At 34.6% G+C, this 72,089-nt stretch overlaps 4 protein-coding genes and 1 non-coding gene across 5 annotated transcripts; 3 read left to right on the forward strand and 2 right to left on the reverse strand.

Moving 5' to 3' along the window:
- Positions 1-18,971: 18,971 nt before the first annotated feature.
- On the reverse strand, positions 18,972-21,626 carry LOC140037251 (G-type lectin S-receptor-like serine/threonine-protein kinase LECRK3). Its single transcript, XM_072081436.1, has one exon. The coding sequence runs from the start codon at positions 21,617-21,619 to the stop codon at positions 19,202-19,204; it is 2,418 nt and encodes an 805-aa protein (XP_071937537.1). The 5' UTR covers positions 21,620-21,626; the 3' UTR covers positions 18,972-19,201.
- A 4,965-nt stretch (positions 21,627-26,591) lies between these two features.
- Positions 26,592-32,259, reverse strand: LOC113732189 (uncharacterized). Its single transcript, XM_027257842.2, has 8 exons — positions 31,878-32,259; positions 29,499-29,989; positions 29,048-29,213; positions 28,912-28,962; positions 28,630-28,812; positions 28,394-28,493; positions 27,503-28,266; positions 26,592-27,418 (listed from the first exon to the last, which is right to left on the reverse strand). The coding sequence occupies exons 2-8, from the start codon at positions 29,960-29,962 to the stop codon at positions 27,059-27,061; spliced, it is 2,088 nt and encodes a 695-aa protein (XP_027113643.1). The 5' UTR covers positions 29,963-29,989; positions 31,878-32,259; the 3' UTR covers positions 26,592-27,058.
- A 3,349-nt stretch (positions 32,260-35,608) lies between these two features.
- Positions 35,609-41,612, forward strand: LOC113732190 (uncharacterized). The gene is made up of 5 exons (XM_027257843.2): positions 35,609-35,975; positions 36,974-37,175; positions 39,355-39,423; positions 39,556-39,688; positions 40,785-41,612. The coding sequence occupies exons 1-5, from the start codon at positions 35,738-35,740 to the stop codon at positions 41,430-41,432; spliced, it is 1,290 nt and encodes a 429-aa protein (XP_027113644.2). The 5' UTR covers positions 35,609-35,737; the 3' UTR covers positions 41,433-41,612.
- Positions 41,613-52,416: 10,804 nt separating this feature from the next.
- On the forward strand, positions 52,417-59,444 carry LOC113732191 (beta-glucosidase 13). The gene is made up of 13 exons (XM_027257844.2): positions 52,417-52,612; positions 52,886-52,955; positions 55,361-55,419; positions 55,717-55,792; positions 56,102-56,179; positions 56,287-56,374; positions 56,570-56,822; positions 57,039-57,154; positions 57,570-57,787; positions 58,117-58,148; positions 58,254-58,356; positions 58,461-58,569; positions 59,081-59,444. Exons 1-13 carry the CDS (start codon positions 52,460-52,462, stop codon positions 59,256-59,258), a joined length of 1,533 nt encoding a protein of 510 aa, XP_027113645.1. The 5' UTR covers positions 52,417-52,459; the 3' UTR covers positions 59,259-59,444.
- A 7,978-nt stretch (positions 59,445-67,422) lies between these two features.
- On the forward strand, positions 67,423-67,529 carry LOC113733517 (small nucleolar RNA R71). The gene has a single exon (XR_003459030.1). It is a non-coding gene; the product is annotated as a small nucleolar RNA R71 (small nucleolar RNA).
- The last annotated feature ends 4,560 nt before the right edge of the window (positions 67,530-72,089 follow it).

The following is a 72,089-nucleotide window of genomic DNA, read 5'->3' on the forward strand; positions in this document are numbered from 1 at the left end:
GATTTGTTAGATGAAAATTATGAAAATTTGTTAGATGAAAATTATGTTAGTTTGTTTTATGTAAACTCTATAAATAGTGAGTTGATGAATAAAGAACATAAGATTATCTTTAGCCATCTTTAGCCTTTAATACAAATCCTTTGTAAGCCATTTTTTGCAATATTAATTAAGATGTTGTTTCTTAGTTTATACCCTAAAAATCAACAAAGTGGTATCAAGACCCTATGTCTCAAGAGTCTGTATTGTTTTTTGAGAGTGAGTGCATTCGATAAGGATCTTTTATCCGTTAAAAGCCATTACAGTGGTAGTTATAGATCTATTCTATTTGGAGAAGTTTAATTGGATACATGCATCACCATGGTAGTTGTTCCAATTGACGATCAAACGTCTTTTTTAGCTGATTGGCTTGTTCTTCAATCTGCAACTGCAACTTCCTCTGATACTACACCATAGAAGGGAAATGTAGTGTAAAGAAATGGATATATTAACGTAATACAACATCTATCCCAGATAATCCACACCTCTAATTGTTCATATAGATGCCTTTGGACATCTTTTTGCATCCTTAATGCTTCGACTATCTGCATACTCCTGTGACGTATGAATAGCAAAGTATTAATTTTCACAATCCATTTTTTTCCAAACATTACTACCATTTTATTAGGTCTCTTCCACAAGAATAAGGTTATAAATATGCCAATTGTATCCACAAATTGAGATGAAAATTCTTTACATTATGCTATCCGTTTTAGGGTAATAACAATTACTGCAAAAAGTGTAACAACAAGCTTACACTTTTGGATCCAGCACTAGTGTAGTACATTTGTATAGTATTTCTTCTAAATATGCATTTGGAAGTTTATGAACTCAGTTGCAAATACAAGTTAACTTGGAAGTGTTGAAAGAAATTAAAGGATATATCAAAGCAAAATACTTTTCTTTCCCCAATACAATTGATGTGATGCAAGTGTATTTGCCATGAACGTACAAACAGATTAATGATGCTAACAGGTACCATTAGTTAAGTAGTGTAATCTTGATATTGTTCAAAGCAAATACCTTCTTTGGAGCTTGGAATGTATAATCCAACACGGTATTTTTATAAAATAAGAAAGAAACTACATAACTTCAGATTTTTTTGATTTGTGAGATACAAAATGGAGAAAAGCTTCCAACTATTCATGATTGAATATACATTTTCCTATAAACTTGCAAGTGGCTTTTGATATGAAAAATAGTCAATGATAGAGAAAAAAATGTTTATTGAATTGGGTAAATGATACAACAATACAATGCCTATATTTATAGGTAGTACATAATAAATCTAAACACTTAAAATATATGGTAGGATCCTAATTAATGCTTATAGTACTAATTGATACAATATCCTATTTGATAAAACAAAATATTTTTCTCAACTGATTGACTTGATTTTCTCAATTTGATTGTATAGTCTTATCATGCCCCCGCAACTTGGATGGCTGTAGAGCAAGTCTAATCTTGGCCTTGAGAGAGTCAAACTAAGAATGAGCAAGAGTGTTGATGAGTTGATTAGTGGCAGAAACATGTGACACTCGTAGGAAACCATTTTGAACTTGTTCATGGATAAAATGATAGTGAAGAGCAACATGTTTCATGCTTGAGTGGAAAATCGAATTAGAATAGAGATTTGTTGCACCAACATTATCACAACATATAACAGGTTATGGGAAAAGAGTAACACTGAGTTGTATAGCGATGAAGGCTACATATCAGTATTTAGTCTCAATTGAAAAGTGAGCCATAGTACGCTATTTTTTGGAGCTCCAAGAAATAGGATTGTGACTCAGATAGATTGTATATGCACCAGTGGAGATGAAATCATCTTTGTTACCTGCCCAATCAACATCGAAAACAACTTGAAGTGCTAGTGAAGAGGTCCGACAAAGTGTGATACCATGATTTAAGGTGCCATAGAGATATCGCAGTGAACGCTTGACCACATTCTAATGGTCACTTGTCAGTTGATGCATAAATTGAGAGTTTATTCACTGCATAGGCAATGTCCAACCAGGCAAGGGAGAGATAATGGAGGCTACTAACAACTATGTGATACTCGGTTAGATCAGATAGTAGAGTCCCCAATTACAAGGTGAGAAATGGATAGGTTGCTAGTGGTATAGAAGCAAGCTTTACTTCAGTCGAGTTTTGTCAAGAAAATCAGCAACGTACTTGCGTTAACTGAGGAAAAAACCATTGGTGTGGGAGGTAACTTCCACTCCAATGAAGTATGTTATGGGACCAAGATCCTTGAGAGAAAAGTGCTGAGAAAGTTGTTCCACGAAAGTCTGCGTAGCTTTGGTATTGTTTTCAGTTACAGAGAAATCATCTACATAAATTAGAAGATAAAGAATGGTGCCACTATAATTGAAGATGAACAAAGAAGTATTGGCAATGTTGGTAAAGCCATATTGAAGAAGAAATTGCCGCAATTAATGATACCAGACATGTGGGGCTTGTTTGAGACTATAGATAACCTTGCAGAGCATGCAGAGATGATAAGGATGATCATGATCAATGAAACCCGGAAATTGAAATATGAACACATTCTCAATGCGAGTACTTTGTAGGAAGGCATTATTGACATCAAGATGTCTGAGCGACTAACCCTGACTGATGGTGAGACTAAGAACAAGATGGACAGTGGTGAGTTTTATGATAGGACTAAAAGTTTCAGTGTAGTCAACTCTGGGGCATTGATGGAAGCCTTTAGCAATTATTCGATCTTTATACTTGTTAGTAGAGCAATCAGGTAAATATTTAGTGCGAAATATTGTTGATTTTTTGGAATATAAACTAAGAAACAACACCTTAGTGCTGCTAACCCTGACTAATGGTAAGACTAAGAACAAGATGGACAGTGGTGAATTTTATGATAGGACTAAAAGTTTCAGTGTAGTCAAGTCTGGGGCATTGATGGAAGCCTTTAGCAACTATTCGATCTTTATACTTGTCAATAGAGCAATCAGGTAAATATTTAGTGCGGAATATTGTTGATTTTTTGGGATATAAACTAAGAAACAACACCTTAGTGTTGCAAAAAAACTTATAAGAAACTTTTATTGAAGGTGGAAAATGAATTTATATTATTCATTAATCAACTCACTATTTATAGCGATTACATGAAATAAACTAACAAAATATTCAACTAACAATTATCCTAAAAATCTCAACAAAATATAATCTTTTTCTACTAGCAAATCTTAACTAAAATATTTGTTAACAAATCAACTTGATCTTTGGTTAACAAATATCCTTATTTTTCTAATAACTAAATTATTTTGATATCAAATTAATCTGATAAAATTTATAGAAAAAGTTGGCATATCTCAATACTCCTTCTTGCCATTTTTGCTGCAGATTTTCAATTATCTTCTCAAATTTTTGAATCTTGTTTTGGACAAGGCTTTCATAAAAATGTCTGTAATCTGGTCATCAGTCTTGCAATGTTTCTTGAGCCAAATTTCAAAATCAATACCAAATTTTCTGATGTATTCAAGTGACTTCTTTACAACTTGAAAGTGGAACTCCCATACGTAATAGATGAACCTGAAGAAGAAATTCGCAATACAAAAAATGATTGCTATAAGAGACATAAAATAATCCTTCAAATTTTTGTATGGTCTTTTATCAACTTTGTCACCACCATCATCTTTGGGTAGCTTTTCATGAATTTTCACAACATAAACTCCTTCAATTGTCTTATCAGTGATCTCCTCCTGAATTTTAGCAACATCTAAATTTTATGGTTCACAGTACTGCATCTTAGAATTGTCAATTTCTGACAAATTCAAAGAAAAATTTTTGCCCCTCATTTTCACCGAGAAAACTCATTTCCAACCGGATCATGTATAACACAGGTCCTGTTTTTTAAGATGACAGAATAATTCTTCTCTAATAACTGTCCAACACTTAATAGATTTTGATTAATTTTAGGTACATACAAAACATCAGAAATAATTTTGCTACCTGAACCATAATCAATAGTAACACTACCTTTGCTTTTCATCTCAATATAACCTCCATTTCCAATTCCGACTTTGGAGATTTGCAATTTATCAAAATTTTTAAATATAGATTCATCATATGCCATGTGATGAGTGCAACCACTATCTATTAGCCAAGTTTCAGTACTGAAATTATTGTTTGCAAGATAAGTGGCCACGAAAAGTTGCTCCTCATCTTGTTCATCAACCATCTGAGTTTGATGTCCTCTTTTTCTTTTATTTTTTCAAACTCTCTCCATATGTATCATTTGCTTACAAAACTTACATTGAATGTCAGGTCTAAACCAACAATATATTGAAAGATGTGAGGTTTTCTTACAGTATGAATTTGGAAGATTTTTGCTATTTTTCTTCTCATCTTTGCTATTTTTCTTTTGGTCATTTCTACCACCTTGTCGAATTTGATCCTTATTTGTTGCTTGAAAAGCACCTTCAATGACTTCTTCAGTTCTTATGGTTCATTTTTGTTCTTGTGCCTCTAAAGCATTGATTAATTCTGGCAAGGTTATCTGAGAGAGATCCCTTGAATCTTCAAGGGAGGAAATCTTGGCTTCAAACCTTTCTGGTAAACTTACCAAGATTTTCTCTACAATTCTGCTATCCGAAAGTTGTTCTCCAATCAACCTAATTTTATTCACAACATTTAAGAGTCTGTCAGAATACTCTTTAATGTTTTCTTTGTTTTTCATCCTAAGGAGTTCAAATTCTCTCCTAAGGTTCAAAACTTGCATCTGTCTTGTTCTGTCATTCTCTTGAAAAGTCACTTTGAGAGAATCCCAAACTTCCTTTGCAGTTTCACAAGCCATAATTTTTGTAAATACTACATCAAAAACTACTGAATGAATGCATGTCATGGCTTTTGATCTCATTTTGACTGCATCCCTATGGGCTCCCATCTCTGCAATAGTTGGATTTTCTGACAATTCAGGAATAGAATCTGTCTCTACCATAGCCTAAAGATCATTAGCCACCAAATATGACTTCATTTTGACAGCACAAATTTGGTAGTTGTCACTAGTGAAACTTGGAGAATTGGACAAGAAGTTGTTTCCTGGCATTTTGATGTTGAAGGCTTAATGTACAATTTTATAGTGAAAAAGGGATTCTCACCAGATTCACTAACTCTCAAAGAAACAGGCCCTTAAAATTTAGGCTCTTGATACCATTTTGTTGATTTTTTGGAGCATACACTAAGAAACAACACCTTAGTGTAGCAAAAAAAGTTTACAAGAAACTTGTATTGAAGGTGGAAAATAAGCTTATGTTATTCATTAATCAACTCACTATTGATAGCGATTACATAAAATAAACTAACAAAATATTTAACTAACAATTATTTTAAAAATCTTAACAAAATATAATTTTCTTCTACTAGCAAATCTTAGCTAAAATATTTGTTAACAAATTAACATGATCTTTGGTTAACAAATATTCTTATTTTTCTAATAACTAAATTATTTTGATATCAAACTCAATCTGATAAAATCTGTAGGAAAAGTTGGCATATCTCAACAAATATCTACTTACAACCAACCATATTTTGAGTAGGATGGGAGGCCACTAGTTCTCATGTCCCCTTGCGAAATAAAACATCAAACTCGTTGGATATAGTTTTGCGCCATTTGGGGTCTTTGATGGCTTGGGTAATAGTGGTGGGTTCAAAGGTAAGTTATTGGAGGTGGGTAATGAGGTTAAGTTTCTGAATTGATTTATAGATATTGTGTTTGAAGTAAGTGACTTTAACACGAGGTGAGAATGAGATGTCAGGTGAGTGATTAGGGTTGGTTTGATTAGGTAGGAGTGATGAGTCATTGTCATGATCTCTTTCAATTTTTGGTATAGTATGGGTACACTAGAATGGATATCAGGTTCTGGTGTAGGTGCACTAGAATGGATGCACTAGAGGCAGAATTTTCAGATGGGTCCGGGGGTTGGCTGGAAGTGGTAGGAGTTGGTAGATTTAATGAAGCAAGATTTGCATCTAGGAATGGCGTGGCCACTTGGTAAGCTCATAGAGCATTACTCGGAGATGGTAGATAGAGTGGCATGAGGAAGAAAAGTATGAGAAGTGGCAAAGACAAAATGGACTCAACAAAGCAGAGATGATAAAAAATGTATGAACGAGCGGTAGATGTGTCAAAATACAGATAGGCACTTTGAGTGGGAGAATACTCGACAAAGACACAAGGAAAAGATCAAGACTTGAGTTTGTGGAATGTGTATAGGCAAAGCCAAGGATAACAAAGACATCCAAAATTTTAGAGTTTGGAATGGTTGAAAAATGTGTTAAAAAATTTGAAATATAGGGAAAGGTGGTTTAAAGTGAGTGTAGGGAGGCGATTGATGAGATAGACGATAGTAGAAAAGGCAAAAGGTCAGCATGATAAAGGCATAGATGTATGGGTAGGGAGAGAGGCCTGTTTCAATAATGTGACGATGACAGCTTTTAGAGTACCCATTTTGTTCAAGAGTATGAGGTGGAAAAGTAAGGTGTGAGATCCCGTTGACGGTTAAGAATAAAGAGAGAGTTTGATATTTCCTCCCATTGTTAGAGTAAAGTATTTTGATTGGACGATTAAAGAAATTTTCTACTAGAACCTTAAAGCACACAAAGACATCATGTGTTTCAGATTTGCGTTTAAGGGGATAAAACCAGATGTATTTTGTAAAATGATCGACAAAGATGATATAGTATTTAAAGTTGTCAACAGAATGGATTAGTGATATCCATATATCAGTGAATATAATTTCAAGAGGTGGAGTGGTAGAGAGAGTAGAAGTAGAAATTGATAATTGATCACTTTTGTTACATTGACATGAATTACAATTGAAATTTAAGTTGGAAGAATGAGAGACATCTAAATTGGACGAAGAAATAATATGTTTGAAGATTGATAATGAAGGATGACCTAACCTATGATGCCACTCCGACAAAGTGATCTTGACACCAGAAAATGTTATTAAATATGGTTGAGCAGTGGATGTGGTCATTCATACGCACCATCCTTAGTCTAATCCCATCCTTAGTCTAATTCTACAAAAGGATTTCCCTGGTACGAAGATCGTTCACATGAAAAGAAGAGAGTAAGAACTCAATGAAAGTATTGTTAATCTTGCAAAATTGGGAGATAGAAATAAGGTTACGTTTCATAGTAGGAACACAGGGAGCATTAGATAAGATAAAAAAGTGAGACAAAGTGGTAAAAGAGGTAAAACCAGTATGAGATATGGGAAGTCCAAAGCCATCTTCAATCATAATTTCATATGTACCATCATAAGGACTATGGAGAGCAAGATTCTTAAGGTTGCTGATGACATGATGGGAGGCATAACTATCAAGTAGCCATGTCGTGTTGGAGAGAGGAGTGGTTGCAATAGTTGTTTGAACTTGCTAGGGAGCCGTTGTGATCAAGATTGTGATGAATTATCAAGACAAGGAAAAGGTTGCACATGAGGGAACTGTTGTTAGTAAAGGGACAATATGAGACTACATGTCCTTAAGTACTGCATCGTTGACAACGACCAAGAATGGATGAGTAGGAGGATGGGTATTATGAGGGTTGGTGGAAGTATTTCTTGGGATACCTTGAGTGGGTGTTGGTGTGGTTCTAGGAAGTTGAGGAGTGTGATTAGCAATTGGCCATGGAGTGAAGCGAACATTAATGAGATGAGCAGATGCCAGTAGATGTGGAAGACTTATTTTGTTACTGAGAGATAGTTCTTTGTTAATGAGTTTTTCATGGGTTCATCAAAATAGATGGTAGAATGACAACTATTGACAGCATCAATAACAGATTGATAATTTTTATCAAGGCCTTCAAGTACTTTTTCAATCAAATCTTCGTGGTCAACAGGCTTACCAAGAGTAGCAAGTTCATCGGCTTTGGTTTTAATAGACTACATGTAGTCTGTAATGGATTGAGAATCTTGAGTGATATTTTTAGGATGATCTTTGAGTTGCTTGATATGACCACGAGATGGTCAAACATAGGTGTTGCCAAGTATTTGCTAGGCTTCATAAAAGGCTTTAGAATGGGAGATCAGAAGAACTACAGAAGAAGAGAGAATGCCAACCTTCAAATAATAATTTATCTTGATATAACTATGTTTGGTATGTAGGATTGGTGGAATTAGCGTTATTGATGGTGATGGTGAGCCGAGGAGTAGGGTGAGATCCATCAATAAATTTTTGTAAATCATAGCCGATGAAAATGGCTTTCACTTGGGTATTCCAAGAAAGATATTTGGTGGGTGTAAGTTTAATGAAGTTTTGAATAGTAATCATGGTTAATGAATTTGAGGGTTCTTGAACATTGGGAATGGTGATTTAAGTATTATTGTTAGCCATTGAAGTGAAGGGAATGGGAGATTTTGTTGAAGATTGAAGAATAGGACCGAAAAGAAAAGAATCAAGAGCAAAGAGCAAGCCTTTACTCTGATACCATGAGAGAGAAAAAAATGTTTATTGAATTGGGGGAATAATGTGAATGTGGCTGCTAGAAGGAAGAAAAATAATATAACTACACTCCAGAGAGAAGATGGGAGCTGGTGTGAGTCTAAGGGAGAGATGCAAGGAGAGATAATAGAGTACTTCAGGAATATCTTCACTACTTCAAATCCAAGGGGAGAGGGTGAGCTTTTGAGGAACGTTCCACAGACTATCTCTAACCAGATGAACAGGAGACTGATCAGACCAATATATGAAGCTGAGATAAAGGAAGCAGTGTTCTCCATGCATCCAAATAAAGCACCAGGACCTGACGGTATGTCCCCTTTCTTTTTCCAAAGATTTTGGAATATCATTAAAAATGATGTGACAAGAGCTGTCTTCAGTTTCTTTCGCTCTGGTAAAATTCTGAAAGCTTTTAATGAAACTCTCATTTCTCTGCTCCCTAGGGTAGAGCACCCAATTTTTGTGTCTCAGTTTAGGCCTATCAGTCTGTGCAATGTGTTCTATAAGATCATTAGCAAGATACTAGTTAATAGACTAAAGCCTATACTGGGACAATGTATAAGCCAGAATCAATAAGCTTTTGTGCCTGGACGACAAATCATTGACAATATCGACGACAAATCATTGACAATGTCCTCATGGCTCATGAATACATCCACTAGTTAAATAGAAAAAGGAATGGAAAAGAATCTTACATGGCAATAAAATTGGACATGTTAAAAGCCTATGATCGTGTAGAATGGGGCTTCTTAGCCAAGAAAAAATGGGTTTTTGTATGCAGTGGATCAAATGGATTATGGAATGCATAACTACTATTTCGTTTAGTGTGAACATAAATGGGGAGAAAAGAGGCCATTTTAGACCCACTAGAGGAATAAGACAAGGAGACCCCCTATCCCCATACCTCTTTTTAATTTGTGTAGAACGTTTTACTAGTCTCCTACACCGGGCTAAGGATAAACACCAAATTTCGGGTATGAAAATTGCTCAAAAAGGCCCTACCCTAACCCATCTCTTCTTTGCAAATGACTCTCTAATTTTTTGTAAAGTAAGTGTGCAGGAAGCAAAAGCAGTAGTACAGGTGATAGAGGATTATGGAAAGGCTTCTGCCTAAGTGATCAATGTTGATGAATCCTCAATCTTTTTCAGCAAGAATACGAGGGGGAGGTAAGACAGCAGATCCTACAGGTAATGGGGGGAATGAAACAAATAAAGAAGAGTCAATACTTGGGACTGCCTATGGCGATTGGGGAGATCAAAGAGTCCCGTCTTCAAATATATCAAGGAAAAGATCGCAAGGAAACTGAACCACTGGAAGGAAAGGCTGCTCAGTCCAATAGGAAAAGAAGTGCTACTCAAGTTAGTAGCAATAGCCATGCCGGCTTATGCAATGAACTGCTGCAAGCTACCAAAGGGGTTATGTAGAGAGATTAGTAGCGGAATGGCAAAATTCTGGTGGGGTGAGGGAGACAAAAGTAGGAAGGTACATTGGGTTAGCTGGGGGAAACTATCAGAGGTAAAAGGGAAAGGGGGACTAGGATTTAGAGACATAGAGAGTTTTAATAATGTTATGCTAGCCAAACAGCTCTGGAGGATAATGTCACAGCCAAATCTGCTAGTAAGCAGGATTTTGAAATCCAAGTACTACAAAGGAAAATCTTTATGGGAAATGGAACCCAGGCCATCAGATTCTTGGATGTGGAGAAGTTTACTTAGTTCTAGGTATGTACTAGAGTCAGAAATGAGGAAAAGGATTGGTGATGGGAAGGCTATTAACATCTGGAACGACAGATGGTTGCCAGAAGGAAGGGATGGAAAGGTCAGGACAACAAGGACGGGAGAGAGTAGAGTGCAGAAGGTAAGTGAGCTAATAAAAAATGGAGAATGGGACCAAAGATTGCTACAAGAGATGTTTCAGGAAAGAGATGCCAATGAGATCATGACAATTCCCATTAGTAAAACAGGGAGGAAGGATAATTTGTACTGGATAGGGAATGAAAAAGGAGTTTATAGTGTAAAATCTAGGTGGGTGAAACAGATGCACACGCAAAGAAGAAAGCAACAAGGGAGTGAAGCAAACCAGAGTAAGAATATGCAGGGATCTAGAGTTTAGAAGGAATTATGGGGGCTCAATATGAAGCACGAACTAAAACATTTCATATGGAAGTGCTTACGAGGGGTACTACCTGTCAATGAAGTAGTACTGAGAATAATTGGTAAAGGAAGTCCTATGTGCAACAGATATGGAGAAGCTGTGGAGACTATAGAACATATACTGTTCATGTGTGATAAGGCTGCTTTGACCTGGAAAGCTGCACCTTTACAGTGGGATGGACTAGAGGGGTTTAGACATTCCTTCTAGCATTGGTGGGAATAACTACTGCAAGCAACAAAGAGGGATGATGGGCGAAACCATATTGTTTTGACAGCAAACCTGCTGTGGTAGATTTGGAAAGCAAGGAACGAGAGGCATTTTAATGGGGCGGAAGGGGACCCCTTCCTTCCAGTTAACAAAGCTGTTGAAGAGTGGAAGGAATACCAAGAAGCAACAAAGAGCCAGGGAGAGGAAGAAGGGAGGAGGACTGGAGAAAGGACTGATTGCAAAACATGGAAACCACCAAAACAAGGGAGCATCAAGCTCAACACTGATGCAGCTTTCAACAGAAATGTTATGAAGGCAGGGTGGGGAATTGTTGTAAGAGATAACAGAGGAAGGTTACTAGAAACATGGGTAGTCTCAAGATTGTTTAGTAGGAATGTCAAGATGGAGGAAGCCATAGCTATAAGGAGAGCAGTGGAATTAGCTACACTAGAAGGCTGGAAAAGGGTGCAGATTGAATCAGATTGCAAGGAGATTGTGGAAAAACTAATGAAGAAAGACTGGAACGATAAGTGGATTGGTATGATACTGGAAGACATCTCTAGGATGAGCTGTTTCTTTGAGAAATGTTGTTTTTCTTTTGTCAAAAGGAATTGCAACTTTGTTAGTCACTCTTTGGCACATTTTGCCCTTAACTGTTGTGAGGAAACCTCTTGGAGGACCTCCTTCCCTGTCTGGTTAATGCATGCAGTCAGGGAAGATTTTGAGAGCAGTTGCTCTCTCTTTTGTACTTAAAATTTTGTTTGAATAAAATACATCTATCACTTTTGGAAAAGAAAAATTGGATGAATGATGCAACAATACAATACCTATATTTATAGGTAGTACGTAATGAATCTAGACAACTAAAATATATGGTTGGATCCTAATTGATACTAATAATACTAATTGATATCTTAATTGATACAATATTGTAATTGATATTAGTAAAATATTTATAGAATATTTTTCTCAACTGATTGACTTGATTTTCTCAATTTGATTGTATAGTCTTATCAATCAATCCTTCACATTTCATTAAGTTAAGGATTGGCTTTAGTGTTGCCTTTGCACTTAGCCAAAAGAAGAAAAACCAGGATTAAAACATATATACACTGCAGGTAACCATATCTGTAGGAGCTACTCTAGAGATGGATAACTAATCCTGAAGGGAAAAGTTAAAACTTGCACCAAAATCTAAAACATGTGGAACCAAATTTTGAAATTTGCCATGTATTATGACTTACTTTTGGCCCCTCCAAGATGATTTACACATTTAATAAATTGGTTGTGAAGTTCTCTAGTCCATCTAATTCGCTTTTTGTTTGTCATAGCTAGTCTTTTTGAAGTATCAATATTGCCAAAACCCAAAGAAGTAAAGCCATGATACTGCATTTCTCCTTGGCTTTCAACCTAAAATTTGAAAAGAAAAAGTGTCATTATCTAGGAGTTCAAAGAATGAGGTCCAAACTTGTGATCTTAAAATGTGGGCAAAATATTTTAATTCACTAAAATACCTCGTGATTTTTCTCAAAACTTATAGTGGTACAAGAATTGTTCCGATTTCTGGAAATCTTTGCTTCTGACTCGGTGATCATCTTGTATTCAACTTGGTTCCCTCGTGGTGGTGGCAGATTATTTGGTTCAGACTTGAACTTCTTCTCGTGTAAAGACTGATCTCTACAGCAGATAATTGAACGAGTGATTGTAATATGTCTGTTGCCTGAAAATTCAAATAAACTTCCTGCGGCCAAGAACCAACACTTGTCCCAAGGTCTATGCTCTGAAATAATTGATGGCATGATATCATCTTGATGCTCAAACTCTGAGAAACTTATGCTGCAGTGATAATTTCCTGACTCAAAATGGTCAGAAGGGCTGGTGCTTGATCCTTCATCCGGGGTTGGAAACCACGGTGGCTCCATCAAAGAGTCCTTAGGACAGAAATTTGGCAAGATTCAGATGATGGATTGCTGTTGAGAGGTTCAAAGATGTACTGGTCTGGTATTCCAATCTGCCCATTGTTGATTTTGGTGTATCAAAATTGGAGATAATTTGGAAGAAATTCAGACTAATATTGCAAACAGAAACTTCTCTGATTTTAATCTTCTGATCTTTAATAATAGCCAGAATTTCTTGCTGTTGGTCCACTTGATCAGAGGAAAAGGAGCTATATGTACTACGCTAGTAGCACCCTCTAGCAGAACAAGTATTACTATTACTTGTTTCTTAGCAGCAGAGAAGAAAAAATTAAATTGACCAGGGTGTTAACAATCAATATCCTTCTAATATATGACAAGTAGGAAAGACTCACCCAACACGTGTAGTTTAAAAAGGAATAGTAGTAGAAGTTATATATTAGGAACTAGGCGAACTTCTCTCTATTACACTTTAATAAAATTATTTTAAAAATTCAACGCCATTCACAATATATTTTATTACTTATGTTAGCTATACATAAAATTTTATATGAAATTGATCAAGTTTGCCATCTGGTTAATCATTGCTAATTTTATCACAATTTTGACCCATTATTCACCATTCAAATATTTTGTGCAAATTGAATGTCAAAATATTTTTAAAAATCTCATTTTTTTTGGTTCGTTAATCTAGAGATCAAAAGAATAGTGACACAATTTAATAATGTTATAACATTATATAAACTTAATTATAAATAAATGGAGAAACTAATTGGATAGAAATCCAATGGAGAAGATCCTGACCCTATTGGAAGTTAAAAAAGAAAAGAAAAGAAAAAAGCAATGGTTAATGAAAGTTAATAATTGTTCATGATACGTTTGGTTGTATAAGCTTAAAATCTTGATTATATATGGGGAAAAAATGAAAAATTAAAAGCGAAGACTCAGCCTTTATATATATGGAGGACAATGCAACAGTTGAGTAGAGGTTCATTTCATCTAGTCATAAACCAGTGAAACTCACTAGTAATGTAAAGGAAAAAAAATCTAGTTATAATAAGCAGAGAAACTTACAAGTAATGGAAAGAAAAGGAAAAAAAAAAAAGAAGAAGAAAACTAGCAGCATTGGAAGTCACTGGCAAAAAGGACTACTAATCATCATGATGCAAAACAAAAAGTTACATACGGAAGAGAAGAGAGAACGTTTTGAACTGTGAAGTTAGTATTATAGTGTATACATTTTGAACTGTTGCATGAAATGTGCTGAACTGGTTTAGATAATTGGCAGTGATAAAATGTTGCCGAAAATGACGAAATGCACCACAGAAAAATGAATAACAGCAGAATATTCACATTTTTGTTCTTTGGTACCTTCCCTGCAACCCACATTTCCAAACTGTGCAAGAATTTTGTCGTCAGGTTAAGCAGCCGACCACTAAAATCCCATCGCTCTTTAATATGTTAATATAATATAATTAATCACGAGTGAAAACTTGTATCCCTGTCTGTATTGCCATTTTTTTTTCAAAATTTTTTTATATTTTTCTTAAATTTATTTTTCAATGTTTTTTTACGTTACATAGATTAAACCATTACAGTATATTTTGATATAAAAACTCCAAAAAATATCAATTCAAACAAACGAGAGCCAAATGCCATCTTGAAACTTTCTCATCAGGTCTACCAATGAAGAAAAGACAGAAATAGCGGCCTTTCTATGCTGCCATTTTCAAGTTCCAATAGGTATAATACAAGGGAAAAAAACACCTAGCAAAGATCGGGAGAGAACAAAACTCTCACTACCTTAGCAAAGATCGGGAGAGAATTTATCGAAACAAGGAAAACTAAAATTTGAGTAATTGGTGTGTTAAAAGCTAACAGCAATTGGACTTATAATGACAAGATAAAATTATTTTTTATTTTTTATTTTTTTTGGTCTTTGGTTGTTGATGCGGATAAACGCGTCCGTATGAAACGGTGGATAAATACTTGCAATTAGCATTGTTTGGATAAGAAATCGATACTTGCAAAAGAATGAAGAAACTTGCATCTCGTTCATTCATTCAACTCAAGCAAATACATGACACTACTGTCATGATCGTTTTCAAGGCCAACATGCACAGCTTCTTCATCTTCAACAAAGAATTCAAAAGTTGGCAAGACCAAGATGTTCCTTTGTCATGTGAAAGGCTGCCTAAAAATTTCCAACATTACCAGCATTTTATTTTTCTTTGTTTTTTTTTTCACCCTTTTCTTGTCTTCTCTATCTATGAAAATGCCATCAGCTTTGAGATGGCAGGAATATCTTTTCAAATGGAATAGTCAATCATTACAACAATGGCCAGGTCACTGTTTTGCAGTCATATGATAAAATATGTACACGTGATTAACTAACAATGCCTAGGTGGTGTTGATATTTTTGGCATATTGAAGTTATGTCGAGACAATAAATCTGAATGTGCATATCTAGATGGTAAATTGTGTATAATAGCGGTCGTTAGAAAAATTTTATTGAATGTTTATATATTAAACATTGGATTTTTACTATCATTTGAAGATTTTCTCTGCAAAAACACTTTTATTTTGTCCTACGAACTACTTGTGAAGGTCATTAGAAAATCCCAAATTTTAAGTGCTAATGGCAATATGTTCATTTTCTCCCTTAGGCTCCAATGTTGTTGGCATCCTTTTCGGTTTCTAGTTTCAATTGGTACGTAGTGAGTCTCATCCAATCAAATTGATCCTAGTGAGCGGTAGATATGAAGCTAAAGGAGCCACCTTACTGACTTGGTGAGATTTGATTGATAGTAATATTCTATGTTGCACTATTTTTCGTCCATCTCTCGTACATTTCATAATTTGCAAATTTTTTAGATGATAGCGCAAATCCTTGAGGTGATTGGATTGCTGGAATTTCAATGACAAAATCTTTTCCTAGTTTCCTTCTATTTAGTTGGTTTCTGTCAAAATTTATGTATACTATTTATTTTCTATGATATAAGACAGAAAAAATTAAAAGGGTAATTTTGTCATTTCACACCAAGAGATCCACAATTTTTATAGGTCAATCCTTAGTCCTTTATTGGTTGGAAAAGAAAAAGAAAAGAATACTTACCATCATTTAAATCTATAAACGGGTGGAGTTATATTAGTTAGGAGCTTGATTTGGATTCAAGTTTTAACGAACTTGAATTCGAATTTGAACAAGAATAATGATTTGATTAACGTATTCAATTGCATTTGAATTTGTATATCTTCGACTCATTAAGGCTCAAATAATTTTCTATATTTTCTATTTTAGTATATTTATCAATATTGTATATAAGATTATACAGTTATTATTCTATTAATATAGATATTATTATGAATTATTGAAAAAATAATATCGAAAACTAAAATATTAAATAAAGATTCAAGCTCTTGAATCAAACTCAAGTTTTTCAAATATTTAATCAAATCAAATTCACACTTGTTTCAAGTATAGGTTTGAGCTCCAATTCATCTCCCATTAAATTGCCTTCCTATTCTATTTCTTTTGAAACTTTACCCGTTAAAATTTAAAAGCTAGCAGGGTACTCCGCCTGGGACATGGAAAGACATTCAGCATTGCACACATCGCTCACGATTGCCATTTTTCTTGACCCAATATTTGCCCCGGAATTGCCTCTGCAAATTCTGTTAACGGGTTCGTTTTCTGGGTAAATTTGGGTGTCTACTTTCTACTGTTAAACGGGCTTCTTCTTTCGCCTTCCTATAGACTTTTGAGAGGGTTACTGGAAGATGGTTCTCAATTAAGAAAAGCAAGAGATAAGCTACTGGTATTAGCGTCTGCAAGAACAAAATTACCAGTGTCGAGCATAGCAGCATAAGCAACGCCATAAGGGCTAGGATTCGGAATCCAGACTAGGGCTGTAAATGATTCGAATCAAGTCGAAATTTGAGCTAATCGAACTAAATCTCGACTTAGTTTCATCAAACTCAAACTCAAGCTCTCAATATAATAGCTCGAGCTCGAACTTGAGCTCGATTCAAATTCGAGTCGAGTTTGAGTTTAAAAAAATAAAAATATTGATTTTATTTTTTAAAAAATGAATAAAATAATAATTTTTATTAACAAATAATAAAATATTAAGGATATATATGTAATTTTACTATTAAAATAAAAATAATATATATATATAATTGAACCGACTCGCAAGTTAACGAATTGAGTATCTTTGAACTTGAATTCGAGTTCTATCTCGATGTTGACCGAACTCGAATTGAACTTTGATTCGAACTGCAAATAGCTCGATTCGTTGAGAAAATTCTTAAATTGTGATGGAAAAAAAAGTTATTCTACAAGGGGGGTAATTTTTGAAGCTAATTCTAGCATTATGATCTTCGCATTTGTGAAATGCGAGTTCAAAGACTTCGCATTTCACAAATGTGAGGTCAGTGTTTCAGGAAAAAAAAAGAATTGTTTTGGAAAAAAGTAAAAAAGAGAACACGAAGCTCGCATTCGGCAAATGCGAGGTACAGGTATACCTCGCATTTCTCGAATGCGAGGTACTCAATCTGAAGCTCCTAATTACGGAATTCAAATCTGTCTCATACAGGCAGAAATTGGAGCTCACACTCTCTTCTCTTTTGCTGAGGTAGACACCAGTCCAAACATCTCAGCTCTCTGCCATTGTAGACGAAATCGCTCACATCTCGGCAGACGAAATCCCTCACATCTTTCTCGTCGGAAGCTCTCCGCCATTGTAGAGCTTGGACCCCTGCTCGGAACCCATTTCTGCCAAGCTGAAACCAAGCCGCGCCTCTCCCCCCCCCCCCCTCCCAATTTGCCACTTTTACTACCTCAACAGGATTCCCCTTGATTTGTGTTAAAGGTATTTTTGATCTGTTAAAAAGGGGTAGAATGCATGTATTTATCATTTTGCATGTGCGTGTAAGGTACAAATTAGTAAACAAATGATTTAAAATGCATTGTTGGTTTTTGGGGTTAATAGTCAAAAAATTGGTTGTGCATGAATTCCTGCAGAAACTGCAGAAAATTGAAAAACCCGACAACAAGGTTGCATATTGGTGACCGTTTATTACAATCCGCGCCTGCAAAGAAGAAAATGCGACAACAATACGCGACCATTACATCGCGTATTTCGACGTCGTGTATTACACTCCGCAATCCCAGTGCAGAAAACGCGACAACAATACGCGACCATAAGGTCGCGTATTGTGTGGTCGCGTAATACAACATGCAGAACCCTGACCTCGCATTTGATAAATGCGAGCGAATACCCATTGGACGGAATCTCACACTCAAAATGCCCCCTTTGTAGAATTTTTTTAAAATTCATCATAATTTTAGAAATTTCTTTAGATTCGTTTGCAGTTCTACTCCAAACGGTGTTCCCTCCAGGGTCAGTGAGGATGAGCACACCATCTCTAGTTAGCTCGACCTTTTTGGAACTAGATTATCTCCATTTGGATACCAAACTAGTGTTTTATTTGGTATTTTGTCAAACCAAATAGATAGCAAATGAAGGTATTGGTTCTTGAGACGAGGAAATCCAAATGCAAAGTCAGCTGAAGGTGATGGCCAAGAATCTGAATCATCAGAGGCTATAAGTGACCATTCCAAACTAATTTGAAGGTAATAAGATAACATATGATCAGTTGCGGTAGTAAAAAACATAAATGAATACGTTTTATTTTTTTCCCTCTTTATCGATGTAATAAGTAGTCCAAATAGTTTCGATAAGTTATAGATTATCAAATAGTTGAGGAAATATAGGAAATAGACCAGTAAACCACCAAGAACATTGTGGAGAAACTATTACGACAAAGACATACATGAAAGTAGGGGATAAAAGAAAAACACTTTGCCAAAGTACTTAGACACACAAGTACTAAAAGCAACACGATTTTCCTTTGGACAGTTAAAGAATCTGTACCTCACTTGGGAAGCTTCAATTGAAAAACAACAAAATTTTCTATTAGACAATTAAAAGTTGCACTCCACTTGACAAGCTTCAATTGAATATGATTTTTGGCTTCATAGTTTGTGCCATCAATCTTAGAAAAATTTTCATATTGTGTATCACATGAATGAAAAATAAAAACAAATTTGAACTTCTTTTGCCATTGGGAACCAAAACTTCTAAAAAGACGAAGTGTGTGTGTTATGACCCAAGGAGGAGCAGACCATCTGAGCAAATAGGGTGATAATCAAGAAGATGTTATACTACTTGCCAACTCATAAGGAAAGATCATAAATGAACTAAGAAAAGAAACACACTACTATTCCGTCATAGACAAGTGCAACGGACGTGCTCTTTCTAGTTCACTATTATAAACAATCTTGTAACTTATTCAGGATGAACTTTGGTCCAGATAGGGAAGAACTAGTACGGACTGGATGCCAGGAAAGCTGACGGTTTCAAGAGATTGAGCCATCGGGGAAAGGAGATGGAGGTGCTGAAACTATGCATACTCCCTCAAGCATATATAAGACCATTTTCATGGACGGCCTTACAGTGGGATCCTCCTGAATGCACCAAAGGGCCACCATTACAAGCTTCTCCAGTAGCTTCAGGTCACTTCTTGCCTCTTCGTCATCTTCTACAAGTTTATCTAGCTTTCTTGATTTGTAGCAATCAGACACCCAATCTACCAGGATTTGCTCCGCTTCATTTTGTCTTTCCATATCAATCGATTTCCGACTGCAGATGATCTCTAACAACATCACACCGTAACTGTAAACATCCACCTTTGCAGTAATTCGTGTGTTCCTGAACCACTCCGGTGCCACGTAGCCCTTTGTGCCTCTAATTTCTGTCAGTGTCCGAGATTGATCACTTATCAGAAGCTTTGCCAATCCAAAATCAGAGATTCTTGCTGTAAATGAATCATCCACAAGGATGTTTTGGGGCTTAATATCGCAATGAATGATCTGTGTGCTGCACTCTTCATGCAAATACGTAAGCCCTCTGGCAATCTCAAATGCAAGCTGGATTCGTTTGCCCCATTCAGGCCTTGACTCTCCAAAAATGAAGCGAGCAAGTGATCCGTTGCTCATAAACTCATACACCAAAAGTTTATGTGGCCCTTCATTGCAGAATCCGATTAGTCTGACTAGATTCTTATGGTGGATCTTTGCTATTACACTTGCTTCTGTTTTGAATTCCCGCTCGCCATCTTGTGACATGTTGTGTAACTTCTTGACGGCAACTATAGTTAGTGTGCCTGACAATGGCAAGACCCCTTTATATACAGTACCAAAAGAGCCCCTTCCTATTTCTTCCTTGAAACAATCTGTAGACACTTTAAGGTCTTGATATGTGAAGGTGCAAAGATTACTATCCAATAGACTTGGTGGTCTGTGAAGTTTAGTCCTTCCATCATATGATCGAAGGACGATGAGCAATATAGCCACCACTAGCAGCAAGTTAAGAAATACTGAGCTTCCTAGCAGAAGTTTTGCTACCATAGAAAATGTGGCCGGGGATCTTTTTGGCCAGTCTATTCTTGTATAAGAATCACTTGATGAAGTGTTAGAGATTGGTACCTTAACAAAAGCCTTTCCATTGTTAGGCTGGAGCATTTTCCCATTGGAAACAGGGAATTTCTTCTTTCGACAGGCCCCATCGACATTGACAGCAACAACACACTGGCAATCATACAAGCAAGACTTGCTACACTCAACATCACTCAATGACTCCAAAGAATCGTAGTTTGTAGAATTGGGCCAATTCACGTTCAACTCTTGCATGTCATATATATCTTCTGGTCTCAGGCTACCAAGATCACAGTTTTGGATTGCATCTCGCTTACAACCGTTGAACTTGTTGCCTGGATCCGAGAACCTAAAGCCTGGAAGGCACTGGCAATTTGGGCTTCCATCTGTACTACCAGGGGAGCAATAGCTATTGAAACCACAAGTGCCACCGCCTCTCTCACCATTCATAGAAGAACATATATCATTGGGAGCAAACCAGATGGCAGTCCATTCCCCATTTTTGGGAGTCTTGGGATGAGCATACTGGCGGAGAACCCCATCATAGTCAACTGTTACCCTGTGATAATAATCTCTTATTGGAAAACTTGGAATAGTGCTTGCAGAGTTAACATTAACAACATCTCCCTCAGTCTTGATAATATAAAGGTAACCTGACTCGTTAAAAATAAGCTTGTTCCCAGTGATTCCATCTGGTGAATCAACAGTATTGCTCCAATAATAAGCTTCATATTTATTTTCTTTTGGCCACGCAATTGTGTTAAGCACAAGATTCCCATCTCGAATCAGGCGAAGCTCAAACCGACTCCTTGTGAAATTTTCTGCGGCTGTCCTAGCAGAAACTGATATATCGACTCCTAGTATTTGAGTTGGCAAGAGAGTGTCTGCAGGGTTATCAAAACTCTGCCAAACGTTACTCGTATTAGTGCCTACGAGAACAAAATTGCCAGTGTCAAGCATATCAGCATAAGCAACGCCAGAAGGGATGGGATTCGGATGCCAGACGATGTTCCCTCCAGGGTCCTTGAGGTTGAGCAGACCATCACTTGTTAGCTCGACTTTGGATCCTTTTGGAACTGGATTATCTCCATTTGCATACCAAACTAGTGTTTTATTTGGTATGTTGTCAAACCAAATGGATAGCAAATAAAGGTTTTGGTTCTCGAGACGATGAAATCCAAAGGCAAACTCACCGGAAGGTGATGGCCAGGAATCTGAATCATCAGAGGCTACAAGTGACCTTCCCAAACTAATTTTTTGATAATTAGTTTGAGCAACTGTCACATATAGCATGGCAAAGAGAGGAATGAGGCCAAGATGATGAAGAAAACTAGAAGCCATTCTGGTAGGTAGATCCTAATCAGCTGCTTTGGTTGGGGAACTTAAAAGTGGTAATATACGGGCTTCATCATACTTATTGTTGCAAGCTCTATGCATGCGCCCTTTTCTTGACCAAGTCCAGAAAAGAAAAGGAAAAAATCATGTACTTAATCTCGCCTGATGACTGGAAAACGACACTGCACCCCTCGGTCTATTTACTTTTATCTATATTCTCATTTGTATGATTGACTAACTTACTTTTGAGGTTGCGAGGTGAAACTCTAACTCGTACGGCAGAGATGAAATTTTTTATTCTTCAAATATAAATGTTTAAAACTTGTCCAGATTAAGGGAATTTCAAGTAATCTACAGAACAAGATCATTCCCGGATGCGAGAACAAAGATCTTTTCTGCAGAACAAGACCCATACAAGTAGATGGCTACCAAATGTATGGTTACTAGTTGCTACCAGAGCGTGTCTTTGTGGTCCGAAATTATATGTTGTACTAGTTGCCTTCATATTCTGCAGCTCTAGTCATATACGTAGAGTGTATTAGATCGATAAGTGTTTTAGATTTTTCTGCAGTACTAGATTATTGTTGCAATCAATTAGTGAGTATTTTGAGCATGTTTGAGTTGTAAACTGCAGATTTGCCATGTATGTTGCTTTACTCTTGGGTATAAATAAATCCCAAAAAAGATATTTTCTGGAGCATTTTTTCCTTGAAATCTCTCAACTTCAGTTGAGGATTATGTGTGCACAATGCACTACAAATCAATCACGGTACCGCTTACTTTGTCAATATTTTACCTTCAGAGTTTCCTCCTACTACTATGCTTCCTAGCAGCTTCGTTATGATGCTCACAGCGTAGACTTCAAGCCACTCGAATCATTTTTGACATCTGTTTCTTAAAATTGGAATACATTGGTCTTGAAAATGAGCCCCATTGAACGGAAGTCCTTTCACAGAGGACAGGTCGAACGGTGTGTGAACCAATTTTGTGCAAAATGCATAAAATGTAACTTTGTACACACACGGTGTATGTAATTCACTTTCAATAATGTGTAACTATAGAACAAAATTTCATAAGTCCCACATATAATGTGAAAAATGATATACAAGATGCAATTTGGATCTTATATAATTTTTTTGGCCAAATCTTGGACATGAACCTTCAGGAATGATTTCTAGAATCATTCCTGCCCCTCCTCCTTTCACAGAAGTACGAGTCAGTAGACTTCAAGTCACTTTTACACTAAACAAGAAGGCTAAACTGCTGCCACGACCAAGAAGTGCCAACTCTCCGGTTTTTCCTGAGTACAGGAGCAGTGGTTTGTAACTTGCCACCTCTCATCCTTATCCATGAGACAACCGAGTCTCTCCAGTGAAGTTTAATTTTGATTTGAAATTTTTTGAGAATTACTACCATTCTTGATGATGGCAGTTGTTTCCAGAATCCAGATACCTCTACTGCAGCCATCTTTGGTCGTTTGGACACCCTTACTTGAAGTCGTTGAAAGAGTATCAGTCCATTTGTCGAACTTCTCTGATTAAGTTGTCAAGATTAATGTAATTTTTACAAGATTCAGTATAATTTTTTTGGGAGTCAATGGCTGAAATAGTCATCAAACTATTGAAAATGACACGAGTTGATTATCAAACATTTTTTTGTGACAAAAAATGTCACTTAACTCCATAAAACGTGCCTTTAGGATTGTTTTAACCGATTTCGCCAGTAAACCAATTGAAAAAAACGCAAATTTGACCGACTATTATAGGTTGACAAATGGTAAAAATGTCCTATTCAGATAGAAACAAATTTTTTTAAAGAGACACCAAACTTTAGGGGTTAATCCACACTTTGGCCAAACTTCATGGGAGGTAAATGTGATGAATAAGAAAAGGCCACCCCTAGCAGTATCTTCTCCTTCTCCTCCTCCTCCTCCTCCACAACCCACCCATCCATCCATGGCCACTGTTACAATCCTACTGCCGTACCCTTTGACCACTCCATTGCATCCTCAGGCATTTTAAAAAAGAGAGTGTTTGCTTAGAATCGTTTAGACTTTATTTGCATTTCGTCCTTTTTTTCATTTGTATTGCAATGATGAGATTTAACACACTTTTTTAAAGGGCGAGGCATGAATTGAAAGGGATGTAACGAGAGGTTTTAAATTCGAAATCCTTTGCTTATATTAAAGAATAAAAAAAAAATTTTCCTTATGTTTTAGTTGCTCGTTAGTTCATTGTAGAGAAAAGAAACCTTATCATAGACCATGGCCGCTGATGTTTACTTTTTGCTTTCACTCACATCAAGACCTGGCAGTTGGACTTGGACCGAATTAAAGTCCGTTTGTTGGATTCTTAAGATACACGTATCTTCTTTACCGTCTCCACAAGTTGAGAGCGGCCTAAGTGCAGTTGCGTATGATACGGTTCAGTCCAATTATTGTACGTTTCATGTTATTAGGTATACCATTCTATCACATTATTATATATTCGAAGTAAAAATGACTTGCATGAATAAAATATTTAATATATATTCAATACTTCCTCCGTCCCACTTTGATAATCCTGTTTTTCTTTTTCGTCTGTCCCAAATTGTAGTCCACTTTCCAATTGAAGAATGTAGTTGTATTTTAATTTTCCTAAAATGCCCTTATTCATGTAAGTTGGTGTTACTATAAACCTACCCCATTTAATGAGAGTTGATTCTTTTTTTACCATCAATTCAAGTTCCCATAAAGTTGTACTCTATTTAATGTGAGGGTATTTTAGAAAAATAGCAATCTAAATTTACTTTTCCAACAAAATTAACTACTTTTCTTAAACTATGTGAAAAAAGAAACAGGACTATCAAAGTGGAACGAAGGGAGTATAATGTTACGATATATTCGTACACTCAAACTTTGAACATGTATAATGATCGAACGAAATTATACACAATACAATTGTTCTGAGTCCGTATCCCCTCAAGTTGATAATGCAAAGGCCTTTGAGATTATGGGGTGGACAAAGTGTGTCATAAAATGGTAAATGTGGTTTTTCGAACCAGTTTTAAAATTTCATTGAATAAAAATATTAACGATCAATGTGCAGATAAGATCTTTTTTCCGAAGCATTTTTCCCTTGAAAAATCTTGCTCTCCCCAGTTTGGATTATGTGTTCACAATGCTGGACAAATCAATTATGGCATTGCTTAATTTGTTAGGATTTTAAGTCAGTGGTTTCTTCTTGCAAAATTTGCATGCTCCCCCTTTCGTGTTCTCCAACAACTTCGTGTTCTCCACTCCATCTTTTGCCAAGACCAAGGAATGCCAATTCTCCAGCTTTTCGGAGTATAGGGGTAAACTTCACTTCAGTTTCGAGTCAACTGTTTGAGAATTGTTCTTCCATGTTGACTACACCTTTGGGTGGTTGGCCGATGGACATGGTCACATAAAAGCTTTTGCGTGCAGATAAACCGTGCGTCACTTGTTAAGGTTTTTTATGATTGAACTGGTCAATTCAAACGTCTCTGGTCGTTACGTTTTTCCTTTTAAGAGTGTTGCATGGGAGTAAGGTTATCATTTCAACTGACACAAAATAAGAGTTTACTTTGACAAGAAATTTTATCACTGGTTTTCCTTTCCCCGGTTCCAATTGACAGCAGATGTGTACTAGCTAGTTTCAATTTACACCAATGTAATTACGAGTCAGACTTTCCATTGAAAGTAGTTGTATGTGTGATAAGCCTTTTTATTTTTTTATAGGAAAACAACACAAATAGTAATTTACATATTGCATTTATAGTTATTTTATAGTTACTCCTAAAACCCATTTCAGGCGAGTTTTTGGTTTGAAAACATCCCGTGGCTATCACATGATTACAATGTCGGGGTGAGAGAAAGTGTTACATACTCATAATTTTTCATCACTTTTTTTTTTGTATTTTTGTATTTTATTTTTTCCTCCTTTGTTTCCCTATTGATGTAGTCCAATTGGTTACTGTTGTTATTAATTAACATGATTTTGAGTTTAAATATGTTTGGAAAAATTTGCGAGTCTCTTTGTTAGATTATTTTATGCAAAATAGAGGATTTGTATGCTAATTAATTTTTTTTTCTTGAAAGAAAAGTGTTTGTTAATTATTCAATCATGTAATTCTAATAGTGCTTAAGCAAACACATTAAAATGTGGTGTTTTTGTCTGGGATTGGGTATGTGATGTCTATTTTGCCCCTAAAAAAATTATCACGTGATAGTTTGTGCTATCATTTTAAAAGTGAGGGACTAAATAACTATAAATGCAATATGCAAGGGAATATTTGTGTCATTTTCCTGTATTCTTTTAATGTTCCAAATTAGTTTCCAATTTAAGGAATTTGATGAAGGATTTAAACTCTATTCAAATCGCTCTAATTGTTTGAATTACTTAAGGGGTATTTGAATTTGCAATTCACCAATTATTAAAATACATTTTAAGTACTACAATAATTAGTGATTATACAAATTCATATACTACCTCTTAAATAATTTAAACAATTAGAGTGAATTGAGAAATCCTCTGTCAAATTCCTCAATCCAAATGCAGTTAGGATTTGAAATCCAACCAAATTGCTCTAGCTTTTTGAATTGCTTAAAAGGCATTTGGGTTTATAATTCACTAATTATTAAAATATAGATTAAATACTAGAAAAATGGATGATTTACAAATCTAGATACCTCCTAAGTAATCTAAACACAGAGAAAAATTTGAGAGGATTTTCAATCCTTCGTCAAATCCCTCGATCCAAACCCAGGCTGAACTTCTTGAGATGAGGAATGGATCAACCTTCAGTGTGTCTAACACTTTTGTATAGAACTTCTTGAGTCTTTGCTCATATAAGTGTACATTTTTTGCCAATCAATACAAAAACTACCGTTGCAGAAAAAAAAAAAAAAAACCCAGGCTGAACTGTCATGCCAACACAAGTGGTAGTATACTTGCTCCTGTAGAAGCTGGCTGAAAGATTGATTACAACGGTGGATTGCCTGAGTCTTGTCATTAGTCTAGCATCTGTAGGAAGCTGACTGGCAAGAAACTGGCTATAGCGCTTGGATTTCAGATATTATCATGGGAGTTGAAGTAAAAATACAAACAAGCTTCTCGCACTCGGAGAGTTACAGAAGTCTACAAGTTGCCAGCTCTTGCATCATGGTGGTTCACCATCATGTTCTAAAAGAAGCAGCAACTTCCAAGTGAAGAATCTATGGTTATTTGTTTCCGCAAAAAGTATAAGGTTTACACTCTACAATCTCCTCATCCTTTGGAAGGACATGGGATATCAGATAGTTGAATCCACAAGCAAAATCTGCATGACAAGCCATTTCAATGTCACAAACAACTGCAGGTAACGACATTTCTTCTATTTTGGACTCTTTTTAACTTTGTATCTTCATTCTCCCAACATTTGACAAACATGTTGCAAATATCTAGACTAAAAACCAGCCCATCCTGCAGGCTGGGAAGTTTGACTGCTTTCTATATCCTTTCTTTCACTGAAACGCCGAGAATTAGTTGCTTCAACAGTGTGTGCATTTATATGAGAGCTGGCAGCAGGAGCTGCCTTGAAATTATCTGTTCCAAATCCCCATGTATTGGCACCTGAGTTAACTTCAGAAACATGATTGGTTTGGCGCCCATTTCTTGTTCTAACAGATCTGGAATTGCTGTTTACAGATGTCTGTGGTGGAGGATCATCAGCAAAAGCCTGCCAAGCCCTAGGATCAGGGCTTGTAGAACTCTGGTCAAGTAATCCTTGTTGTAGTTCCCAGACCGTTCCTTCAATCTTTTCTTTCTGCAGCAATGATAAGGAAGAAAATCAATATCAAATATAAAGTACCACAATAAGGAACACATACAAATTGCAAAATGGAGGTACCGGTGCAGTAGATGGATGACTTGCAAAAGACGCTTGAGTTTTGAAGGATTCTCTTTTCGGTGAAGGAGTTCTTGTGGCAAGAGCTTGTTTAAGCTCATGTATCTCCTGTCGTTGTGATCGGCATATTGCTGATAGCTTTTCATATTTGGAGGTTATTTCCGCCTTTTCCACATTTATTTGCATCACCTGCTCCTTTAACTTTTCTATTTCAGCTTGTAACAACTCTTCCTTCGCTAAGTTCCTACTGTTACTTTGAGGGCTCAACTTATCACCAAATTCAGCTACAAAAGCAGTGAATGCTGGAAAGCCAGCTGAACTCTCTGACTTTGGTGCTTTTACCCCTTCGGTACTACGGCCCAAATTATCGTTGAACAGATTGATCTCAAAGTCGTTTGAAGAACCATCCCCTGACCTGCTCACTACTTTTTCAGGCACATTCTTTTGGACAGGATAGTTTGAGATATTGATGTTTTCAGGAGTACTAGCTCGTTTGGAAACTGGAATTTGTTCCAACCGATTAATATCATTTCTTGATGAAAAATGGCTAGTTAACTCTTCATCAAATTTAGGTCTGGTATTGTCCTCAGAAAGGTATGAATCCTTTGCGTGTTGAGAGGACCAGAAGGCTCCTAAAGGACCCGCACTTCCAGCTGGCCTGGAATTGTGTGTTGCTTGCGAATTCCTAGCAGGTTCAGCTGCTGAGGGAGGAGGTGGTGGATTTCTACGTGGCATAGGATGGGTCTTGGCAGTAGGTTTTGGAAGTCCTGCAAACCACAATTGATATAGCATGTCCAAGCTTTCCAATTGAAAATCAAATCCAAAATTAAAGATTCATCTTTTTCATTCCATTGACTTTCAGAACAAATAACATGAACTTTAACAAGTACAGACCTTCATGACCCTCGGTAGCCCGTTGATCCATTTCTGGAGGTCTGTCAGGCAATGACTTTTGCAAACCTTCAGGTAACAAGCTATTGACACGAAACCAGACCTGTAATGGAAGAAGTCATCCAAAAGGATACAAGTAAACATAGACACGTGCTCAGCCATTGTGATAGGCATGTGCAAAGACAATCTAAGACTAATCAAAATCCAAGAAGAAGAAGCCAATCAAGAAAAGTGCTTGCCTGTGTTATATCTGGTCTGGAATCTGGTGATGATTGAAGCATATCTCTGATAAGGTCTGTCAAAGAAGTGCAGTATTTTGGTAATTCTGGGATGCGATAATTTCCATTTAAGACTTGTAGCTTGGATTCCCCATCAAAAGCTGACTTCAAATAGCATATGCGGTATAATAGACACCCAAGAGCCTGCAAATAGCAGAATTAAGATAAGGACTCAAATAGCCCTAGTTGACAAGATCCTAAGTAATATCAATTTCTTTTTTTTTTTAAGATCATCATACTCACCCATATATCAACCTTCTCACTGATAATATCTCTCCGAAATAAATCCCACATCTAAGCCAAGAAAAGAAGGGACAGAAGTCAACCATAATACCACCAATGATAACAGTAACTTATCAAGAGTAAGTCCTCATTCAACCTCAGGGGCCCTATAGGCAGGTGTTGTATGTTTCCTTATATTGTCTTCCTCAATTCCCATTTCCTCTGGCTTCTCAAAGCGCTTGTGATTAGTAGACGTACTACCAAAATCACACAACTTCCATAATCCATCAGGTCCCAGCAAAAGATTCTCAGCCTTCAAGTCTCTACAGAATGCAAAGCAGAATGGCATACCAGTGAAGATGATTGGTCACTTCAAAGATGCAGACATGAATGGAAATGAAAAGGACAATGCTACGATCCCAAATCTTTGAGAGTAGCTATTCCAAATCACACTTAGAAAACTAAAGAAGGGGAAAGGGGGGGAGCAGAAGACAAACTCTATCAAGAATTATCAACTAAGAATATCCAACAATATAGTAGCAACAATTTTCAAACTAGGTCCTGAAGTCAACAAGCTTTAAAAAAAAAAAAAAAAAATTTATCCTCACCGGTGAGCAATAGGTGGAGACTGGCAGTGCATTGCAAAGACAGCATTGCACACATCTCTGAAAATCATAAAAATCTGTTTCTCCTCCAAGAAACCTGCTCCCCTATTATCCAGCATGGTCACCAGAGACTTCTCACAATAATCCATGACAAGAAGAGCTTCCTTTGTGCGGCCCATATCAAAGATTGTATGGGCACAAAGTGGAACGACGTTAGGATGTCCCTTAAGCAATTTCATGACAGAAATTTCTCTCATCACTAGTTCAAGAGATTCTTCATCATTGCATATAATGTGCTTTAGAGCATACTGCTTTGTACCATGTATAGCATCTCGTGCTAAGTAAACACAAGAAAACCCACCCTCTGCGATGGCGTTGCGAACCTGAATTTTGAGGTTACCTATGTCAATAGTGCGACCTTCAAGCCCAGCCTGTTCCTTGGGCATGAAGGGCTTGAATCTCCACATAATTGATGTGTAGATTCAATTGAACTTCTGCAAATATCAGTGAAATCTATAAGCCAAATACGAGGAACACAGACGCAATCAAAATAACTGGTTTTTCAAAAAGGCATTCATACACAATGCAACAATAATAAACAACATTATTGTCGCTCACCCCTTCTTGCACAACTATTGAGTTGAGTTTAGCAAATCAACAAACTTCTCAGTCAATCTAAGTAAGTATAATAGCTTCCAAGGACATTGCGGCACATAATTCCTAGGACTAGAAAGTTAACTAGAGACTGTATTGTCTTAGGTAGATGCTTCTTCAAATTCCAGCAATACAGAACCAACTCATTGAAGGTATGAAATGTTGCAGGAAGTAATTTAGTATGCATCTTTTAGAACAAGCATAAAAAAAAGCAGCAATTTCTTCTTTTTTTTTTCTCCCTTCACTTACCTTCCTAACATATAAAGGTTTCCACATTTAGCTACATAGTGGGCTTTGGGCTTGCCATACATTTTGTTTCTCATATATATACTTGCAAACTCTGCTCTTGGATAGGGTCAAGTAGCCAAATCCTCTATGTGCTATTACTTGTCAAAGAAACCTAAAGATACAAATTTTTTTTAGTAGGTTTTCTATATATCACGGAATTACCCTGCAGTTTGTTGAATTGCACCTTCTTCTACCATTTTCTGCAAATGGAGATAACTAATCCACAAAAGAAACCAAAGAAACTCTTACATTGCATATTTCTGAATTCGTGAATTCCATGATGTTGCTTCACAGGATAATACAAGGAAATAAATTCACCCTTCAGAGTAATGTTTGCCCAACGTAATTCCCTACATTCTAGCAATTTACTTAAACGTAAAAGAGCTTGAACCTGAAGTGAACAACTAAAGGGGAATTGTGGAAGCTTCAGTTTCAAGGGAAAATATCACAACATTCTCATCCAAATAACTTCACAAATATTCCACAGACATGGCTAAAATTCCATCAAACTTAGCTTTTCTTAGACTTTTTCCATGAGACGATTGTCCATGTGCAATCACATAAGCAAATTCTTTCTTCATCAAAATTCTTCCCCATCCATTATCTAAGCTCCAATCAACAAATCTCAAAAGCAGTAGACTTTCTACTAGTATGCATTTTATATTTGGAAACTAACTAAATCCCAACAAGAGTTGGCGGGGCTGTTCATTGGACATAGAGGTACCGCAAAGTAAAATTACAAGAAAGTTGTCTTCCTTATACCCAAAATGAGACCACGATTTTGCATTTTGATCATACAAGTCAAATGAATATTTTAAATTTTAATCATTCAAGCCAAATGAATATTTTCAATTAGGTTTATCGACCCAAAGAATCATATGAAATGACTAATCTAGATATCTAATGATCCCGGTCCAAAAAAGTTCAAATTTATCCATCTAATCATCATCAATTACCCTAAGCCAGCAGATCAACTTAGCACAATAATCATACACAACCACAATCTACAGCCCTTGAGGGGGATTTCTGTCAGTTCCATAAAACACAAAATCAAAGTACAATCTTTTGCAACAGCCCAAAACAGTTCAACTAAAAATAAAGAAATGCAAGTACACTATCGAGTAAAAAGACAACAGCAAATAAAACAAAAGGGAAGTACAGCGATTCCAATCAATGAATGAATCAGAACCCCTATTAACCAATTACACAATCAACATATCCAACAGTTAGAATCGAAGAAAGAAAGTAGAAACCAAAAAACAAATATGCCAATACTAAGCAATGCAAGTTCAAGATCTCATTTTTAGGATTTTCTTCTTCAACTTGTTTAAATTTAGTTAAATCTGCAAGATTCCAATTGATCTATAACCAACCAAGGACTTTAAATAATATAGTACTCGGAAAGCTAAAACTATAGAGAAACAAATAAAGGCTTTATACCTGTAGGAACAATAACCAAGGACACCACAGGAGCAAATGGGGTTAAGGTTCCGCAGCTTTGATCTGAGATTTTGTGATTGGAAGAATTAAGGAAAAGACAAAATATAGATGGTACTAGGACTTCTGCTTGGATTTGGGATGATAGATCTGCAAAAGGGGTAGCAAAAATGAACCCAAAGTGGTATTGAAATTTTGTTTCTTTTGATTGAAAACGTTGTTAGCAAGAAAAAAAGAACTGGGGCTGGCTTGGATTGGGATGGGATGGGCAGGGGGAGCAGCAAAAAGGAGAGAGCGTCGATAGCGGGTCTAGTGGACCTCCTCTCCTAAGGCCACAATGTATAATTTGTGCTAACAGTAGGCTCCAATCTGCAATGACTGAGTTATCCCATTAGGTTGTTGGGGAGGTTGATTCTTGATTGATCACTCCACCATTGTGATTTGTATTCTTCAACTTTTTGTTTGTTTATTTCTTTCTGTCTTTTTATTGAAAGGAGTAAACAAGGGAGAATTGTTTTTGGCTCCAATATTTGTGTATTACACTGATAATTTATGTTTTTAATAAGGCATTTTTTGAAATTAATAGTCGTGAATCATCTACATATTAATTTCTTTTGTGTTAAGGATTGAGTTGTAAAATTCGTGTTTATAATTAAGTGGAGAAATCAAAAACATGTATCTCTTTACCATAGTTCATTTTCAGTTGTGTAAACATAAATGAGGAGTTTGTGAAGAAGGCAATTCAACTTTACCGAAGAAATCAATTACCAATTGTCTTGAAAAATTTTCTCTCATGTCTAGTCAATAGAGAGAGAGAAAAAGAGTAATGTGCCAACTTATCTTGTACTAAGACTTCTAACCTATATGTCATAACCTTTGGGTTGGTGGTCACCATCAAAGCATTAAAACTTGTGGGATGGGAGGACCCTTGCCTCCCACCAATTAACACATTAAAAAGTGGCTTTGTTTAAAAAAATCTAGGTGGATGCGTAGTGTACTCGTTTAGTCCAGTGGTAGTTCAATTCCTTCCGAATTATCCTTGGACCTCCTTAGATTTGCTCCCTCCCCCAAATGTAGGATAAATTAGATTATACAACAGTTATCGTCTCCGAAAAAAAAAATGTCATACTCAGTGTTGCCATTCTATTGTTCAAAAGAGAAAAAATGTATATTATGATCGATTCATAAAAGAAAAAAGAACAAATTTTTTGCTACATCTAAGTAGTGTTTCGTTCAATGTCCATATAATCAACTCCTAATGTTTTTGGCCAATTCCACTTCAATTTACAATGAGTGATTTTGTTATATTAAACCTTTATAATCTTGCTATTTGCATGTTCATAAGCAAAAGTTTTCCTCAATAGATTACAAGGTTCCTTATATTCTGATCTAAAGATTGTATGAAAATCTATCAAATGTAACGAAAGCTGAACCTATGGCTCCCAATTGAAAACAAACCAAAAACCAAGGGGCTTCGAGGTTCAAACTATAACTTATTTAGATCTCTGAAATTCACAATTGAAAATTTCTCGGTTGGACCAACTCCTTGGCAAGGTTGTGACTCAGACCATTTGAGCTTTTAGTTAAGGATCAACTACGGAGGGACATTAACGAGCTTTCTCTTGTTAAGCTCTCGTGCGAGATTCTTTCCTTGAGTCAGCATACACAGAGATAGTGGGGTGGAGTGAAAAAAGACAAAAAAGGAAGAGAGAGAAGCAATTAAGGCTAAAAGATGACACACGACCTCATGCTCGAATCTAATTCAATTTCAATTTGTTAAGAGTTTTCGAGCTTGGTTCATCAATTAGTCAAATTAAACTCAAATATTCGATAATATTCAAGTTCGTGTGATATTCTTTCCTTGAATCAACATATACAAAGAGAGTGGGGTGGAGTGAAAAATGAAAAAAAAAGAAAAAAAGAAAGAAAAATAAATAGGACTAAAAAGATGAACTAGACTACCTAAATTTGAATATTCGAAAACTTTCAAATTTGAAAATAAAAATTCGTTCAATTTTATTTTGATAATAAATAAATTAAATTTGAACAAAAATTTAAATTTATTAAAATAATGAAATAAGTTTAAACACTAACGTGTTCAATTTGATTAGATTTGTACACATCCACATATACACTCCTAGGCCCTCAGGGGCTTGGTCTGGTGGTTGAGGGTGCTGAAGATGGGGCTTCAGGTCCCTGGTTCGAACCTTGCTGCCAGCAAGTTGTTGAGGGTGGTGAATAGTCTGCGGGGTCCACTCCCTGCGGGACACACCTAAAAAAAAAAAAAAAAAAACATATACACTCCTAGAAACAAATAGGACCATTTTTATTTTTTTTAACAGAAAAAAGAAAGGGATAATTTCACAAACCTCCCCTGAGATTTTTAATAATTACAAAGAGCTCCCTTTAGGTTTTAAAAATTACATATACCTCTTTTACTTTTAATGTTTAGTAACAATTACAGTAGCTCCAACAAAATAGATTTTCTCACAAAAATCCTAAATTGCCCTTTTGTACAAAATTAAGAAAGAAAATATAGTATACTCAATCATTTTCTTTCACACTTTACATAAATTAACAAGTTTAATCCCTAACAACCATCGAAGGATAAGTTCTAAAATTAAGTAGCCGTTCAAAAAATCTAAAATTACATATAAAATATCAATACTTGCCACTAAAAAAAAAAGAAAGAAAAACACGCACACAAACCCAATTGACAATTAGTTGTACCAAAAATTAAATATCAATACTCAAATACTTTTTCAATACAAGCTAATTTAATCTAAAATCGTCATTACAACCTTCCCATGGTTTTTAAAATATTAATATCTCAAAAATAGAGAATAAATTCTACCTCCATAATAAAATCATAATAAAAAATCTAATCCAATGAAAGAAATCCATATATAATTATTGTCATTTTATAAAAGTATTTTTGACAATAAACAAAATATGACAATTTTCACATTTTTAGCTATTCTTCCTATTTCAATCATCAATTTCATTATTTATTTCTTTATCACTGCGAGTCTCTTCATTTCCTTCTAATTTGACATATAATCTGCTCTTTGTTGCTTTTGTAAATTTCAATTTGCTAATATCCACAAAATTGAAAATAATAAAAAGAGATTATACTCCCTCTGTTTCACTTTGATAGTCCTGTATTCATTTTTCATCTGTACCAAATTGTAGTCCATTTTCCAATTGAAGAATGTAGTTATATTTTAATTTTCCTAAAATACCCTTATTCAATGTAAGTAGTTGTTACTATAAATCTACCCCATTTAATGAGAGTTGATTTTTTTTTTTACCATCAATTCAAGTTCTCATAAAGTTGTATCATATTTAATGTGAGGGTATTTTAGGAAAATAGCAATCTAAATTTACTTTTCCAACAAAGTTAACTACTTTTTCTTAAACTGTATGAAAAAAGAAACAGGACTATCAAAGTGGGACGGAGGGAGTATTAATTAGAAAAGAGAGAAGCAAAAATAGACAAGAGACAAAAAAATAGAAAATTTTTGGATTTTGTAAATTTATTGCCTTAAATTTAAAATTGTCTACCAAATGGGGGGGGGATTATAGGAATTTTACTATGTCAAGGGAGGTAAGTATAATTTTTTAAACCTGAGTGGAACCGAGTGAAATTGTTAGAAACCTCAAGGGAGGGTTCTGAAATTTTCCCAAAATGAAAAGTACGTAAATTCCACCATTAGCTGTAGGACAGAAAGGGAACCAGGCGCTTTGAGGTGCCCGATTCACCTCGTACTTTAGCAGTCCCTTAGGAAGCTCCTCCTCCTAAACCCTTCGATAACCCCTACTGTTCCCCTCTCTGCCAAAGCCCTTGCTGTTTCTATCAAAAAATGGAAGTTCAAGAAGAATCAGCAGCAGCTCCAATAACAAACCCATCTCCAAAACAAGCACCTTTATGCAAAGAGTGCAAACATAATCCAGCAAAATACAAGTGCCCAGGTTGCTCAATCCGCTCTTGTAGCCTCCCTTGTGTCAAAGCTCACAAGCAAAGAACTTCCTGCACCGGTAAAAAGCAGTACAACGACGTCGTTCCCCTCTCTGAATTCGACGATAACCTTCTTTTGTCAGGTCTAATCTGAAATACTTGTCAAATTTTTTATCCTATTGTTCCGCAAATCTTTTGGACATTTTGTTATTTCTCATTTTTCTTTTTTGCAATTCTGAATCATGGGCTTTGTCGTATTTGGTTCCTGGAAATTTTTTTGGTGTTTTTGTCCCTTTTTTTCAATTATTTATCATTGGTGTTTATTGCAAGATTAGTGTATGGTTTCTTTTAAGTTGCTTACTGACTTTAATTGTCAATTGTTCTTTCCTTTTTCTCGTGAATTAGCTAATTTGTTAATGGCTTTGCATTTCAATTTGCGAAAAGCATGAATCTTGGAGTTCGTTTCTTTCCTTTTTGTGTTTAAGAGATTTTGATAATTTGGGAGTTTCTTGTTGGAATTTCCAAATTGCGTTGGTATGCAATTTTACCAGTGTCGAGAGAGAGAGAGAGAGAGAGAGAGGGGGGGGGGTTGTCCTATAGCTAATTTTAAGAACTTATCCACTTCATTTAGTGCAAATGTGATTCATTGATGAGCTAGTGTTTGACAATGTAAGTTTTTCCTGTATCCAAATACTGAAATTCTTTCAAACTGATGGAATCTAGGTGATTTACACTTTTTAGTTTTAAATAATGCCGATTGCATAAAGTATCTCTTATGTTAAATCTTGCCTTTCTTCTTTTCTTTGCTCTTCAATTTGGTGTCTGTCCCTGTCTGCATATTTTTCTAGGCGGGTGGAAATTTCGAACTGTAGTATCTTCATGTGCTTAATTTAGTAATTTCATTCTTTCGAGCATCAATTATGAAAAGTTGGAGTCCTTTTTTGTTCAAAACATTCTCAAGAAGGAAAAAAAGTTGCTTTATCATACATAGTTGATCCTTTAAGGTATCAATCCTTTTTCCTGCTGTATTAGCACTAATTCCTTTTTTTTTTTCCTTTTTGTTTTCGATTTTGTTCATCCCCAGTAAGATACTAGATTTTTTTTTTTCTTAATGTTGCTGAAAGTTATCCTAACTTTTCAGATTATAATATGCTTGAGGGTGTGAAGAGAGTTGCCGAATCTGCTCAGAGGATGAGAATCAAGATGTGTGGCTATTCTCATTTTCGACTGCCTTTACCTCTTAAAAGTCTTCGAAGTGCTGCAGCAAGCCGCAGGACAAAACTCCTCTTTTTTTCAACTGGAATGTCCAAAAGAGAAAAAAATAAAACCTATTACAATTATAGGTAATTGTCAATCCTAGAAACTCTTTAGCTGTCTGATAGGCTTTGTGTGTTCTTTGTCTGGCATGCCATACAATGTTTTTGACAATTATCATATGAAAATTTGTCCAAATTATTCGTCATATACTTATCCAGTTTTATTATTCTTTGAATTGAGAACTTATGACCTTTGTTAATCTTTTAATTGCTGAAATCATGCTTGCATTGTTTTACTAAGAAATGGCTGTCATAATAGGAGCTTGTTGTTATGACTATATTTTTGTGATATATTTGCATTCTCTGAGGTTCAAGAAACACTTTTGTTGCAGTTTTTCTTTCCTACTTGCTCATGAAAAGTGCTACATAAACTTAATTTTTTTGAAGCTTTATGCATTAGGCAACCTTTTCTTTTTGATCCATAGACACAGAAAGGACAGGTCACATCACATATAGTGCATAAACTTTAGATGGCAATTGCACTGACAGGTAGTTCTATATCGATATATATCTAGACCAGAGAATAGTTTTATATGAACAATGAGCATAAATTTGCTGATGTTTCTTCCACCTTTTTCTACAAACTTTCTAACTTTGAGCTCTCTTTACCGAATAAGGTTCTTATCCTAAATAATCCACGTCTTCAACTTCAAAGTGGTCAGAAAGGAGAATGTAGAAGCACATTTGAGTGAGCAAAGTTCCACTAGAAATCCATGGGTTTTCTTTTCATTTCATTCAGCTCTTTCTCAGTCCAGAATCTAGAGAAGGAAATTAAGAAATTTTCTTGTAATAGCTTTCTTTTAGGTGTACTGGCACTCCTTTCTTTGTGCCTTCATATAATTGTTTCACCAATGTGGCAAGATCTTGGTAGCTCTCTTTTCTTTGTGCCTCCAATCTGTTTTCTCTTAGTTGTGGCATGATCAATCAACTGCATAAAACTCTAGGGTGCCAACTTTCCTTCAAGTTCATCTTTGATTAGCTGGTTGTGTACTTCTGCTTGAGATTCTTATACCACAGTGATCTTCTCCAGTCTTTCAAAATCTGACCGTGCATGGCTTTTATCTACTTTCTCCATGTCACTAATTTGTTGACTGTGATTGCTGACTGAGCATAAGATTTTAAAATGTATTTTAGTTGGCTTTCTTTATCTTGCTTTGTGGAAGCCGTATGTCTGGGACAAGATTTTTCATTTTTACCTTTCTGCTCATCGAGATAGCCTTCAAAACATTTGCATTATCGGTTTCAATTCTCTTGCTTTTAAGAGCGTTACAAGCAAGACCCTTATCTCCTTTTCCAAGAGCCAGTGGTGCTCTTGACTACCAATCTTCAGAGGCTTGCACAGTGTGTTTGGATGTGTCTTACAACTGCTTGTCTGCAGTTAATACTTCTGTTGTATTGTATTTTCCTCCATATCCTTGTATTAATTATGATTGCAGAGTTCTCATGAATGTGTTTCTATATACTTATTACGCCATTCACGGTTGATTAAAAAAAATCATTCTCAAATAGCTTGAGTCTTGGTTAACATTGTTAGAACTTCTCAATGTAGTGTATTTGTTACCTCAATTAGCTTAGATATGAGGAGCGATTCCATCTAGGTGTTTACATACACTAGACACTTGAATGTGTGTTAAGCATGCAAAACTGAGTCTGGTGGAGTATTTTAGTATGTAATGATCTTCTTTGAGAGTTGCATATCCTTTGTAAAGTCAACTTTTCTTATTCTTTCTAGTGTATTATCTTATATATATATATTTTTTTTGGTGATTTTTGATTTAGAAGTTTTCCTGTGAACATTTTAATTATTTATTTTGGTTCATTTCTCTTTTACTGGGGAAGGGTCGATTGGTAGGGTGGTAGTGAGGTCACTAGTTTGATGATTGAAAGCTTTGGTGTTTTGTAGAACTCCTGCATTTGAGATTCACAGAAGGCTAATAGTAATTGCATTCTGTTATTCCCTTAAGTTTAAGAAATGCTTACATTGACCTGAATATGATGGTTAAAAATGGCTAACTGATTATTAAGAGTCTGCAAAAGCTTGTACAAGTCTTTTCTTTACTTATTATATTTTTCCGAGGATGTGTTATTGTTATCTTGTTTGTTCCATCTGCTACTGTACCCGCCTTCAATTTTTTAATCTCATGCATTTGGTCATACCAGAGTGAAGTTCTAATGAATTGTTTATTCTGTTAATTTTGTTCTCCAGGAGGAAGTATATATCTTGGACCATTGAATGGCGATTTAACTCAACTAATGTGGTATTACTGGATCATGGGTGAGTAATCGTCAGCACAATTGTCTTGCTAACCTTTCTAATTATGTAGTTTAGGTGTCGCTCTTGAGATGCTATTTCATCGACGCTGGTCTGCCATATAAGCTTTCGCTGATGTTATGTTTTTTGTGATAGCATACATGAAAACAGAACCCTTTACTCCGTGATTGAAAATCATTTGCAACTTGGTCCGTGGAAACATCAGTTAAAGCGATTCCGTGAGGAGTCACTCGATTCTCTTAAATTTTTCATCCGCAAGTATCCAAAGGTACCCCCAGTTTCCCTTTAGATGTTTTCATGTTAGTTTTTGCCATGGGACCTACATGCTTGTCTTGAGTATACGTGGATAATTACTTGGATGATTACTTCTCACTGGATGGTGGTATGTAGCCTACCACTTTTTTGAGAGCGCACCAAATAATTATCTGGTTGAATATGAATCCTCCATCTGGATTCTATCAAGCCATCTTTAGTTGGACTTGTGGAATCCATTTGCCTTGCAGTCAAAATCCAAATAAATTTTGCCTGAATATAGTACTGTAGGCAAATCTATTAAAACATTATGCCATTTATAGACCTTTATTTGAGTCTGTTTGCACTGAACTGAGTAACTCTAATTATATATTCATCATTCCAACTTAAACTTCTTTGAGGATATGCATTCCCATCTTTGTCCTTTACTCTTGAAAATTTCATACAAAATGTACGTGTAGTGTGGCAAGATAGTATGTAAATAGTTGGCATGAGTTTATTCCAAGTGTTTTGGTATTTAGACAATAGCGAGAACATATTGGTCGGGCACATTGGGCTGGAGTTCTGGCTGACTGCAGTAGGCTTATTTGCTTTCTCTTACCTACATTGTACGTGTAACAAACCACTTTTTGGTATGTCAGCACTTTCTTCATGCTTGTTTCTATACTTTTCTGTTTACCCCTCTGCATTAGGCTCTTAACCAGTGGAACTGTGGGATGGCATATCAACCAAAAGCTAGTAGAGTGGTTATTTCAGTATATTGAATTTTTGGCGAAAAGGTTATAGTACTAGGTAGTTCCAAGGCAAACTGATGGATGTTGTATAGTTGCACAGTTAATACTCAGGACCAAAGTGATATGAAGAAAAAAGTGAGAAATGTAAAATTAGACAGGAAAAATAAGTTTATTCTGCTCTTCTATTCCAAATGAAAATATGAGGAACCACGTTCAAGTGAAAACATCAACTCATGCCCAACCATTTAGACAACCTGTACAGCACCGAGACTGTAATTACTTTAGAACTTCTTCAATTTTTTTTTTTTTTTTTGGGGTTTGTCCTCCTGCTTCAAATTTCTTATTTGAATAAGGGGCTAAGTGTTTTTCTTTATGCAGGGCTCCAGATCACCTTTTCGTCAGTTGGACATCAATGCCCCAATCCGTGAACAACTAGCCAATTTAGTTATTCTCGAGTATCCTGTCATCCATGTTTTTCTTCCTTCTCAAAGCTATGATTTTGAAGTTATCAAGGATGTCATTCCTCAAAAAGCCAGAGTAAAGGAATCTGTTAGCACTGATGATGTTAATCAAAACGGAGTTACCTTCAAAGAAGAAGAAATAGAAGAAGATGGCTCTTGGGATACCCAAGTTTCGGATCTCGCGAGTAACAATACACTCGCAAAATTCAAGACTCACAGGCAGAAAATGAGAAGGGATAAAAAACCCACCAAGTCATTTGGAAGGACATGCTTGGCAAAGGCAAATAAAGGGCCCATGTCATACTTAACCAGCAATGCCTGCAATTGTAATCCTGAAGAGGTCAAGAATAAAGAGAAGTCTGCTATATGTGATAATGCAGTCACTGGTTTTGAGCAAGGACTGGTTGATGCTCCCGCTCCCTCAGACTTAATTGCACATACTAAAAGGGGTGACTTTCTGGAGATTGATGGCGTTGTGAATGGCAATGGAGGTCTACTCGGAAGTTGTGGTCATGCAGATTCCAACCCTATAGAGGAAGGACTAGAGGAAGGGGAGATATCATGATTGCCTTACTGATTACGCATTTGATAAGGCAGGATTCAAGTGGAGGAGCATTGGAATAGTGGAGATGGTTACATTAGAAAGCTTCTGCAATTACTATACCTGTTAGTCTAGGATGTAAAATATGAGTCAGACAATTGTGTTTCAAGGAACCTCCAAATACAAATCTCCATATTTTGCTCATTTCATTTATGTAATAGAAACACTCAAAAAAAGAAGAAGAAGAAGAAGAAGAAGAAGAAGAAGAAATTAAAGAGAGAAGACTTTCATTGCACATCTAAAACCTTCCCCCGACGTGACAAATTTGTCAGAATTCTTTTTATGATGAGATTTAGACAGTAGATATTTCGTTTGGACCAATACTGAGCAAGGTGAAATATGTAAAGGGGACATTAAAGTATGGATTTGACCAAAAAAAAATAATAGAAAATAAAAGTTGGGTTGATTTGTTAGATTAGGCCGAACTTTTGTAAGCCAACCTGGGCCACGAATAATTTATAGCGACTGTTGAGTCCCAGATCCAACGCTAAATCGGGGTTTGCAAAGCACAAGCTAGAGAAAAGAACCACCCCAAAACGAACTAGAAATTGCGCTAGCTATCCTAGGATTTAACCAACCGGGAATTAGGAAACAGTTGGATTGAGATTTTTTTTTTTTTGAAATGTTTTGTTACATTATAAACACATTTTTTGATCTTTTTTTTACAAAAATTTTTAACCATATTTTTATCTTACGTGCATTACATATCAAAAAGTGCTGCAATATTATCTTTAAAAAATTTTCAAAAAATTCTTCAATCGAATCAAATCCTTTTTGACCATCCAAACTATCTTTCTTGCAGTCTCGTCTTTCTATAAATGGATAATTCAGGGAAACATGTAGTATATAAAGTTTTGATGCTACGGGATTATAGGTCAGAGAATAAAAAAAAAAGCATCTAGCGTGAAATAAAAAGCCACGGCCAAGGTTTTGGTTTGTTTATGTCATTATTGCTCTTCTCATTTTCTCAAATTTGGGTGTTAAAATTTGCTCGAAAAAGAGAAGAAAAAATGTCCAAGGAAAATCAAGTTTTTGCCCTATTTTTACTCGCAGTGCTTTCAATCTTGGTCATATTTGGGAGATATTTGCCCCCAGAACTTCCTGCAGTGGTAGCTGTACCATGCTCATTTGTACCTTTGTCCATCCTATCCTTCGTCTTCATTTTGTTCCTTCTTATGTGGTAGTATTGCAGAGGAATTAAATGTGACATCTGCCTATCGTACAGGGTTTGTCTAGTGCGTTTTACCCCTCCGAATGGTTGGCGGGCTATTATATGGGACAGAGTTTACTCAATGTATACTTTCGGGTAACGACTGCGGGTTCTCTTGTCAACAAAGGGAATTAATATGTGCTGCTACGTACCAAAAAGGTTGCAAAGTAAGGATTGTTGAAGGCGTTTGCTCTGTGCATGGAATTAAGGTCAAGTTTAAATCTGGGCAATTAGATTATTAATTGTAGAATCTGGGGTTTGTTCACGTGAAAATCATAAATCATCTGCTAATTAAGCTTTCATATTTTTGTGCAATATTGTTGTTCCTTGTCAATGACTAGTTGACCACCATTGCGAGACTTTGAATCATTAGTTCAAAATTAAAGTTGCATCCTTTTTTTTCTTAAAAATTTTTTCTAAGGATTCATGCTGAAACCTAGCGATTTTTTTTTTTTCCGATTTTTATCACAAGAGAAAGAAAGAAAGGGAAAAAAACCCAATAGAAAATTGAAGAAAAACCTCTAAGGGTGCAAGATAAAAATTTGTTTACCACGTTGGACGGTCTTGGACACTTTCTTCTGCCCACACAGGTAATAATTCTGGTAAAATATGAAGAGACGAGGAAGAAGGAACATACACAACCGGGACACAAGGTTTAAACCATGGATTAGATTGTGAGTTTTTTAAGGTTGAAGAGTAATTTGAGGCTGGACGTGAGACTAGGAGAAGTCTTTGATAATATCTTGGACTTTTTTTTTGACCTCCAACATAGTATCATAGATTGGTCATTCATTATTATGAGCAAAGTTTCTAAAAATGTATTTCATAAGAAAAAAGAAAGAAAATGTTCCTAGAGCTGAAGTTGCATATTGTGAATTCATCGTCTAGAAGAAACCGGGCTCCAACCTCAGTTTGCCATGGCCTTTGTAGTTTAATGATGCAAAATTCGACGCACATTACGTTAAGAGAGAGAGGTTGGTGATTTGGGAGTCATTTGATAAAATTTAAAAATTGAAGTGTAGATGCTGAAGTTATAACTTGCAGAATTCATAAAGCCATATTAATTTTTCTGAAAAATCAGCTAAATTTGAACACTGCATTGAAATACTATAACTTTAGTGTAGTATTGTATTTGCATAAATTTCATAAATGATCTTTTTGTACAAGAAGTATAATATTTTCTTTCTTTTTTTGAAGGAAGAAGTATAATATTTTCTTATATTGTTAAGCATGAGTTTCATGTGCTTTCTACGTGCAAACCATGTGAAAAATAATTGCACTTCTACTCTAATCTTAAAAATAGTTTAATTATTTCCTTCTTCCATCTCCTTTTTGTTTAACTAGCTTTGGAATTAATCGCATGTGGCTAGTGTTTTTCCAAATTTCTACTATTTATATGACAAAAACATGCACAATATATAAGTTTGAAAATTCTAAATATTTTAGTATGATAAAAATAAACAGATCACTTCATTGTAAAATTGATAGACAATCTTTTGTTTTGGGTAGGTAGAAAATCTTTCATTGTAAAGTTGATAATAGTAAACAGACTACTACATTTTATTTCATTTTTTCCAAAACTAGATTATTTGAATAATTTGAATGATGGTGTACGATACTATGAGCCCGTTTGGATGGTGTGTTCTCTTGACTGCTCGCAAAGCAAATAGTTCTAGCAAATTGGAAGAGATAAGAAAGAAGGAACATATATACACAAGTATACAACTTGGAGACATGATTTTAGAGATGTAAAACTGGGAATTAAACTTTTAGTTAAGGAACATATACAAGTAAACAACTTCATTTAAGTTTTTGACTTTACAACGTGGATATATATATATATATATCTCTTCACAGAAACAAATCTGCTTTAGTAGAAATCAGATCAGATTAATGCGCAGATAATTAAAGACAGATGTTTGACAAATTTCTGTCTTTTTGCAAAAATGGAACAATGTCAAGAATATTCAGCCATTTCGGCATCGTGTGATCGCATTGCACCCTCTGTTATAACCACCTTTTACTGGTTCTGTGGGATGGCAGACTATCTTCTGATTGATGTATTCACATCGAGTACCATCAGGTTTCTGCAGCGGCGGATAAGGCATAGGTTTTTCCTCATCATTAGCTTTGGAGAAAGTTGCACTAAACAAGAGCATTGCCAAGAATACAGCAATCGTCAATCTCAACTCATGAGCCATTTCAATCGATATTTATGTGCGTACCTTTTATGCAATGGACTAGTAATTGTTCTAGCTGGTGAATACATGTTTCTCAGATGTATATTTATACTAATAGGACAAGGGTTCTTGGTATTATTGGATATGGATGCGAGTTTAATGAGGCTTGACACAAATTTAGGAAATGTTTTTGACAATCTGTCTGAACATTTTTTTTAGCCTCCAAAATTGCTTCCAGCGATATTCCGCTATATTATAGGTAACTCATTCAGTGGCTATTTTTTCTGAATAATTTTCTAGAAGCAAAGTTTGGAGAACAGAATTTCATGGAAAAATGAAAAAAGGAAAAAAGAAAATGGTTTTTAGAAGTGAAGTTACATATATTGCAAATTTGTTGTCTGGAAGAAAAAAGGTGCAATACATGCATGGCTATTCACCTTGTCTCGCCTGTATGATTCAAGATAGGGACAGGGGGAAAGATGAATCTTTAATGTTGCAATACATATTATTTTTTCCGACGGATTCAGATGCATTTATAAAAGTCTTTAACTGCTAAATAGTTTGGGCTAATGATGTGTAGCAGATTACCAATCTTCCAATTTCATTGTTCAATTGTTCTCTCTCTTGTTCCTACTAGCTCTGGGATATTCATTGTCCAAGCATTCCAATTTCTTTCTTTTGAACTCACCTTTCCCATCTTAGATGTCAATTACATCTAATTTACACTTCAATTTTTTTTTAATATTCTTGAAGCACTTTTCAGATTATCTCGAAAACGTGGTCATTACAACTTGATAAAGTATGACAATTGAATTGTGAATAGAGAAATCTTCATCCTTTTATCGGCAAGATATGTGGGGTTTATGTAGCTATGTGTTAGTGTTTATTTCACTGTTTGTCGGTGGCACGTAATGGGGTTGAGATATAAGAATAACTCATTTGCTATTGTGCGTCAGTTGCAATATTAAAGAAGAATAGTTTAAGAACAAATAAAATTATAAGGAGTGACAAAGGCCCACTCAAAACCTAGCTCATAAGTGAGGATTTTTCTCGCATTTATAACTAAGCATGCTGCCCCTTGTACGTACAATTAATGTGAAATAAATTCAACAATCTCTCTTATTTTGATTCCAGTATTGGGTTTTTTAGCCCGAAAAACTAGCTCAAAGAGTGAAACCTTTTCTTACACTCATAACCAAGTATCTTACCTCTTTCACAATCGATGTAAAATAAGTTCAATAATTAAGTATGAAACTTGCGGAAGAAATCGGAGAACATGTGCTTATTTTTCATATTTGATTTTCAAAATTAACTTTTGATGCTTGTAGCTCATTATAAGTTATCAAGAACAATCCTTAATACTTTGCGATTATACAAAGATGCATAAAATGTGCTATTTCTAAGAAGGCGCGCTTTTTGTAGAGTTGGTATGGCGATCATTAATATATAAAAGAAATGCCCATTCATGTCTTTTTCTTTTTGTATAAAAACAGTAATTTTATTACTAAATTTGCTGGAAATCGTCCAGCAATAAATGATTGATAAGGATTGGGGGAGAATTCATGTCTGGTAACCGGTTCCATGTACAGCATCCTACCAACATTAAACAGTGCCAGATTCTTAATTTCTTGTTTGGAATGAATCGAAAGAACATCTAGGCATCGATGATTTATGATTGATGTGGACAGTTCTGCTCTTTTAGTTGCCGAGACCCATCTCTCCATGTGGCTTTAATTATCATTTAAGTGTTACAACTTCCTGCTTTGATGATTGAATGAAATTTCGTTCTTCTTCTGAGCTCATAAATGATAGCCATATTCTAAACGATATCATTTACACATGAGTATCACAGGATGATGTCCATTCAAGTCAAAATAAATACAATCTCATAGCTTATTCTTATTTTGTTTCTTTTGATGTTCTGGTTAAGCAATTTGCCAAGGATCTTGCTCAATTTGTAGCAGTAAAGTGCAATTGCAGCTATACAGCTAAACAATCGAAGCCAGTAAAAGGGAACGGATGGATTAGGTGATACAGGAAAAGAAGTATAAACGAAAATTTTGGTGTTCAAAACCTTTCACTTACAAAAAAAAAAAAAAAACAAAGCTAGTAAGTATTACGGCAACCAAACTACCTGCATTGTGAATTCTACACCAACATTATTGTTTGGATTTTTGAGACATAAACACGTAGCAAGGCTTTATAATTAGTGAAATTACTCTAAAGCAGTTAACACTACATACCAGATGTTGGCCTCAAAGTATCGATTTGCTGAAGGAAAAGATTTGGTAAGAAGCTGAAGGAGGACTCTTTCAACACCAAGACACAGCTGATAAGTGAATATTTAATGTACATTTTGTACAAATTTGGCATGAACTTTTGGTATGTTTTGAGAAGATTAAAGCCATATTTGAACTCTTTTGGTGATAATTGCTTAAATATTGTTGAAGTGTTCAAAACTTGATAAATGAGTGGAGTAACGCATTAATTTTGTGAAATTTTGAAGGATATTGATAGATGGAATTCATGCACGAGATGACGAAAAATGTAAGGATCATCTGGAGGATAAAATACAAGGATACTAGGAGCAAAAATAAAGAAAAAGGAAAGAAGTAAAAAACTGGAAATTAACCAGCACGGATCCGAGCTCAGATCCGTGTGAACAAATGGCGATCCGAGCTCTCGTTTGTACTTCTGGAGCAGTGCATTCGAGGACATACGATCCGAGCTCGGATTCATAAGAGAAAGGCCTCGGATCAGCCATGATCCGAGCTTGAATCCTTCTTCACCCCTCGGATCCGAGGCTCGGATTTGCCTCTTTCTTCTACAAGTGGCACAATCATTTTTTCTCATTTTTCACACAACTTTTCAGCTATCTTGGGTGTGAGAATACGGTGGCACATGCTTCTGCAACAAAAAGGAAGACAAAATGAGTTATTGACAAGTCAAAACAACATATCGTTTGACTTCCTCTACAAAATCTGAGTGGTTGGAATCATGAAGGAGAAAAAAAGTGTCTTTCTACCACCTTTTATGCAGAGAAACAAGGAGAAGCCAAGGAGGACCATACGTAGCTCGTTTTTCTTCTAGTAACATTTTTTTCTCTCTAGCTAGAAGTTCTTGAGGAAGCACTTGGAGACTTCACTTGTAATCATCTTGAACAAGACAGCAGAAATTTGAGGGCTTCACCATTACTTGGCTAAGCTTTCCTTTATCTTTCTTGTACTTGTACTTTATGATGTTTTGCATTAATAAACTTGTGAGTTTGATTGTTATATCATTCATGAGTAGCTAAACTTCTTTATCTAGGGAGTAGATGAAACTTATGGCTAAATGATATGAATTGAATGTGATTTACACTTGTTGTATCTTGTATTAACTTGTCTATTTGTGTAGTTGTAATTACTTGTTATTGTTTGATCACCAATAGCATGTTTATAGTTGTTATTATTCAATGAGAATTGGTAGTAATAATGGAAACACATGAGTAGAGTTTAAGTTGTATGTTCATGAAAATAGAGGTACACTTAAGTGGATTACTTAGCATTTCATGAAGAAAAACAGAGTAGAACTAGTATTTCACAATGAAGATAGGGAAAATTGAACTACTCTAGGTTATTTTATCATGAGAATGAGATTTGGTAATATTGGAAATAAATCCCTGGTTTAACAAGAATAATAACAAGAGGCAAATCTATTCATTTGTGTTGTTTATGCCATAAGTGAAATCTATATCCCTAAATTTAAGTCTTTAGTAAAGAAATCTCCATTTCAATTTATTAAACCAGATTTGTAGACAATAGCATTATAATCTTCTTGCTCAGATTTATCGTAAGTCTAAATAATAGAGAAAATAAGAGCCTAGTACTTGTTTAAATTGCTCCTTGTGGGATCGACCTGATATTTGCCCAAAACTACTAAGTGACCTGTATACTTGCAGTTCAACGGGTAAATTTCAGAAATAAACTTGCATTGATATAAAAATCCCGTCAACAGCTACAGCAAGGGATTTGGTCACTTTATTCATCAGTGGAATTATTACAAGAATGAGAACTTAATAAATTCCAGGCAAGCTTATTTATCAGATTTAAATATGCACCAAATGCATGATGAAAATCTTAGCTTCTATTTTAGTACAATAAGAAGCTATAAAAAGCAAGCAATCATTGAAACTCAATAGCTCTTATGATTTAAAATCAACTGGAATCATATTTCCCTTGAAGATAGCACTCCTCTTGTTTTGAATATTGCACAGACCTCCCCTATTTTTGTTGTTTCGGTAACGAAACCTAATAAATAGCAGTAATTTTAATTATAATACCAAAACTACCCTTTTGCTAAAAAGGAACGAAAGAGGTGAAGAAAATAACCTACTGTAATGCCTGTCGAGTAGGTGCCAAATCGGTACCGCCACCAACACCACTACTGCCAACTCTGTTACCTTGTTGCTACCATAATAATGGCAAACTACTAGCTAAAGTGGAAAAAAATGTAATAAATAAAAATTACTGCTATAAACTTTTTTTAAGCAACAGTTAATTTTCATTGATAAGAAAAAAAGATTACGCAAGGATCACTAACAAGGTGTTTCATTTCCTGTCTATTTAATATCCTCGGTTATAACAGTCTTTAACTGGTTTCGTCGGTTGATAGACTATTTTCTGTTGATGTATTCACATCGACTGTCAGCTGTCAGGTTTCATGAACCTCGAAAGAGTCCACCAAATAGTCTAATATATAATTTAGGAATCCAACTCTGATCCAAAAATTTAAACCATTAGGTCTTGGACTCTTACTTACATATTAACTGCTCTTTCTCCATCTCTCGAACCAATGTGGTGGGGCATAATCGTTTGCTCATGAACCTAATATTTCAGAATATCCATATATTTTTTCTTATCATCATCTGCTTGGAAGAGAGTTGCATCTATTAATTAAGAGCATGGCCAAGCATACAGCAAGCATCAATCTCAACTGAGCTTTTAGTTGTGGAGACCCATCTCTCGGTGTGCTTTTAAAACTCATTAAATTGTTTCAATTTCCTGCATGATGCTTGAGAGATATTTCGTTCTTCTTCTCAGTTTCTAAGCATACATATCCTAAAGGATATTATTTACACGAGTTCCACATCAATTGCATTCAAGTATCTTCTACACAATATTATGTCGTATTTTATGTTTTGCTTTCTAGATGTTCTGGTAAAGCAATTTGCCAAGGATCTTGCTCAATCTATAGCAGTCAAGAGAAGTTGCAGCTGTATAGATGTGATGCAATGCCTTATCATTTTCTCTCCCTCTCTCTTCAATTATACGTCCCTTTGAATTTTGAGCATGAAATATGAGGACCAGAATTGAATGGTACTTAGATATTTTAGATTATTCAGCTTGTGACCTAGAATTGGGGTTACAGAAGATTGTACATTTCAGAGTTTGTAGTTAATAGCAATGCATCTTATTCCATTGGTAATCTACATGTTTTTCTTTTTTCAGCTAATGAGCTAGAAAGCGAAGTTTGACAAAATGTACATCTCAGCGTTTATTTTACCTAACACTTTCCATGCCAAGTTTTTCCAGTTAATGAAGGAAATTTCTAGGTCCTCGTAATTGAAAAACACAAACTGGCAAGTATTGGCCTATTGTGGTGTAGAAAAAGTAAAACTGGATCTGCCAAGTAGAAGGGACAAACAATATTGGAGTTTTGTGATTTAAAGACAAAGGAAAAAAGTGGGATTGGTAACTCTTAGAAAGCAAACAAAAAGCAAGAAAGAAATGTTGCCTGCCCAAGGAAGTAGGAATCAAGCAGTACCTGTGTGTGTGTGTATATATATATATATATAGAGAGAGAGAGAGAGTACCTGTGTGTGTGTGTGTGTATATATATATATATAGAGAGAGAGAGTACCTGTGTGTGTGTGTGTATATATATATATATATAGAGAGAGAGAGAGAGAGAGAGCAGAAAATGGTGTACCATACTAGCTAGCTGATTTTGTACTTTTTACAGCAAGTCCTTAAGAGGCCATTCATGATTCATCTAATAATTGAGAGAATGAATAGCAAAATCCTACCATATCTGCAGTCAATTACTTGACCAGGACATCTACAATTTTGTGTAAACTATTATTGACAATCCACCTTCTTCCACATGTATGTTAATCTGTGCATGATTCCACATTCAAACTGGCCAAGTAGAATCCAATAATTCAATTGGTTGAAAAGTTTATTCTTGGTAAAGTAGGAACTGCCAGTAAACCTCTTCAGATGCATGATGTAAGTACGTAGAATTAATTCTTTTCGTAATTAAAGTAAAAGAAATTACTTTTGCATTTATAAAAGTGTTAGAGACATCAGACAAGTACCATTGTAACTGTGCTTGACAAGAAAACTGCACCGCAGCATTCTCCTGACAATAATTTTCTTGATGAAGTAACACAATGTATATGAAGGTAAAAATGTTTAAATCGCCCATGCAAAACACGAGTTTTATTCCAGTATTTTGTGTATTCGAACACGAAAAGAATACGTCTTGTACATCACTCTTTTTTGGTCAAGCTTTCCAGTTTTCACATCATCTTTGTATTACAAGAGTACTAAATTTATTTCTTTTCCTTTTTGCATTAGGTATCCGTTAGTGTTTTAGTGACTTTAAATGCTGCTTCATTTCGCCCCAAGGCATTTTCACTTCAACTTCTGTTGTCTAAATGAAGAGTTTATTGGACTTTATCGATCAGAATCATGAAGTAGGTATACAAGCAAGCTGCCTACCAGATCTAGTGGTCAATTTCATGAATGTAAATACTATGATATTTTTAACAAATTATTCTCATCCTCTTTATCCGAGAACCTAAAAAATTTTAGAAGGTTCAGATTAAAAAAAAAAAGAGAAAAACAAGAAGAAAAGAATTTAACATAATTGACATGGAATCACTATTAAGAAATTAATATAGGCTCACAATAATAATATCCTATTAGGATGTTAACAAAAACAAAACAAGAAAAAAATATCTATCTATAAGTTTTGCATCTTCAGTGTCTGCAAATTGCAATGTTTAAGTATGGGATAATTAATGACCTTGTGGCTACAGGTGCCTAGTGTCCATGAGATTAATGACGAGAAAGAGAAACTTGTGGAATGGAAATCAAGAAATATATTGATTGATTTAATGGTGAGACAGTACATTTTTCTTAAAGCAAGTGGCAACACCATATTATACTCATACACTTTGATTAGCCAGATTTAATGTCCACAGCCATCTAAAATCGCATGTAATTAAAAAAAATCCCGTGTCATTAATACCTATGGGTGATGGATATACTTCTCAAATGACAATTTCATCAGAAATAAATTTTGCAATGTGATTTTATCATTTTCATCATATTTAACACGTGAAGTCTCATTTTTTGACTAACCCTCAAGATAAGACTTTGAGAGCAATACAGATTCCCAACAGTCATTTTCATAGTTATTGGGAGTATTCAATAATGCTTTTAGACAATAAGAAAAAGATTTTTCTGCTAGCAATTCTCTTCTATAAATAGAGAACTCGCATGTTGCTATAGTGCAGTATAGATAGGCTGCATAGAAACATTAATTTAGCAGCAATGGTTGCAAGAAGCCTCCTCTTCGTCTTCCTCCTTGCTCATTATTTAGGTCATAGCTATGCAGCAACACCAAGTCATTATTCCAGACCTCCATTCAACAGAAGTAGTTTCCCAGATGACTTTCTTTTTGGAGCAGCTACTGCTGCTTATCAGGTATACACTGGTTAACCTAGACGCTTGGAAAGTAAAATGCATTTATTATGGTAGAAATGCCTATTCAAGAAACCAAATTTTCCCGACCCTTTTGCCCTTGGGTTCTGTTTCTAAGATTAATCCTTCATAAATTTTCTTTTCTTCTTTGACAAAACAGAAGCAGGGTTTTCTTGATGGCTACTGGCTATAATTTGAATTTTGTGTTCTAATAAGTTATACAAACTTGTCAAATTCTTTGTTTTTGTTTAAATCTTGTTTTTTTTTTTTAATCAGATTGAGGGAGGAGCTTATGAAGGAGGGAAGGGACCTAGTATATGGGACAATTTTACTCACACGCATCCAGGTTAAATCAACATCCATCTAATTTTTCCTGCATTCATCAATCTAGTTTTTAAAATTACCATGAAGCCCCAAGTTACTTGTTCATTGAACAGGTAATTCGTCAAGAACACAAGAATGTTAAGTCATATAGCTTAACAAAGGCATGAATGACCCTTGGAAGCAAACTAGAAAATATAGAAAATGACAAGGAATAGACTAATTTGCATTTAACTTTTACCACAATTCCACTTAAAAGAAAAAAAAATCCCAACTGTTTGATGGTAATCGATTAATCATGGTCACCAACCACAAATAATCACCAAGAAATTTGCAACTCTTGTCTCTCGCCCGTAACATTTATTGCCAATTTCTTCCGAAAAATTACTGGTGCAATAGCATGTAAAGAATAGTTTACCTATCATGGTAAGTCTAATTAATTATAACAAATGATAACTGACATTAATTAACTGTTCTGCATAGTTAATTCTGAAGCAAAATTTCACGTGCCATGATTGCCATCTTTATCACCGTCATACTTAGTGATTGTGACTATTTTGCTAGCAATGGAAAGGCCAATACGAGTACTACTCCCTTGATTTCTACCTTTCTTGTTGAAAAATCAATTGACTCTTTTTAGCAGATAGGAAATTATTTAAAGGGATAATTTCAGATACCTCCCTTGAGGTTTCTAACAATTACACTTAAATTCCCTCTAAAATTAAAAAATACACTTACCTCCCCTATGTGATAGATGTAACAACATGTTAGCTCCAAAAGCCTCCTAATGACCAACTTGCCCTCAAAATGTTGTGGCTAATATTATTGCAAAAATGTGAGAAAAAAAATTGCCTACAACAATAATATTTTTTTTTATTTGCTTCTTGGCGCAAGCATCTGCAAAAAAAAAAATTGATTTTGTCATTTCTCAACTGTTATGTTGAGAAGCAAAATTGATTTTATTATTCCTCAACTGCCATAGGGAGGAAGAATGCCAAGAGTTAAAAATAGCATTCATTTTTTTTTACACTTTATCCATCTTATATACTGCCAAAATAAAGCCGTTGCAACTTGTCCAACTCTTCTTGCTTTTAACAATCAAAAGTGCAGAATTGTATATATATTCTTTGTTGTACTGAGAGGATCCCTACTATTTTCATATTTTTTGCTCTTTTTTAATTAATTTTTATAAACAAAGTGGTAAATGTTTCGTTCAGAATATAAAGAGGGTAAAGTTGGCAAAAACTTGTATGTCAATACATTTTTTCCACTTTTTAAACTTTCTTTTAGTGACAGGGGGTGCAATATTTATCAAATATGTCCGTCAAAGGGAGGTGAGTGTAATTTTTAATTTTAGAGGATATTTAAGTGCAATTGTCAGAAACATCAAGGTAAGTATCTGAAATTATCCCTTATTTAAAAGCTTTTACAGCTGATTCAATAGTCAATATTGCCAGCATCAAGAACGGTTTTTTGAAAGGAGCGGCAGTGCCCACGTACATAATCCTTATTCAGTTGTTTTATAATACTTAAATTATTTTTTAAAGATTATTAACTCAAAAACAAACTTGCAAAAACAAATGTAAAATGTTTGATCTTGAAGAACTAGCATCAACTTTTGATACTTGTATTAGCATCTGACGAATCAGTATAACAAGAAATTTTTCCCTTACAAAATGGTTTTCTACGTAGATGAAAATCGGATAAACTGATCGACACGAACTTTCTTTTTTAAAAAATTATCTGAACAAAAAAAATTGTGCATTTTAGCAAAATTTTTAGGCAAGAAAATTGTCAGATTGAGACCATACCTTAACCTTAACTATGCCAGCCGGGCCAAAAAATTCTCATTTTAAAAGTGCTCGACCCGGCTGGATGATATTTCATTATTCAGTCAAGATTGTCCTCTGTTAGGACATCACTTTTTTTTTTTTTTGGTTTAAATTTCCCATATACTTCGATAGCTACATATATTAGCTACAAAACAATAAATCCTGAGCCCACCAGCCAGCTCCCTTTGTGCTTGTTTACAAATCACTAATTCATGCTAAGAAAGATTAATTTTTTCTTTTTCAATACTAGGAAAAAAATAATTATTACAAGATTGATGATAGAAGCAGTCCTTTGTTTCCTACCAGAATTATCCCTATAAAATCTAGTATAGAAATCTAATGTAAGTCTGATTGGCACATCAACTCTTAGAAGAAATTAAAGAATGAGTTACCTTAATAGTTTGTCATGACCATAATTTTTTCTTGCAACTAGCTATGTTTCTTGTCACAATCAAAAGATTGAATTCTTATAATGACAGCAATAGAGACATTCTTAAAAGGTCTAGACTGTCAAATTTCCTTTCTTTTTGACCAGCCTTTTATTGGTGACATTTGACAATCAATTTTTTTATTTGTCAATTTTCTTAAACATTTACAGAGAAAATATGGGATCATTCCAATGGAGATGTAGCTATCGATTTTTATCACCGCTATAAGGTGAGTATTTATTTCTTACTCTTTTTTTTTTTAAAAAAACTCTTCTCTTATTGTTGCTCAAAAAGAGGAAGGAAAAAAGAAAAAAAATCTGTTTCTTTTTTCTAATGGATTAGCAGTGGGATACACACCAGGAGCACAGCTGCACTTACTTAAAAAAGGATATTCAAACAGAAATGCAGCCATTAACAGAAACTAAATGTTTGTGCAGCACTTTTTTTCTTTACAATTTTTTTTTTGTTTCTATCTCTATACTTTTCCATTTTTTTTAACGAAATAAATCATATGGTAATATTCCAGGAAGACATCCGTCTAGTCAAGAATATGGGCATGGACGCTTTTAGATTTTCCCTCGCGTGGACCAGAATTGTACCAAGTAAGAATTACCTTTCATGCATAATTATATTTTTTTAACCCTATCAGTCCTTGCACACTGTGAAGAAACCAGTCAATTACAAAATCTGCAGACAAGAAAAAAGTTTTTAATGAGAAGTAGAAGAGAGACATTTCAGTTGAAACAACAATTAATCATTATCACCTTTCGCTGTTCCCAAACTCTTGTACTACACATAAAAATATGAAGCAAGTAGAAATGCTATAACAAGAAAATCCCATGAGCTGGGAAGATAATTAATTAATCTTTGGTTTCTTGGTCTCAAACCAAGTTAAATTGTTTCTCTTGTAGCTGGGAAGATAAGCGAAGGCGTGAATCAAGAAGGTATCAAGTTCTACAATAACGTGATTAATGAAGTTATCGCACTGGGTAATCATTTTTACTTAGTCTGTACGATTTTCTCTTGTATTTTGCTTTTACCTAGTGGAATAACCTACAATATAACCAATCGATCATACCATCTATTCAATGTGCAGGATTAAAACCCTTTGTCACACTTTTTCATTGGGATACTCCCCAAGGTCTTGAAGATGAATATAAAGGATGGCTACATCCCCACATTGTGTAAGTTCTGATGTTATAGTTATAGGAGCCTCAAACATTAAAGCCATTATCAGAATCTGCAATGTGCATAGTACAGGGACCATTTCTGGTTGAAAACAGCAATAGATGCTTATCAGTACTAATTGGGACCATGTACGGGGACTACTTATTTTGGATTTATACATTGATTTATTTGGGGACCATTTTAATTTTCAGGGAGGATTATAAAGACTACGTAGACATCTGCTTCAAAGAATTTGGCGATCGAGTGAAGCATTGGATTACCTTGAATGAGCCAATATCTTTTAGCATGTATGCATATACAACAGGGACATATGCACCTGGTCGATGCTCGGTTTATGCAGGAAATTGCACAAATGGAAATTCTGGAAAAGAGCCTTATATTGTAGCACACCACTTACTTCTTGCTCATGCTACTGCAGCTAAATTGTACAAGGAAAACTATCAGGTTAGAAATTCTATATTAACCAAAATCTTCACGCAACTACTTACCCAAAAAAATAAAAATAAAAAATTCACCCAATTGCAAAATCTCCCCTGCCTCTCCCCGCTTCTTAAGTCCCATTCCTCCCCTGCTGAAAAAAAAAATTAAAAGAAAAATCATAAAAAAACTGCAAAAACCTATATTAGCTATTCATTTTCACCTATGTATGCATGTTTTCAGAAGTCTCAAAAAGGACAGATTGGAGTCACCTATGCAACTCATTGGTTTTTGCCAAAGATTAAGACACCAGAAGGCCTCAAGGCCCCATATAGGGCCCTTGATTTCATGTTAGGGTGGTAAGTGTTGGTTGTTTAAGTTTCATAATTGTGGTCCCATCTTCGACTAAGACTCATTCAATTACCTGTAAAGCCTTAAGTAGATGTCAGTTTAATTTTTAGTTTTCAGTATCTCATTAAAGTTGAAGTGTTGGTTCTCCTAATTGTCAATTTAATAATTGAAGCCCAGTTTTGCGGTTAGGATAATTCTAGTGTGTAAAATTTGAAATAATTAAACTTGTGATGACACTTAGAAATTTATATGCGGCAATTAATCTCCTTAAGTAGAATCATTCCAAGTTTTTTTTTTTCATGAGTATAATTATCTAAGTATATATGTACAGTAGAATCAGTTATAAGAATTTAAAAATTTCCCTTTGCAAATATGGTTTGCTTTTACAATTAATGTACCTTTGCAAAAATTGATGTTTTTCAGGTTTTTGCATCCAATTACATACGGAAATTACCCACCAAGCATGAGAACAATAATTGGGAATCGACTACCAACATTCACAGCAGCTCAATCCAAGATGCTAATTGAGTCAATTGACTTCTTAGGGATGAACTACTATACTTCCAATTACGCATCCCCTGCACTAACCTTCAACAGGGTTAACCTCAGCTACATGTCAGACAATCACCTCATTCTTTCAAGTAAGTGTGGGAAGGGACCCAAAAAAGAAGAAAATACTACATAGTATCAACAAAATGTTATTCATCACTAGGCCTTTTTTGGATATTAGACGTTTCAAATCATAATGAAAACAAATCAAAACTAGAATAAAAAACCAAGAAATGATTTCTTAGTTTCTCCTGTAAATACCGTCCCTCATTCTATTTTATTTGCATTTTGTTTAAGTACCATATAGAAAATTATTTCCTAATGTTTCATGTCCCTTTACTCTGATTAGATATTAAGTTCCAAATAGGGTCTTAACCCTTAAAGCTCTAAAAATTAATAATTTCTGTTTCATGTGTTTCAGCTGACATCGACGGAGTCCCTATTGGTCAACCGGTAAATTAATGCTATTGTTTTAATAAAATGTGCTTTTTAAAATATGCTATTCTTTTGGACAATGGTATTTATTACTTGTTCGAATTTGATTATTAAATCCTGCAGACGGGGTTGAATTGGCTTTTCATATGTCCAAAAGGAATTCGGAGCCTTGTGCTTTACATAAAAGAAAAGTACAAGAATCCTCCCATTTTCATCACTGAAAATGGTAAAGCAATTAGATTAAAATTTTCACTTATTTATATCTATATAACATGAAATATATATATATATATATATATTGATGTATGATTTGTGTTTCTCATGATAAAGGCTTGGCGGAGTCAAGAAATGATTCAATTCCTCGTGAAGTAGCCCTAAAGGATGTGATACGGATAAAGTATCATGAAAGCCATCTATGGTATCTCCAAAAGGCAATCAAGTGAGTGCTTTATTTTCTAATTTTTTTAATTTTTTTGTCTGGATGACATCTTTATAACAATCCTTCAATTAAGAAAAATAAAATCACTGATGCCATAAAATTTATCTTTTTGTAATGTAAAATAAAGTTCATTCAAGTCAATACCGCAAAATTCTGAATGTATATATGTTCCAGTTGAATGCCATAACCATAAAGAAAGATCGTCAGGTTAATTTGGTCTTACCAGATGAATTGATTAAACATAAAAAATCTATTTCTCGTTAATTGGTTGTCTACTTAAATCCAGTTTGGTTCTGAAACCAAAAAAAAGTCCGGCTTGATTTGATTTTACGTTCTAAAATACATGGCTTTAGGATTAAACCGTGGAACAAGAACTGTATTAATATAAAGTTGGTCAAGTCCAATTTGTTAACCTCGATGAGAAAAATCAGAGGACTCGAAGACAAATGTTATAAACTTTTACTTTTAAGAAAAATTAGACTTATTTAAAGGCTGCCCTATTTATATGCAGGGAAGGAGCAAATGTAAAGGGATATTTTGCTTGGTCTTTCATTGATGATTATGAATGGGATGCTGGCTTCACTCTCAGATTTGGCCTCAACTATGTGGATTACAAAGAAGGAATGAAGCGATTTCCTAAGCTTTCTGCTCTTTGGTTTAAGAAATTTCTTCGAAAACCATCTAAATAGGCGCGGCCAATCTTGTTTATGTGTTAGTAGGCTTAGTTTTAATGCTGGTCACATAATTATGTATGCATATGCAATAATCTATGTGTCTATGCATACACAATTACCTATGTACCCCAAGAAGAATAATAATCTGATTTTCAGAAATTTTGATTTTTGAGGTATAAAATGTGTTCATTTTTATGGTTATATTGAAGTCTTTTACTGCCAATGGAGAATATACTGTTCTGTTTGGTTGGTATGATTTGCAAAACATAATTTTCAAATATTATTCAACTCGTATCATAGACACGATTTTCATCTATTTTTATTTCGTATATATCATATTATAAAAAGTGCTACAATGTTATATATTTTTTTGATAGAAAATATTATTTCATTCAAACAAATCTGCACTAATGGCAGAAAATAAATCAAACAAACATGACACAGATACATATAGATCTGAAATCAATAGATATACCAGATCTAAGAAAACAATATAAATAAAGATAAAATTGATATTTCTATATATCTTCCATCCGGATAAATCATTGTAGTCCAATACATCAGTGCATGTCTGCTGACAATCAAATTTGTTTAAAACTGATTCAAGTTCAAAGAGAAATTTAGATCTAACAATAATATAAAAATTGCAAATAAATCTACAAAATTTCAAATTTCACAAAGATAAAAACTTAAAAAACTCTTATAAAGAAAAACTCAGAAGAGAATAAAACTCTTACTAGAACAATCTAGGAGAGAAGAAACCCTCACTAGAAAATCCTATGAGAAAAGAATCACTCATTAGAAAATCTTAGGAGAGAATTTATTTAAATAAAATAAACTAAAAACTATAAAGAGTACATCCTCCCTTGAGGAAAGACCAGATTTGGTCTCTCTGCCATGGAAGAGATGAAAAAGATTTTGATGGAAGAGTTCTAGAGAAAAGGGTTTTAGAAAGAGAAGAGAATATGTTTTCTAATGTTAATTCATGCTATTTTAAATATATATATAGTTTTTAAATAATCTCCTATCCAAACAACCCCACTTAATATGACTTGCTAGGCTAAGGTTGAATAATTCTTAGCCATTTAGTGCACATATATTCCATGTCGTAATGTATTTTGTATGCATGGTTCCATCTAAGATAGAAGGAATTATATCTTCTCGGTTTTTAGGAGCGTCAGATTGATCACATATGATTTTGCATTAACATTAAGGGCTAGATGTTTGCCAACACACCATCCTAATTAATTTTATTGTTAAATCCATGTAATTTCAATCCCATTACCAGTAAATGGTGAATAAAATAACATTCAAATATCCAAATAGAACTATAAAACTTTAAATTCTCTTTTAAGTATTAATCCAATCTGTAAACGTAATCTAGAATAACTTGTTGCAAAGATCCCTTTTTTTTTATTTTTATTAGAAAATGAGGTTTTATCTAATTACTACCTTTGATGGAGAGGTCCAATACTGATACAGGTGTATCTTAAGTTGTATTTTCTTTCTTTCTTTTTCATATTTTCTTTTTTTGTACTGTTGACTATTGTAATTAGGGGTGCAAATGAGTCAAGTTTTGGTCTAATCGAACCGAGTTTCAACTTAGTTTTATGAAACTCAAACTCGAGCTCTCAATGTAAAACTCAAACTCGAGTTTAAAAAAATAAAAAAAATAATTATTTTATTTTTAAAAATAAATAAAATAATAATTTTTCTTAACAAATAATAAAATATTAGAGATATATATGTAATTTTACTATTAAAATAAAAATAAAAATAATATAATCAAACTGGCTCGCAAGGTAATGAGTTGTGTATATTTGAGTTCGAATTTAACTTGATCAACTCGACCTCGAACTCGCTTACAAGCGACTCGATTTGTTTGCAACCCTAATTTTAGTTACATTTTCTTTTTCTGTCAACTTACCATAATACCATTACCAAGTACAAAAAGAAGTTGAGTTAGGGCTCTAAGCCCAATAAGGTTAAAGAGTCAAGCTCGATGAATAATGTTGAATGCCTAAATGGGTGTCTTTTGGGTCGAAGGTGTCCTCTTTTATTTGGGCCGTCTTGGGCTTAGCAAAACAACGTTGCATGGTTGTAATTGAAGTTCCACTTACACTGCCCTGTACTCTGAAGTCTAAACAATTGTGTTTTTTTTTTTTTAAAAAGAATCTGAACAATTAGTTTTTTTTTTCCTTTTTTGTATAGTGCAAGTGGAAGGAATCGAACTCGAGACATTTCACTAACACTCCTTCTTCTCGAACCACTCAATGCATCTCTCAGCAATCTGAACAATTGGTTTGATTGACATAACAATGACAATTTCCTAAAATTGGCAGAAATCCTATTGTTGAATCTTGCTGTTTTCTCCATTCATTGTGTGAGAGGATGATTGGAAATAAGAACAAGTATCATGCATGAGATTAGGGCTAAGCTATTACATGCCTCCTTACGAGGTAAACAAACTATTCATAATGTTTGGGAACTAGTATGGTGTTACATTTTTGTCGTCCTTTGGAGTAACATTTTTATCCTTGCCTTAAAAGGAAAAAATGGTCCAATCATATTCCAAGAATATTCTTTTTTGTTTTATTAGAAACTTTAAATTATGTTGATAACTACCTATAATTGTAGGTAACTAGGAAGTGTCTATGCTCTCTCTCTCTCTCTCTCTCTCTCACACACACACACGCACACATATGAATAATTATTAAAATATATATATATAATTCTCACTATTTGTAGACATATAGGGTGTGCCTTGGATCACTAATAATAATATAAAATGGCGACCTAATGTTAAGAAAAAAAAGTTGTCATTTTACGTGTATGCTACTTATTTTACCCTTGGATGATTTACCAATAAAAAATTACCATAACCCCTGACATTCAAAAATAAATAAATAAATAAAAGAAGAAGAGTAAATTTTATATACATTGATAGTGTATATATTATCACTGTTTGATTCATAACATGTGTGCAAAAGTTGAATTTCAAATTCAAATTTTGTATAGTTGTCATTCATCCAACGCTGATAGTATATACACTATTAGCATAGAAAAGATTAATCCAAACTATTTATTACAAAAAAAAACCTCACGCATTCCTTAGAGAACCACAAAATTACCCATTTAACATTCATGTGGACTTTCCTTCTGTTTGAGATGGTACTGTGTCTTTCAAAAAGAAAAAATAGCAAATAAAAAGTTATCTGGCGCTGGAATTAATTTCACTGCGGCAAGAGTATTAACATTTGCTAATTTAAAAAAGTGTTTCTCATGAGGTTTCTAACAATTGCAACCACCTCTTTTGAGGTTTGAAAAAATTACACTTACCTCCCTTGGTATTATGAAAAGACTATAATAGTCTTGACAACTCTATAAATTCTAAGTGAAAAGTGGGTATCAAGGAAAAAGAAAATCACATTTTGCAAATATTTCTTTATCCAAAAGCTCTTACCTCATCTCACTTAATACATTATATTCAATTCCTAGGTTATTTAAATGGAATTCTTGCTTAATTTTATAAATAGCCGACTAGTTGGGATGCATTTCTTAAAAACATTTTCTTCACAATTTACTGAGCAAAAAAAAAAAAAGAAAAGAAATCCAAACATTAAAAATAATGCCTTAAGACATGGCCTAAATTTTACTATAAAGAACTGCCTTAAAATTTTTTACTTAGTAAGTAATGCTGATATTTGATTTCTTTTATCATTCAATTTGTTTTGAAAATCAAATAGGGGCATCATAGGATATTCATTAGATGTCTTGTGCTTACATCAGCATTTGTTATCAAAAGATACTTTATAGGGGAAGAATATGTAATTTTTCAAAACTCAAGAGAGGTGATTGCAATTGTCAAAAACCTCAAGGGAGGTTTCTAAAATTATCCCTTAGATAATACATAGTGGGCTTATGTATAAATTTCTAAACTATAAAGGAGTTATATAGTAAAATATCAAATCATGTGAGGATAAACAATAATTTATCCTAATACATATGTCAATGATGGCATCCTATTCTTGGCTCTTCTCTTGTCCTTGAGCGGACTTTCATTTGGTGTAGCACCCAAAAATATTTCGACTCTCAATCGCAAAAGTTTCCCTCAGGATTTCATATTTGGAGCAGCTTCTGCTGCCAGTCAGGTAGAGACTACAAACTTGCAACTTTAATTTTTGGTCACATTTTAGATATACTGTATGTGAAATTTTAATGTCTTTTATCCTATTGCAGTATGAAAGAGCAGCATTCGAAGATGGAAGGGAACCGAGCATATGGGGTACCTTCAATCACCAATATCCAACTACGAAATTGGAAATTTTTGAAAAAAATACTTTGTTTTACTTAACGAGGATTGTTATTACAGGAAGTCACTCAACATAATTAAATGAAAATAATGACAATGAATTAACATTACGTTGATTTTTGTAAAATTTGTTCTCATTTTTAACGTTGCAGATAAAATAGCAAATCATTGCAACGGTGATGTAGCTGATGATTTTTATCATCGTTACAAGGTATGGTATACTAAATTCCTTCACAATGACAATTCGACAATAATGTAAAAAATCACTTTGTTACTTAAAAACTTGCACTTGAGTTGAAAAGGCAATGGTGACATGCAGGGAGACATAAAATTGATGAAATTCTTAGGCTCGAATGGTTTCAGATTTCCATCTCATGGCCAAGGGTTATACCTCGTAGGATTCCTCTTTTATTTTTCTCATTATTAATTAAACATTCACGACACACATTCCTATTTATACGATTTGATGCGTTATTTTTTTAAATTGGCTTAATTAACAATCTTACAGAAATCAATTCGGAATGCTTTTTTAATAGGTGTATCAATACTTTGTAAAATATTAATTGGTGAATGTAATTCACAATTCTCCCAGATGGGAAGCCAAGTAAAGGTATGAACAACGCTGGCATTGCCTTTTACAACGATCTCATCAATGAGCTACTTGCAAACGGTCAGAATGCTCAATTTAATTAACAGTCTTCCACTGGGATGTTCCTCAAACTTTGGAAGATGAGTGTGGTGGTGGATTTCTGAGCCCACGCATTGTGTAAGTGATCTTCATTTATCATGATCATCACATACTTGTTAATGTAACTGATTGAAGACGAATTTTTTTTTATCTATTTATTTTGCAGGGATGACTTTGTAGATTTTGCAGAACTTCGTTTCAAGGAATTTGGTGATGGAGTCAAGCATTGGGCTACTATTAATTAGCCATTGATATTTGGTGTATATGGTTAGAAATGTCAAAATGGGTGATTTGGGCAGATTTGAGCGGATCATAACTGGATAATAGGTATAATTAGATCAATCCATTTATACCTATTTAAATAAAGTACCCATTTATATCCATTTAATGAATGCATATGGTATACTCAATTATCAATTTATAAGTAACTTACAGTTCTTCTTTTTCTTTTTTCTTTTTGCTTTTTAGTTTTTTGCACGTTGTTTGATAAAAAATAATGGTATTTTATTATTATTAGATTGATATGAAATTTAAATTTATTTGTTTAACACTCACTAAAAGTTGAGTTTAAATATATAATTATTTTTAAATAAGTATAAATAGGTGAGTCAAATTGACGTATTACTCACCAATAAAATGACTTTAATTGGGTACCCATTTGAATCCATTCAAAATTAGTGGGCAAATTATTGATGTATAAATTTGGATGAATCAACGTAATTGAATTGTGATTGACACTTTATATATTGCTATGGCGCGGGCATTTCAGCCCCCGGATGGTGCTCAGCTTGGAGGAAAAATGACTGCCCAGCTGGCAACTCCGCAACCGAGCCTTGGTTGCCCACAATATTCTCCTTTCCCATGCAGCAATTTCTAATCTGTATAGGGAGAAGTGCAAGGTGACCACTATCTTGTTCACTTTAAATGGGGGCAAATGATCCAAATAGTCATTCTTCTTTTTAACTAAACAACATTTATTCTTCTTTAATTTGTCAACATTCTTCCGAAAAAGAAAAGGTCAACATTATTATGTATTTCTCAAATATTTATTTTAGAAACTCTTGCTTTACATTTGGAAAAGATTCAGATATCGTAAATATTTTGACAGTGAGGGCGTCAATGCGAAGGGCTTCTTTCCTTGGACAATCATGGACACTTGGGAATGGAGTTGAGGTTTCACAGCAAAATTTGGTCTGATCTTTGTTGACTTAAAAAGGTGATTGAAGAGATGGCCCAAACTTTCAGCTCTCTGGTTCGAGAAATTCCTCGAGTTCTAATTAGAGAGGAGCATATACATATACAACGCTACAATGATACCTCTGGATATAGGATATGTTGGAGCATCAATATTATTGTTATTTTATATTCGTTTTTTAAATCTGTTGATTTCAGAACTATATGTTTTTATGTCATGTTTGATTTAATGTAGTTTCTGTCATCAGTGCAGATTTATTGAATGCAATGATTTGTTCTATAAAAAGAATGGATAATTTCAAAAACCTCTCCTAAGGTTTCTAACAATTACACTGAACTCTCTTGAGGTTTTCAATATTACACTTACATTCCTTGATAATAGATAATGGCTATAATAACCTTCATAATTTTTCAAAAGACAAGCAATTGATATAAAAGGGAAGAGATAACAGAAAAAAGGAAAATTGTTAGGAGGGTAAGAACCCTTTTGATGAAGAATTGTTGAATTGGAAGTTACCATGTCCCTTACTGACACGAGCACGTCATGTCAGTCAGTCCACTCCAGGGTTAAAGAAAGAACTCTCCAGATGAGTTGACGCGGGTACGTAATGATGATAGGAACCCTTTTGATAAAGAATTTGGGAATTGTACATTATCACACGCCCTGTTAACGAGGACGCGTCATGTCGGGAAGACATCTAGTAATCATCAAAAACAGAAAATTAAACCAAAAATTTATGAAAACGCTAAGAGAAATATATTGAAACAATCAAATAGAATTTAACAAATAACAAAAATAAATTGGGTTGCCTCCCAATAAGCGCCTTTCTTTAACGTCTTTGGTTAGACGTTAAGCATCACTTCTCAATCTGGATGTAATTCAAATTTTCTTGCAATCGATGGCATTCCTCCAGGATCCAAATAACTATTGAGTGCAACCATCTTCTTTAATTTTCTACTCATTTTCACCTCATAAATTGCTTTCATCCCATGATACTTGTTCACAGCAAATTTGAATTTATCCCTACAATCAAATTCAAAAAATTCTTACATAGAGGGATTAGTAGCATGAGAGACAAACACAGAATGAGAGGTAATAGGATGTTTCATTGTATCAAAAATATTAAAGTAGACTATTTTTCCATCAAATTTCATTGTGAGAGTACCCTTACTAACATCAATCTTAGTTTGGGCAGTACTCAAGGAAGACCTTTCTAATATAATAGGCGATGGATTTGGAGCACTTCTATTATCCATATAAAGCACATAAAAATCAGCAGGAAAAATTAATCCATCTATTTGCACTAAAACATTCTCAATTACCCTATTCGGATAAGCAAATGTACAATCAGCCAATTGAATTATTATCCCTGTTTCTTTCAAAGGTCCTAAATTTAGGGAATCATAAATTGATTTAGGCATCACGTTAATAGAATCCCCTAAATCTAACATAGCATTTTTTATCTTAGAATGTCCAATCTTACAGTGGATAGTAAACATACCTGGATCCCTACATTTAGGTGGTAGTTTTCTTTGTAAAATCGCTGAGATGTTCTCACTTACCACAATTTGCTCATCCCCTCTAAATTTCGTTTTCTTGACGTACAAATTCTTCAAAAATTTAGCGTATTTTGGCACTTGCTTGATCGCGTCCAATAAAGGGATATTGATTGCCACCTTTCAAAACACCTTTAGAATCTCCTTTTCCTTAGTTTGCTTCTTTGGTTTCTCTAATTTGTCTAATAAAAGATGTTAACTCGGATAACTATTGTTGGATAGAGGATGTTTCTACCTTATTCACTTTATGTATTGGGACATCCTCTCTTGTATCGAACTGCTGCGAGTTTTCGGTCATCCTTTCAATCAACTCCCATGCTTCTCGAGGAGTCTTGTTCGCCAATGCCCCTCCACTTGCAGTATCAATAATACTCCTATCTCTAAAAAGTAACCCCTCGTAAAAGTACTGGATGAGCAATTGTTCACTTATTTGGTGTTGAGGGCATTTGATACATAATTTCTTGAATCTCTCCCAGTAATCATAGAGTAACTCTCCTGGATGTTGCCTGACACCGCATATCTCCTTTCTCAGAACTGCAACTCAAGATGTAGGAAAATATTTTTCAAGAATTTTTTCTTCAGCTGCTCCCAAATGGTGATACTACCTAGAGGTAGGTAGTACAACTAGCCTTTTATTGAATCCTTGAGAGAGAAGGGAGATACCATAATTTTTATCTGTTCTTCCGTAATTCCCGAGAGCTTCATACTGGTGCAAACAATATCGAACTCTTGTAAGTGCTTATGAGACTCCTTACCTGATAAACCATGAAAAGATAGTAAAAGATGAATTAGACTAGATTTTAACTCAAACGGCGTGTTATCATTTAAATTTGAAAAAGTAATGCATAAGGGCTGTTGATTCAGATTAGGAGCAGCCACCTCCCTTAATGTTCGAGCACTAGCCATTTCGACGTTTTCTTGATCAAAATCACTCGAGGCGGCACTATGCGCAATCTTCTCTATCTCAAGGTCGAAAATTAATTCACCTGTGCAAGAGGAACGGGGTATAAAATTAAAAAAAAATTACTAAAAAATTAAAAATAAAATGAACTAAAAAAAATAAATTAACTAATGCCAATCCTGGTAACGGCGTAAAAAATTGACAGGTTATCGAACTTGTACAATAATAATTATCTATTCAAAAAATATATAAATTTGTATATAGCGGTGAGCAGGGTCGAATCCACAAGGATTGGGGGTAATTCATTTCTTCTAGAGTTCAGGGCATGAGATATTTTTGAAAAATATAAAATAACTAATTAACTAACTAATAAAACAACTAACGAAAATTAATAGGAATTAATCAATAATAAGTATGACTCTAGCCAGAGGTGCAACTTTTCAGACACGGTCCATTCAATTGATCATCGATGCAATGATAATTCAACTACTCATTAATAGATTGGTTATAGTTGCCATAAACGCAATAAACAACCGACCTTTCCTTACTTTTTCAATAGTCAAGATACGACCGTTAACTATTTTCTTAACTAAGAAATATCGTTAGGTACAACTGTAGGATTCAATTTCTCAATTGCATTAAAAATTAGAAAATTCAATTCTAACCAATAAATACGCTACGAGAGTTTGTTTAAATTAGATCATACGTTTCCCTAACATGGGACCAATCACGCTAATCGCCACTGGTATTAACCAATCAAACAATTACGGATTTAACTAGTTAATTTGGCAGTAAATTATTAGATGAATTCGAATATCGGATCCTTGACATTCAAATAACAAAACAATTATAAGAAATTAAACCAGAAAACGTATGAATACCACTGAATAAAAGAAATAAATAAAATAATTTGATCTCACAGATGTTTGGAACTGAGTTTTCAAGTTGACTTTCGACTAGAAAACGAAATTAGTTACTCTCTATTAAAGTAACTCACGCAATTCCATTGAAGGAAATTGCATCAATGTTTTACAATTGAAAAAACTACCAAGAAGAAAAAAGAAAGCCTCGTGGCTGCCGTCCCTTTTAACCCCCCAAGAGTCACGGTCCTCCTCCAAGTATAATCATGCGGGATCCGGAATTCTTTCCTTTTCATTTCCTACTTTTAAGCTTCCCAAATAAAATAAAACTTCCTAATTTCCCTAAGAAGAAGATATTCCCTAATAATCTAATTTGTCTCCCAATACAATTTGGAAACATGCCCCTTAGGACTTTGACTTGAATTGGAAAACTGCCACACACGAATACCATGTCTCTGGACTTGACAGCAATTCTTGAAAAATCACCTCTTTTTATTACTTTTTACTCCAATGCCCTACAAATAACATAAAACATCAAATATAAGTAGAATCCGACAATTAAAACAATATTTGGCTAAAATCAAGGAAAAAATAATTATAAATTTAGCAATAAATTGTGACCTATCAATAGGGAACAATAAAACTGAAAAGGACTAATTTAATGGATGTAAAATTGGCGCATGAACTTTTAACTGGGTAATTTTTTCACAACTAGACAAGTATATAATTGCAGTTCTAATTATAACTTTATCACAAGAATTCTTGAAAACTCCATGGATGAGTAAATATACTGGTAAACAAGGGTAGATATGCTTAAATTATAGACATCACAAAATGGGCGGACCCTTTAGGATTTCACTATTTTTTGGGTCCCCATACATAAAAATTAAAGCATATTTATGCATGACAAACATAATAGTTCTGCTTTAGCAGGTAAAAAATTTTTGAAAATAATAATTTTTAGGCATCAAAATGTAAATGTTTGAGAAATTTTTGCTTCTCCAAGAAAAGAAAACCTCGAAGATTCAGCCAATTCGGCAACGTGTGATGGGATTACAGCCTCTTGTATGCTCGTTTACTTGTTCCATGGGTGGGCAGACCAATTTCCCATTAATATTTTCACAGCGAGGCTTAGGTGTCTTCAATTCTGGAATATTCAGATACGTTTGCTTTCCAACATCAGCTTGACAGAAAGTTGAATCAATAAAAACCATTGCCAGGCATAGAGCAACCATCATTCTCAACTGAGCCATTTCAATCAAAATTTTCTTTTATCAAATGGACAATTACTTGTGATAGCTGCAAATTTGAACACAGCTTTTTGGCTTATGGAGGGATTATTTAGAGTTTATCTAAATACTTGTTAGAAAAGGGTTTTGCTATATTTAGATTTGAATTTGAGTGGAAAATGTGAATAGTTTGTGGCTCGACTTGAACTTAGAAGAATGCTTCCCCGATATCATAGGCCGGTCGCTCATGGCAACAGTATGTGTTGAAGATAAGTTTTAACTTTCATACCAAACGCCGGATAAGTTAACAGTTGTCCTCCTTCCCTTGGCCATATAGAGTCCTTACTCTGTCATTGGTCAACTATATTTAAATTATTTTTGTAAAAGCTTTTTTTTGGGTGAGGGAATAAGCTAAGGTTTCTAAATTGTATTTAATTAAATAAAAATCCAGTAAATTCAGGTGTATAGAACTGATGCTGCATCTAGCTAATTCATTGTTTGAAGGAAAAAAAAAGAATTGCATACTTCGTGATTATCCGCTGTCCAGATTGGGGCAGGAAGTCTAGTTACTGTTAATGATGATTGAAGGTCTAGATTTGTCTAGAACACCTAATCAACACATGTTTAATTTAAGTGGTTAATATTAATCCACTTTTATTTTGAGTATTGAATTTCAATTTGTAACCACAATACCATGAATTTTACTTTCATTGTTCTATCTTTCTAGCTCTTATTTCTACAAACTTCGAGAAATCCATGGTTCAATAATTCAAACTTTGGCTGTAAAAGATATCTAAAAAGTAGTTCTATTTGGATGGGACTATTTTTCAAAAACTAGTTTTTCAAATACAATAAAATTTTTTAAAAAGTACTCTAAAAGGTAATCTAAAAATTAGTTTAAATTTTTTAAAAATTTTAAAAAATATTTCAAAATATATTCTAGAAACTCTTTTACTCTTAAATATCCCAAAATAATTTTTGAAAATATCCCAAAATATAATCTAAAAACTTTGTTACAGCAAAATTTTTCAAAAACACCCCTAAAAACAGCTAATCCAGTGGATTCCATCTATTCCACTCTTCAAATTTTCATTTTTCCTACATCATTATAGGTTTCAACATACCGTGACTTTGGCCGTTGAACCACTTGCCGGTGTCGCGGTCGTGACATTTGAAATATCAATAATAGTAAAATCTTCATATTTTACCCAAATTTTGCCCTTTGAAGCAAGACACAAACCCATCACATTCATAACTTTTTTCAGTTCTCTTAGTTTGGAGGACTAGTTTAGGATGTATTATGTATCCATTCTTGTAAAAACTGAGCAAGGAGGAAGATTGGGATGAAGAAAGGATACGGTGGAGGCTCTAGTGACAAAGGTTATCCTCTTTCCCAAACTCTTTATCTTGTATTTAACTCCATGTTTAGTGAATCTACTAGTTTGGATACTATGTTGTTTTAAAGTTTATGCCGTGGGTATTTGGTTGAACTGTCTATGATTGCTATGTGTTTATTTCTTGATTCTTTTGGACTATTATCTTGATTGAGTTATTTAGCACTTTTGTTCTCAAAATCATGATTAACTGGCCATTGATTGTGATAATCTCAAGGTGTTAGATTTGCAATGAAAATTAGAATTTGACACTAGTTCATGAAAGTGTTAAACCTAGGAAGTACACTCACGAAAGTAGAGGTGCACCTTTGTGACTTGTTTTGTAGTAATTTCATAGAAGTAAATGAGCTTATGGTTGATTCCATAACCATGAAAGTAGGTATGGATTAGCTATAGGTATGGTTGGTACACCAGCGAAAGTGGGTATCATATACACAAGAAAATTACGCCATGTCTTAACTGAGATTTTAGTACTCAATTAGTCGAGAAATTGCACTAGCATGAGTAGATAGAGATTCCACTACTCGGGGAGCTTTCATTTGTATTTTCTTCCCATTAGTAGTTTAGATTTGTTGATTTTAATTTGTTGGTAGTCTAAATAATAAAGAAACTTTAGTAGTGCTGGTAGTTGTCCGTCTTCCTTGTAGGTTCGACCCTAATTACTCTATACTCGTCCACGACCCGTATACTTGCGAAAAATCGCATGTGGGG

Source organism: Coffea arabica, chromosome 2e (assembly GCF_036785885.1).
Source record: "Coffea arabica cultivar ET-39 chromosome 2e, Coffea Arabica ET-39 HiFi, whole genome shotgun sequence".
Lineage (NCBI taxonomy): Eukaryota > Viridiplantae > Streptophyta > Magnoliopsida > Gentianales > Rubiaceae > Coffea > Coffea arabica.

Bases quoted from the DNA above. Each gene is read 5' to 3' on its own strand.
- LOC113732191 (XM_027257844.2), top strand. From the start codon at position 52,460: ATGGTTGCAAGAAGCCTCCTCTTCGTCTTCCTCCTTGCTCATTATTTA. The intron at 57,788-58,116 runs GTAAGTGTGGGA...CATGTGTTTCAG, and splicing joins CAATCACCTCATTCTTTCAA to CTGACATCGACGGAGTCCCT. The intron at 58,570-59,080 runs GTGAGTGCTTTA...ATTTATATGCAG, and splicing joins TATCTCCAAAAGGCAATCAA to GGAAGGAGCAAATGTAAAGG.
- LOC140037251 (XM_072081436.1), bottom strand. From the start codon at position 21,619: ATGGCTTCTAGTTTTCTTCATCATCTTGGCCTCATTCCTCTCTTTGCC.
- LOC113732190 (XM_027257843.2), top strand. From the start codon at position 35,738: ATGGAAGTTCAAGAAGAATCAGCAGCAGCTCCAATAACAAACCCATCT. The intron at 35,976-36,973 runs GTCTAATCTGAA...CTAACTTTTCAG, and splicing joins CGATAACCTTCTTTTGTCAG to ATTATAATATGCTTGAGGGT. The intron at 39,689-40,784 runs GTACCCCCAGTT...TTCTTTATGCAG, and splicing joins TCATCCGCAAGTATCCAAAG to GGCTCCAGATCACCTTTTCG.
- LOC113732189 (XM_027257842.2), bottom strand. From the start codon at position 29,962: ATGTGGAGATTCAAGCCCTTCATGCCCAAGGAACAGGCTGGGCTTGAA. The intron at 28,494-28,629 runs GCAAGCACTTTT...CTTCCATTACAG, and splicing joins CCAGACCAGATATAACACAG to GTCTGGTTTCGTGTCAATAG. The intron at 28,267-28,393 runs GTCTGTACTTGT...TGTGGTTTGCAG, and splicing joins GGCTACCGAGGGTCATGAAG to GACTTCCAAAACCTACTGCC.